This window comes from Diadema antillarum, unplaced genomic scaffold (genome assembly GCF_040938485.1).
Source record: "Diadema antillarum isolate AM-2024a unplaced genomic scaffold, OU_Dant_1.0 seq00000702_RagTag, whole genome shotgun sequence".
NCBI classification, from domain to species: domain Eukaryota; kingdom Metazoa; phylum Echinodermata; class Echinoidea; order Diadematoida; family Diadematidae; genus Diadema; species Diadema antillarum.
Window position 1 is genome coordinate 575,831 of NW_027271607.1, and position 72,089 is coordinate 647,919.

A 72,089-nucleotide genomic window follows, 5' to 3' on the forward strand; every position below is an offset into this window, starting at 1 on the left:
TTATGATTAAAAGAAGCAAATATTTTCGTATTATTCTCTTTATTTTTCTTGACCCTTAACCCGAATCAACCTCCCTCGACATTTTTCGCGACTACTCCGCCGCGCGAAATTTTTTGACCGCGCCGTTTGCTGACTTTTTACTTTCAAGTCTCGCGCATCTTTTGACACCATTTTCGTGAAAATCGTGCATACCGTTACGACGCTGCATAACGTTTTATACAAGCCTGTCAGACCGAAAATGGCTCGAAAACGTGATTTTGTGTATAAAGTCTATGCAAATGGAGTTTTCTCTTCTTATTCATAAAGATATGATTATTTTCACTTTTATAAGCTGAAACTAATTTATTTTAGCATAACTATGCTTGAAATAGGTTCTGTCATAAATTTTACAGAAAAAAATGATAAAACAAAAGGTCGAAAAAATAACGAAATACATAAGAAATTCATAAAACAATAAAATACATAAGAAATTGATTTTGATACTTTTTTTTCAAGTACATTGTTAGGAATGCTACAAAGAATGTTTTCACCAAAAATTAGGATTCTAGGAGCTTTAATTTCTGATTTAGAGCAAAATGTATGATTTTATGCATATATTAGCATAATTAATCATTATGACGAAAATTTCCATTTCTTTTTGTATAGCTTGGTAGATTACGCCACAGGTAATGCACGTGTCAAATTTCATGGCGATTGCGCGATCGACGGCCGAGATCTCGGGGGGGGGGGGGTTTGAATCAACCCCTCCCCGGCCACAGAACACCCAAAAAAAGCCCGGCCTGGTTAGGGTTAATCGCAAATATCTCCATTCGGCAAATATGGACTTATCGGTTTTTGCGAACAAACTCGTCAAATCTTATTTTTTTCATGTCGTATATGACCCTAGTGATCTTTGACCTTTGCCCTCATAACACGATACACACCCTGCAAGTTTTGTGAAAATCCGACTAATACATCCTTGCGTTTAGGGGAAATCAAGTTTATTTCATTTGTCCTTGATGACCTCTGTGACCTTTGACCTCATGACCACTTAACGTCCTCTTGTCTTTCTTATGAACAAACCCTACATTTTCTTTAATTCGTTCAATCGTTCTCGAGTTATCTTGTTCAGAAACAGACAGACAGACAGGCTGACCTACAAACAAACAAACAGACAAACAGATAAACAGACAGTCGACCATACGGAACCGAAAACGTAACCTTCGTCGGCCGTATATTTTACGTATCGGCGGAGGTAATGGTAATTAAGTTTTAGATATCGCGGATTTTCCCGGGCCCAATACCTGACCCAAGTTGCAAGTTATGAAGACTATTTTCTTTGCTGTGTATGATTTTATACTTCCGTACAATTCATCGTGCCTGCTTTTAGCACAATAACCAAATGTGTGTAGAGTGCACAGCAAAGTGGACAATTTGAAAAAGGCTGCCACACTATTAAAGTCAGTGATGACATTATGCAAGGGAAGAAGTGCGTGTAGATGCCGAGATTAATGTAGCGAACATTCGTCAGTCGGCGCCTCGCGGGAAAAGACGAGAAATATACCAACGCCTGCCCCCGGGCGCCACGTACACTACGCCATAGACACGCCCTCGGGAGCAGCGGGGTAGATGAGGTGTATGTGCATGTGTGTATTATGATATCTGTGTGTGTATGTGTCTAAGTGTAAGTCTTTCAAGCGAGTGGCCACGTGACAGAGGTTAGTGACTGGAGGGCGTAAGGGGCGAAAGGGTCTGGTAGGCAGCACAGTTTAACTCTATAGTACAGCTTTCTCCACTGACTGGACAGTAATGTCATTAACATGACACAGCACATGGACACCACACATATCACAATATGGACAGCTCACAGGATATACAAATATAAACACACACACGAATACACACACGCCCACTCACACGCAAACACACACCGTAATAAACACAACATAACATACATACCACACCATCAAACAAACGTGCGTACACACAGGGGGTCATACTTCTCCCGATAACAGAGTACATTATTATGAAGGAAAAAAGCGGACTCAATATATCAACGCATCATGCACGCACACTACTAACATACTGAGGCTTGAAAAGGAAGGAAAATATGGACACCTAGGCAAAGTACTTTCAATAATCAAACTAAGTGATTATTGTGTGGGTGTTTGGGTGTGTGCATACATATCTTGTGTAGACCTGATAATAAACGCGGCTTTCAACGGAATGACTAATGGGTGCAAGGGCGCGGGGGTGGGTAAGTTAGTTACCAGTACAGTGTACCAGTCATACCCTTTCGCACCCTGTGACAAAAAATGTGATCTGCATTCTATACACCGGATCACGTCATGAAGAGTTTGTTCGCAAAAACTGATAAGTCCATTTTGGAAGATTTTGAAGTACGGTCTCTGTCATAAAGTACAAAATAATTGGTCACTACATATAAAGGTACATTTTTGAATTTATGGTCAAAAGAAGCCAAAATGTTCCTATTATTATCTTTATTTTTCTAGACCTTTAATCGCAAATATCTCCATTTGGCAAATATGGGCTTATCGGTTTTTGCAAACAAACTCTTCACATACACAGAGAGACATCCAGGCACACAGGCTAACATCCTAAGACACAAGTCTGAGTGAAATCATAATCTACACAGATAGGCCTTAATGTATTTATTAAAAAAAAAAAAAAATCGGTTAAAACCGAGCTAATACTTTTGCGCTCCACTTCGCCTTTGGGCCTTCCTGTATTATGAGTTTTCCTGGTCAACTTCGTAAAAACGTTATTTATTTCTATTTTCTGTGCATTCAAATTCGTATGTTTGAAGCAGTACAATGACTTTGGTCAAACGATTTCACGTCTATGCCTTCAAATTCATCTTTAGGCACCTAAATTAGTGGTAACAAGTTCAAAGTCGGATGTGAATATTCGATTTCGTGTCTGGGCATGGAATTCGGTAAGTTTGTCCATTCAAATTCGTGCGATGGGCTCAATAAGCACTTTCAATTTCGTATTTAAAGCAAGCGATTTTCACAATTGAGCAATCAATTTCGTAATCACGTAAACTTATAGAAAGGCAAGAGTGATTTTGTCTAGCTTGTCACTAAATGTGATTTCTGCTTTTTATCTTACATGTCATCATCATGATCAGCATTTGTTTATTTGGACATCGAGATTGTTTTCTTTTACTTAACATGTTAAGTAAATTTCAAAATAAAATCTAATTTCGTCATCTCATCTCATGGCTGTCTTTATCTCTAATTTACACCTTTATTTTCACTGATATCATCAAAATGTGTTTACAGTCGTCATTTGACATCGGTATCTTAATCATAATCATCACACATCTTTCTGATCTTCATCCTATATTCGCGTACTTATTTGCATCGTTATGTGTGATCCATGCACGTAGACATTTCTAACATTCAATTCAAAACGCAGTGCAAGTAATGTATTTTTGTAATGGACATTGTGCAGGTTGAATCTGAATGCTTCTTTTATGAACTTGTTTGCCCATACCCGAACTTGAATACTCGGGAAGAGCGACAGAGACGAAGTTGAATAACCATTACCGAAAATGTATGCGCATTCAATGAATTAGAATACGCAATTATATTGCGACTCGGTTGTCAAATCAGTCGATTTGAATGAAGAAAAATAATTTTGAATGACCGTATTTTGATGTCTGAGAAAAATTGACGAAATTGAATGATTCCAGTATGAAATTGAATGACAAAACAATGAAACTGGCCGGGAAAACCTAATACCTTATATGCGTATGTTGTGTCTGCGTGTGTGATAGAATGGTGGTATGTATACTGATTCTGTGCGTGACTGTGGTGTATGTTCGACGTACATACACGTACAATCTTGTTAACAAAGTAACAAGGTAGCAGGTGTCTTCACTAAAGTGAAGGAGGTAGGGGAGGGCAATAGTCATACACCATCATAACTTCTTCTGCTTGTTTTTTTTTTTCGACCCATGCCCAATAAAATAATTTAAACATGAATTCACCGTAAGACTCTCGTGTGCAAAACGACATACGACAGACTGAAACATACACAAAGCGCGCACGCACACACACACACACACACACACAGGTGAGCAAAAACTAAACAGTCGAGCAAATACTAAAAAAACACACAAAAAAAAAACCCCTAGCAATGTCACTATGGCGACTAGTATGCCTCCGCAATAATGCATGGTTCTCCTAATAGGTCATTGTACAACATCTTGACGATGTGTGATGACGGTTTCACATAATTGGCAACATATCAGAATGACAGGTTTGTCACAAATGTGTTGAATGTTCCCTTTCCTTGAACTAGGTTTAATTGGATGGATGGCTATACTGCCTAAGAGCGCAGGTATTTGTGGATTTGAGGATCTTTACTTGACGTTTGACCCTTTATAAGTCTATGCATTGAGTAGCTTTCAAGGTATGGAGAAGTATGAAGTGTAATTTCGGTATCAAATAGTAAAATTTTGGCATTTTAACTTGGCCTTTGACCCTGAACCTTTGACCATTACATTATGACCCTAAAATTCCAGAGAGAATCACTGTCAGGTAGAACATGCATAAATATGTACTAAGTTTCATGATGATACCTTGAGTCATTTTCGAGATATGGAAAAAAAGACGTGAAATGTAGCACTTTTACTTGACCTTTGACCTTTGGGCAATAAACTTCCCAGAGAATCTCTATTAGGTAATACATGTAAATATCAAGTTAAAAAAAAAAATCTGGCAAGTATTGCGTGAATATGAGGGAAAAAGCAAAATGTTGAGGAGTTGACCTTTGACCTTTGACCCATGACCCCTACGTTCTTAGATAATCACTGCTAGTCAGTACATGCATATGTACAAAGTTCCATGAAGATACCTTGAACCATTTTCAAGATATGGAGAAGAAAAGTGAAATTTTAACATTTTACTTTGACCTCTGGGGATATGGGGAAAATGGTGACATCCTAAGCATTTAACCTTGATCTTTTGACCATTGACCTTGAATCTGAGCACCCAAAAGTTAATAGGCATAACTTGGTCCATTCCTGTCAATACATACCATAGTCTCATTAGGATACCTCAAAAGATTTTAGTTACGCTGTCCACAAAATGCATTACGGACGGACAGACGGAAGGACGGACAACCCGAAAACATAATGCCTCCGGCAACACTTCGTGGTGGAGGCATAAAAAAAAAAGATTATTGTTAATTGACATTGGCGGAACACAATTTCTATTCCTGTACGACACCAAGCGAAACACGTTCATAGTCCGTGATAATGTGAGCACACTTTAATTTGTGTAATCATTTAATGAAGACGCGGCATACCGTGTACATAGTATTGATACATACCTTAAGAGAATAATTTGAGATGACCAAGACAGATGCTAACAATATAACATGGCAGCAAAAACACATATACATGTAATTATTTGTTTTCCTTTGTCAGAGAACACAGCGCAAAAAAAATATCAAGGCCCTTTTCAATATCAGCGTGCAATCACATGGATAAGAAATTTTGGATAACGGCTTCCGTTTATTATCATAACAACAAAAGCTTGCCAAATGGTGAATAGAAATTACACATCGCACTTGCAAACGCAGTATAATACAAAATGCAGAGAATAATATGATGACAGATATGATATTCTTATTTGAAGTTATGATGTTCATGCTCATGATACAAACTACTACAGTTGGCAAAACACAATAAGCGCTGGAATTATCATCATGATGATTTTAACGTTTTTTGCTTTTTGTTTTTGTTTTTTGTTTTGTTTTGTTTTGTTTTGTTTTTCCAATCGCAACATAGGAGCATGGCTACAATACAGGCTGCAGCATTGTAATCCTGATTCCTACAGGATTCTTGGATCCTCGTAGACTTCTGTACATAACAGGATCAAGCAAGTTCCCGCGCGCAATGAGTAAATTTGGCTCCATTTAAAAAACACACAAACAAAAAAAAAACAAAACAAAACAAAACAGCGATTTCGGTAGGAGCAGACGATACAACAATACACGCGTACACTTTGCCGGCTTAACACTTTTGTGCATCTACCCGCCGGCACTGCGGCAAATTCCTATTTGGCAGCGGATAAAGCTAGTTGTATGCACACGGCTGGAGAAAATGAAGGGGGAGGGGGCTAAAAGTGTGTTGCGGATAGGTCGTCGTACGAAATGGACATTGATAAAGAGTGTCATCGTTACAACGCAGAAAATGGAAGCCGAAAGAATTACTCTTACTTATGAATTACGAAACAGGTGGCTCATAACATTTGATCACGAAACATATCATCTGTACTCTTGATAACAAGATGGAGGTGTACTTTTAGCTTCACGCGTTTCCTATAGTAGAGTTAATGGCAGGCTGCATTAGTCAGTATCATCGGCTGAGCGTTGTGAATAAGGGACGAAATAGAATCATAATGATTACAGTGAAAACTATTCGTATACAGATGCGTCTCACAATAATATCTATAAGTATGGTACTGATCCATCGTGTGTGAATGATTTTGTGCGTTAGACAGATTTCGTGCGTTTGACGTCATAAAGGGTATTGGAGGCGTTTCACACAAAATGGGTACAGGTTTACGCTTTAGTTGCTGCGTTTGTTTATTTTGTTTTACTTTTTAAAGAAATTCAAACTATCCTATATGCTTAATCGTAAGATATGATCGTTGAGAACACATGCATTGATATTTCTTCGCAATGGTGGTACCTTTTGGCGCGCAAATTTTCTTTTCTTCTCTTGCTAATATCCAATTTAAATGTGAAAAATGAGCAACTAAAACGATTACTTTTCTATGCGATCTCAGCTGTTATAGTATATACAAGCAACTGGTAATTTCCCTACATATTTACCTATTTCTATTTTTTTTTTTATGTCGCGCATGCTCGTTTAAAAGAGAATTACGGGTCACCCTACAGAAAGATATAAACAACGAATTTGTCATAGGTGCACAAAAACAAATGCCCCAATATTCTTAAGGTCCACTGACTAGGTTAATTATCATCAAGAGCCCCATCGGCAGTAGCCGATTGTGACGTGATAGGCCTACTTTGCGTCATTGACTACTTAGTTAGTATACTATTCTGGTCTAATTTCTCCAGGGTGCAGGTATTCCAGTGTTGCTATAAAATTAATCATCTTTCAGAGGGCCCTGTTACTTATATTACCCCAGCATTGCCATGTCTATTCATCTATACACTTGCACGTTGTGTCAAGAGGGACACTGTGGGGGCAAACGTGCTGCCAAAAGATGAATGCATCGGATAGGTCTCCGAACCCATGACCTTCCGCAAACTCTAAGAGTCTTATCCACATTACCACGGAATCACGCAGTATAGACTGATCCCTCGACATGCGAATTCGATACATACTTCTACACCCAAGGCTGGTCGCTACAACCATGAATAATGATGGACGTAGCAACACCGTGTGCAAACTGAGTTCTAGGTGTTTGAAAATATTTTTAAATAGGAACAGGCGACATGACTTTATATCTTTATTACCAGGTCCTTTGAGGGAGAACTATGATAAATTTGCATACATCCGTAAGCCGATCTACAGTATTATCCTCAGCCGGAACTTTCTCGTTACAGTATAATAGGATGCGCAAGGTATTTCTTTATTTCTTTTTAAATTGATTTTATGTATTTTGCTCTTTGAAGTCTGTTTAGTTTAATCTTGCCTACAGAGGGCGTTTTATGTAGGTGTGGGGAACGCGGAATAGTGATTAATCAACAACGATCTTCAGAGACTCCAACCCCAAGCACCTTTTGATCTGGAGATTCTCCCGCCCGAAACCCCTAACAAACGGGAGACTCCAAGTTGATGTGTGCGAAGCGCGAAGTTCTTAGGATTCTAGATGTTCTCTGGTGCTATCTAAGGCTTATTTTTTGAAATTACGACAGAAATAAATAAGAAATCCTTTCCACCGGGAGACACAGAGCCAGGGCGGGAGAAATCAAATCTCAAACGGGAGAACGGGAGATTGTGCAAAAATGGGCTTTCGGCGGGAGATCTACCATCGAAAACGGGAGAGTTGGAGTCTCTGGATCTTTAAAGCATTTTTTTTTTTTTTTTAATCTTGCGCGACTGGATAGGTCCAACTAGCAAGTTTGCGATTAAGTTTGCGCACTACTGAGTATGCTATAGTAAGCAAACTAGATACATAGTAGTTCACAATAAGAGAAAACATGCTGCGTCGAAGAAAGTGCTTGGATTGATAATGAACGCATAAACATTGCTAACACAATGGAAAAAATACATCACTGTTTTTTTTTTTTTTTCAACAATACATACTGGTGCTGTTTAACTGAATAAAGTGATGATGCAGAGATTACTGCCATTCAGCGAACTGAGGTTTTGCACACGTTTCCCCGAAATTTGAATACGTCTTTACCGTACACCAGCCGTTTTTTGATTGCACGCTAGAATCAGGAAAAGCCAATATTACAGTGTACATGTAATCCATAAGGTGTGACAACGTGACACCACTAGTCAGGGTTTTGGTATCCAATTGATTACAACACCAGAGTTTAATACGCTGGTTGCTTCCAACACCCGAGTTTAATACGCCATAAAGAAAACGTTTTGGATACACACAAAGGAGTGGGTGGACTGCGAATGTGCAGTTGTGCATTGTTACGTGCGGACATGATTAATTTGCACCGACAACAAATTTTGTTCTTAGAACACAGGAAGCAGAGTTGATGACTTCATACATGATTATCATTTGCAATGAATATTTACAATGCAGTTATTTTTAAACCGCATGCATTATATTGGTTATTTAAACATAATCATATTGACGATAATCTACTGACACTTTCTGCCACTACAATACTCCTGGGCTTCGGACGGTACAAAATCAAAGCAAAACAAAACAAAACAAAAACAAACAAGACAAGACAAAGGGGAGGAGGGAACAGATGAGGCGGTGGTGGTGGAACAACAGAATAAAAAAACAAAATGGAAAAAGAAAAGAAGAATGAGAAGGGGAAACAGTAAAAATTAGGAAAAGACACCTTCTACCTCCTGTTGTGACGCCTACTTCCGCATACCGGAACCCTACGATGCTACAACTCAAATTGCATCTTATACACCAAGTAAAATAAATTTTAGACATTTCTCCCGTGAATCTACTCGCATATATGTTTTTATTTCAGATTTTGTCAATGTTATCGGCAGTATAACTATTCCCCACTATTTCCACCATCTCTCTCTTCCTCCTATCGGGAGATGGAGAGCCAAATCTTCGCTTGACATAGAGGGACTGAGAGCCGGAAGTTTCGGTCCTAACATCGCTATTATACTGCCCCCAGCGGCTACAACCGTACAGCTATTAAAATTGCGATACCGCGAACTTTCTATCGATTCAGCGTTCCTCCTTGAAGTTGTACACATGATCAGCATATTGAGACTCCAATTTAATGATGTCATTTTAATCAGTTTCAACTGAATTACCGACATTGGTACCGACATAGCCTCGAGTAACACTCGATTTCACACAAACAGCACTTTCATCTGGTGTCATGCATTACATTTTGATTTGATTTTTTTTTCCCCCTCAAATTTCACCTTTGGTTTTAAGCAAAGTAGGAAGACATACAACATACTCATGAGGCACCTCGTACAACATGAATGGTGAGTCAAAAGTATCCAAGCTTGCTAGGCAATATACAATAAGAAATATACATCTTTACTCACTCACTATAATAAAAAGAAACAATAAAATCCATTTACTGATGGAATCCTTTCACTGATGGAAATATACAAAACAAGATTTTGGCGCTTAGCATTTGGCATTCATTGTATTGTAAGAATACATTTTAGAAAATTGAGTTGAGTCACAGGCTTTCCTAACATAATGTGATATTCACCATTATTGGCACATATTTGTAATTCTCTTGATTACAGATTATAAACATGCATAATTCACTCGCATCCTTACCATACTTTTTTTTTCTTTCTCCAAATGATCTATTAACTTTTTTAACAGAGGCATGGGGAAAATCAAATGCCTCAAAGAATAAAAAATATAACATAATTATATTTGAGTAGTCAAGGACACACACATCTGCATATTCGCAGTAACACTAACTTCTTTCACATTAAGAGTCAAAAACAAAAGTGTGAAAAGTCTTCTAGATGTGACATCTGACCAAGTGTATCCCTAGGTAGATTCAAGAGATACCAAAATAAAAACTCATAATAATAATAATGATGATAGTAATAATGATAGTAATAATAATAATAATGATGATAATAATAATAATAATAATAATAATAATAATAATAATAATAATAATTATGATAATAATACTAATACTAATAAAATAATAAATAATAATAATAACAATAATTATGATAATAATAATAATAAATATAATGATAATAATGATGATAACAATAATAATGCTAATAATAACAACAAAATGAAAATTAAAGCAATAATAATACTAATAACAATGTTAACATTTGATATTTATAGAATTAATGATAATACTGGTTAGACAATTACACACAAATTAGACTTTAGCTTTCCCTTCACACCTTAAAGGATTGCAAAACATACTGTACACTGCTAGACATTGACATTTATCATTCGATAGTGCTCTCTACCACTGGTAATTGAAACAGGGAAGGGTAGAATGTCTATGTACAACTCAATTTCTTTGCAGTACACTCTAAAGAACAGGGAGTTATAACAGAAAGGTGGAAGTAAGGGAAAACCATCTGCAACCCAATGTTGCAGCTGTAACACATATGAATATAATTTTTTTTTTTTTTACTCGGATCTGTACTTACAAGTTAATGTGCAGAAGCCTGGAGTAAACATCCTCTTAATGTACATTATGTATGGACCTACAGAATTCTCCTTTGCAGGATTCATGTTCGCAGGTTTTTCATCTCTTCTCCCACCCTCAGCCCACCCCCCCCCCTCCCCCATTTGATCTTGGAATGACATACCATAATTCCCATCAATCAACGGGTGTGTGTGAGGTATACGTTGAATCTAATATGGCATTTCTGCGACTCTGCAGCAGTTCAATCTGCTAGGAAGATCACACAATTCATTTCAAAGGCACACTGTTTCTGTTTCATGCCTGAAGGTACACGCAAATCGTTTCATTAAAATCAAGTTCCATTAAATCCATTCCTTGCGGAAAGGAGTCACATGAATATTTACTGTGATTCCTTCTTTTTTTTGAAACCACTGAGAAATCATTCCCCTGCTTTGCACACATCGATTCTATCACGCATTTGTACGAGCTCAGACATCCCACATTTGTGCGCACAATATTTAGAGAATACGAGTACTTGAATCTCTAAACAACTACCACTCTCACAAGACACAGCCGAAATAATGATTCATTTCAAAAGTGACAACAACATCCACTCACATTTCATCAAAAAAATCTAGCCTACTATCACTTTTCATGCTCTTTTTTTGGGGGGTAATCTTCAGCAAATTTGAAGAGCCTCACTCACATGTAATTAGAACACAGTTTCATAGCAGGAATGGCTTGCCAGGAAAGTTTCAAAACATATTTTTGTTCTCTAAAAAACATGTTCAACCAAACTCACCATCTAGCCCGTGGCTGAAAGTTTTCTCTATTAAAAAGTAAAGTACAAGTTTATCGCCCACTGGAAGCCACCTTAACCTTCACAAGTCTTTGCAAAAACTGTACTTTGTGCAGCATTTTCAGTTTAATATTTCCGACTAATATATACTCTTTATATATGTACCTCTGCACAAGTAGAATATTATTCTTTGCAGGAGGCATGATCAAGTATTTGTATAACAATCAAAATATCATAGATTACTCTTTCAAAGAAAAAAAAAATAACTATCAAATTTTGGCGATGGGCAGATGATTAAAAAAAGGCATAAAACCTAAAAAAAAAAAAAATTATGATAAGCTTTTGTGATGAAAGACAACGCAGACCTCAGTCCCACATATAGACTATTCAGCTGTTTCCTTCATGAGTCCAGCCTTCACTAGAGCAAAACGCACATCGTCGTAGGCTGTTGGGTCTTCCACGGTAGGAGGAATCTGTGAGACGGGAAGGCAGCAGTAGAAAGAAATGGTAGCTTGGAACTTACCTAGTAACTTAACCCTAATCCCATCAATTTTTTTGAGGGACTTGAAACCACCAAAGGGGGGGGGGGGGGGTGGGCGGGTGCCTTTTTGGCCTCCCCCCTTTAGATCTCGGTCCTCGCGATCCTCGCGAAAATTTGCACAAAGGTAGAGGCCAATGTAATCTTCAAAACTGTATAGTTAGCTTTTTCAAATTTTAATTTACGTATTTTATATCAGTTAATTTATGCTAATTTATGCAAAAATATTTTTTTTTTGCCTATAGATAAAAAAAAATAAAGCTCCAAGACTTCTAATTTTTGGTGAACATATTCTTTTCAATATCCTCAACAATAATATTGAAGCAAAAATTCAGCTTCATAATTATTTCTTATGTATTTCATTGTTTATTGAATTTCTTATGTATTTCTGTTTTTTACTTTGTTTTTGTTGTATTTTTTCGTTAGAATTTGTCGCAGAAACCGTTTTAAAGCATAATCAGGTTAAAATAAATAATTACTAGCCATTGAAAGTAAAAACATTTATTTTTATATGAATTAATTGCAAAAGCACAATTTACATTGGATTGTTTTTAAGCAATTTTTGGGTCGACAAATTTTTTTCAAAGGGGCATGGCTTCAAAACGGTATGCCCAGGAGCAACAAATTTGGTCTCAAAAGTTGCGCGATACTTGAAAGAAAAAAGTCATAAAGTGTTGCGGCAAGAGCATCACGCGTTGCGGAGTAATCACGCGAAAGGTCGGGGGGGGGGGTGGGGGGCCAAAATGCCCCCCGGGTGAATAGGGTTAAGACAAAAAGATCCAACCCTGTAACACCACAGAAATGTTGCTCATAATAATACTAAAAAGAAAATGATACTTGAAGATACCAAATACCTATGTACGTAAGTCATCTTATTTCACATTTCCTGTAGATTGACAGTCTACAGATCTAGCATAGTACATAGGTAACAAATTGAAACTGAGGACCTTTAATTCTTTATGTGCCATGGTGGAAACCCCCTGTGTGCCACGTTATTTTGAGACAAGAAGGTAGTCATGCTTTGAGAAAGAATCCTGTTTTTTCCAATCTGTGTATAAACTTCTACAAATTTCTGTTAAGCTGGACATAATAGTGAGCAAAGTTAAAGAGGAATGCCAAACTTTGCTTCCATATACAATGTATAACAATTCTATTTTCAATTTTTCTTTTGAATTACCAGTTGGTACATTACTGTAAAGGCATGACTTTTGCACATAAAATAGTGACAGAAACTTAGAATGTACACGCAAATCTAGTTGGGAACACCGCTTGATAGTCAATCACCACATAGAATGCAAGCCGTAAGTGAGAGGAACAAAAGCCCAAGAAACGCTTTGATTGTACCGCGGGATTAGCGATTTATCAATCGGTTTTGGCGGCTTTGTTTGTTGAGCAGAATATGCGAAGTTGGCACACCATCAACTGAGTCGGACGTGCGAATGTGGCACATAAAGAGTTAACAACAACCACAAAAAATATATATCATAATGAACAGCAATCATTAGCATAAGTCATCCCATACCAATTTTAATTCTCATACTCCTTCTTTTTAAGGCACTCCATAAAATCTCCCAAGATTCCTTCGATAAAGTAAAACGTGCCGTAACAATGCGAATGTGAAGAGTAACGGCACATAGAATAATACCACAGTAGGCACGATGAAATGTTGATCAAAGAAAGTTCAGCATTCCTACCTTGAATGTTCCATTGTTCACCATCTTGCTGAGCACGCCTCGCGTGATCTTTCCCGACCGCGTCCGCGGCAGCTTGTTGACGATGACGGCTTTCTTGAAAAACGCCACGGGGCCGACGTTGTTGCGGACGATGGCAATCACCTCCTTAATGATCTCCTCCTCAGACTTAGTGACGTCTGTAATGATAGGATGCAGATATAAGTAAAAATTAAATCTTTGCCAGTACAGTGTATGAATGTACAGTCATACACTGTATGTGTGTGTATACATGTATCTACATGTATAAAGGTATGCGTGATTCTAATGATATTCATGTATTCTTTAAACATACCTACATAGTTTAACAAATACAAAAAGAAAATACAATTATGCTACTACAGGTACTGTAAAACAAGAAATTGCGCGAATTTTGCAACAGCCAAGATTCGCGAAATCAAAATACACGTAAAATTTCTCGTCTACACTATTGCATTGAACGTCAATGGCGATTCACGAAAATGTCATGCTGCAAAAAAAAAAAAAAACAGTCAGCTCCAGATCATGAGACTTTTTATGATGCAAATATTTCTGGTTTTACAGTGTTACGATTGTGTGTAGGTAACCACCTGGTATGTGTGATTGAATGCGTATGTACATGTGTGTATGTATGTCTGCTTTAGTCTTCTATGTATGCACATATTTGAATGATGAGGGATATACAATTGTACAATGTATGGATGTATGCATGAACGTACTACTTGTGTGTACTGTCGAAATGTATAAAGTAATGTGCAAACATTGTATGTGTAGACATGTACATAGTGTATGTACAATAATTATGCAATTACATTATGTTTCTGCTTGTTTGATTGGTTGATCGGTTTAAAGCATTCAGCAGAGTGTATACTGAAAGGCAGGTTCCATCCAATTCACATCAGCCATACACAAATTTTTCATGATGTGATAATGATGATGATACAGGTCAATGAGAGAACAGATAATAGACTATTTCAGGATGAGAAATCCACTTTTAATTGCACATGAGGTGAAAAGTCAAATTCCGGACGTAACTTACTCTTCTTGAGGACACAGAGGCCGACCGGAATTTGACCCTTGAGGGTGTCATTGAGGGAATCGTTGCACACTCCACCACGTCACCCTGTTCAACGATGGCCTAAAATATATGAACACACACGGGGAAAAGATTGGTCACAGTAAAAAAATGATGCAGATACAGTGGACTCCCATTATAACAAAGTCCTTGGGACTGGCCGCTTCCTTTTGTTACATCAAAGTTTCATTATAACCGAACGAATAAACAATGAAGGGCACAGATCGGATAATGTTGCAGCCTAAATTTTTACTTCGTTGTAACCGCAATTTCGTTACAACCATATTCGTTATAACGGGGGAGCACCGTTTATCATACGCATACACTAGACTCTCAACAAACTTCTTCGGATCAGGGAAATCATTTTGTTTTATCAAAACTTTTCTTATGTAAGGATTGGGGGAGTGGAGGAAGTGAAAAAACCAAATACACTGTACACCATATGTGACCCTGCACCTCAAAACAAACAAAAAGTCGTCAGACATGAATTTTTAGTTAAGACCATATTCTGAAAGAGCAGACTTTAAGCTTTAAAATGATGTATAACTCAAATCAAATGGACTCTCCTAACCTATTTAAATATTGGAAAGAAAGCACAAACTCAGGAAAAGTGTGAACTGAGAAAAGAGGCTCTGAAGTACAGTGTCTATTCAAGCGCTTAATCTTTACCAAACCGTGCTGGCTGTGAGATGAATGGGACAAAAAACAGGAAGTAAACCACCAGAGTAACAACAATGAAGAGATTATCAGATTAAACTGAAATTAAGCATGCCTCATTAACACATTCTGTCCATAATCAATGCCAACTTTCAAAGCAGTAGCACTATCCTTTCAAAATTTATTAGAGTTGAAAGTGAAGAGTGTGGACAAGGTTTTTCAGAAATGAAAAGGAGATTCTAAAGACACACCTAATCACACTATTCTACCAAAAAATGTCAAAACTGCTAAAAAAACACACTTTCCTGCCCGTTTTATGATACCAAATTTTAGCACAATGTAAAAGAAGACCCGCTCTTTCAGAAACTATGAAAAAGTCAAGTTCGGCTAGGTTGACCCATTTCACTTATTTTCAGTCCTCACGCAAAATCAGTGGGTGCGACTCTATGTTCGTTTTTGAGGTGCATGGTCACATATGTTTCGAGTGTAGAATGTTTTGTGAATTCAGACCTTTAGGACAATTCTGTCTGTGGTTGAACTGATAACCGAGAACCGCAATGACGTAACGAGAAAAATAAAAGTATAATCCGTAGTTGCAAGGAGGAAAGTTTCTGGTTTCTCAAGTTTGAGAGGTTATATGTTTACACAGCACACTTGTAAAATGAATGCAATATTTCAGCAAGTTGTTCGTCTTCTGAAAATACATGACTCATGAAATCAGTGAAAATAAGAACACCTCAAACTGGGACAAGATGGGTACAGAAGTAGAAAACTTTTAAATCTGGCCCAAAATCAGGAGAAAAAAAAAATACATGTACATTGTCATACTATCATGTGAATGGGATATTTCAAATGTGCATCATTTGCAATAATTCTTGGTGGTAACTCCAAGTTAAGTTTGGTATTAAACATAATGACAATTCAAAGTACATCAGTGACCAAGTACAAGATTGTTTGTAAAGGGTAAAGGATTAAATGCAAAGACCTATTACACTGTATAAAAGACCAGTCCCGCATATACGCGAGCAGGTGTCTATTGGAAATGCGTGCTACAGCAAAAATCAGCTTGTCCTCAACAGGCTTCAAATCAAGATTATGAAAAACTTTCACCTCTTCGATAGCACTGGCCGCAATACGATGTCCAGCAACACTGATGACGTCGTCCACCCTCGCCTGGATGCAGATGTTAGCCATCCTCCGTCTGAATGCCCTGCATCCATGGTGTCGTAGTAACCCTGGCAAGAGAATTGGGCGGAGCTCATGTAGATTATTCTCTGACATTTTTGTTTGTTTTCTTGTCCTGTATTCTGCATGCATACACTTTCTAAACTTAAGTTTTGTTTAATGGGTACGCTAAAACTGTGATTAAATGTTTCCAACAGCATGAAAATCATAAAATTCATGTGGAAATATGGGTAATATATATTTTACCCCATTGTCTCCTGTTATGTAGTTCAAAATGCTGGGCATGAACTTTGCCCTTTTACCCACAGACACACAGACACACAAAACACACAAGGGTGACAATGTTATCTTTACTAGCCCACTTCTTATCAATAACTGAAAACCTTTCGGCAAAAAGAGGCCCTGCAATGCGGGGAAGAGTAATATCGAATCGTTAAAAAAGAATTATTGTTGAGACAGAAAACATTATCAATACTGTTAACAATCTATGAAATTCAGAAACAGTGCTAAATATTTCCATTTATTCTATTATCTTTCACAGCAAAGGAAATTGCATTTTCCTTCCTAAAACAGAGACAGGAACTTAATTTTCAGTCAAATGTAGGTTGTTCTTTTTAAGCCACATCAGACAAACATTTGCCGCACACACTCAACTATTACAAGCGTGCTATTAAACAAGTGAGTACTTTTGTCACTCATTTTTGTAAACAATTTTGTTTCGCGTACATACATACATAGTGACTGCGACTGTGCGGCTACTCATTCGTCTTTCACAGAAAATGGTTGCCATTTCTGTGCTAAATTCAAGAATCTGTGAGGACTAAATCTGTTGACGTTCGAGGTGTTTTATAAAACAAATAGTGTATGGTCTTTACTCATGCAATAGAACGAGATTTCGCACTCGGTGAAAGATGAGGTGCACTATTCAACTCGGCTTTGCCTCGTTGAATAGAGCGCCTCTATCTTTTACCCCGTGCAAAATCTTGAACCATATTGCACTCGTGACCATTCACTATTTGTATATTATTATCATCAGTATCATTACGATCAACAGCCATACAGACAAACACATAAACATAAAGATGCAGAAAACCCAAATTCAAAGCAAACCCTGCTCCTCTGTTGACTTACAGGAAACTTCTTGAAGTAGGTGTCCACAAATCTCTCATGACTACCCCACAGGGTGTTGAAAGAGGCGGGTGGAAGGGGAAGCCTACCAGGAAAGAGACATCGCCATGGTTACCAAAGCTCATCTCAATCCAGGTCATTGACCTTCACTGCATGCGCTGTGCACAAATTGGCACATCCAATGATGTGCTTTCTTCATCAACTATTGCATATGTTTGGAAACAAACTGTGGGTGATTAATCATTACATAATCCCTGACCCCCTTTTGTTTCATCATAAGTTTCCTTTTGGACTGATGCATCACTTTGACTATCAAATAAAATGGTGTGGGTTAGCTACAATTAGGTCAAGCTCTCTTTTTGTATGGTTTTCGTTCCTTCTGTTTACTGGTATAGGTATGGATAACCAAATGCAAAAAAAAAAAGCTTGGGAAAGTTATGGCTAAATGCTACATGTACATGTGGAAGGTACATACGGGGTTAGAGAAATGCTGGAAAGCAAATGTACAAAAATTGAATTCTTTCACCAAAGTGAATTTCATCCCACATTCAAGTTGACTACAACATACAAACTACAGTTAAAAAAAAATACAGAAGTGTACAAAGAGAGAAAAAGGAATAAGTGAAATACACATACAGTAGAAAGAATTTATAGTAGAAATGTCATTAAATCCATGTACATTGTACATTAGAAAATAGGAAAACTTGCGTTCACAACCCATTGATATTATTCAATAGAGGATTACCTTCATATCCATAAAAACAAATACTGTACTGCAAAATTTAACAAACATCAGACACGAAATTTATGTCTGGTATGATGTACAATTTATTATTCAACTACATTTTGAGATTTGATTATTGGAAACCATGATTCACCTACAAGACTTCCGTCTGCTTTTGCAGACAGTGATACTATGATACTGGAACTATTTCAAGGTCACAAAAAGAACACTAAGCAAAGTTAAAATAGCTATGAAACAGTAGACTAAACATAAACATCTTTATTATCTTTACTGATAATTGCAAGCTTTAGATCTGCAAGCGAACGTTGTGAGACGACGCAGCCTCCAGGTTGGAGAATGGAAACGCGCATGTGCAGAAGACCATTGTTTGCCTACCTTAATAGTGTCGTCTGTAGCATTTGCCTCTCAGATCTAAAGCTCGCTCATACTACACAGAGGGTATGATGTGTCTGTATTCTCGTTATTACAGGACAAGTCCACCTTCATATACATGTGGATTGAGTGAAGGCAACAATATTAGTAGAACACATCAATGAAAGTTTGGGGAAAATCCGACAATCCGTTCAAAAGTTATGATTTTTTAAAGTTTCTGTACAATCACTGCTGGAGGAGAAGACTACTACAGTGTATGATGTCACATGCGTACAACGATATAAGAAAATTACAAGAGAATTTCACAAAACCTGACTTTTTAAATAATTTAAAGTGCACATTTCTTCAACTTGTTACTGACTTATGCTAGGGGTAATATTATTCCCCCTCACTTCTGAAAGAGAGAAGTCGAGCGTTCTTTCATTATGTGAGAAAAGTGAGAATATCTTAATATACATGTTGTAGTTGTACTCATACAGTATGACATCACAAGCTATAGTAGTCTTCTCATCCAGCCATAACTGAGGAGCAGAAACTTCAAAAATTCATAACTTCTGACGGGATTGTCTGATTTTCCTCAAAATCTCATTGATGTGTTCTACTAGTTAATATTGCTGCATTCACTCAACCCACATGTCTATAAAGGTGAACTTGTCCTTTAACCTGTTGAAGTATACTTGGGCAGGCGTCTATACTGGGAAATTTATAGCAAAATAGGTCAAAAATGTCCTAAAACATGAAACCAAATACAAGATGTGTTTTAATGAGAACTTACTTGACACAGATGTTCCCAAGTTCTCCAGGGGGCAAAACTTCTCCATCGTCGCTAAGGATTTTGACTGAAAGAAAACAAGGCGGAGGCTAATGAAATTTGGAGAAAGATGCACAATTTGTTACAATACTATGGGGCCTTACAGTGTTCATTTTCAACTGATAGTGCTAACAATTTGTTTCACACACACCTATCTTTTTTTTTTCATTCATTCATATCATTTAATTACTAAAAAGTAATGTTCATTTTCCCCATTTAGCAAAAGTTAAAATGCAACTGCAAGAATTCCCCTACTTGTTCTAGCTCTCTCTCCCATTCTCTTTTACTGTTTTTTCCCCCTTCCATCTCCCTTTTATTTTCTCTCCCACTCCCTCTCTCTCCCTTTCCTTTTTCTTTTTTTATCTCTCTCTTCCCACCTCCCCCCCCCCCCCCCAACCCGTCCCCCCTCCCCCAATCTCTCTTTTCACTCGTTTTCTCATTCTTTCTCAGCACTGGTCAACATAAAAAGCTTCAATCACTTTCTTTCATACAAATGTTGTTGATATTTACAAGCTTCAAATTCATGAAATTCTTCCATCGAGATGTTTTCATTGAACCTGATTGACAAATTGCCCTACATCGGCGTAAATAAGCACTGAAGTGATTAGTGTTTTAGTAGTACTTAGCCATGATAAAAAATCATGGGCGTACATACTCGAGCAGGAATCAAACATATGTGCCTGTCAGGTGATCAGGAGGTCGTAGGTTCGAATCCTGCTTGAGTATGTACGCCTATGATTTTTATCATGGCTACTACTAAAACACTGATCACTTCATGTCGATTTACAAGCTTTCTCTGGGTGCAGGCCAAAGACCAAGAGTACAATATTTCCAACACAATTTTCCAGCCTAAGACAAAACATCTTTGATACCAAAGTGAGAATTGAGAAGCCAGGTTCAGACATTTTTAATGTTTGTAACATTTTGTATTGTGTGTGTTTTGCTTTTGCCTAAATATTATACATTTCTATCTGAGTAGGTTCCTATTGCAGTAGGAAGAATTATAACTGAAGAAGACTAATTCAACCCAAAAAGCTGAATTCATCACTGCCTGAGTACTGGCCTCAGAGTACACTGCACTTGATAAATATTAGGACTCCAGATTCAGACAGTTTACCAGGAAATGCAAATTTGGTAAATTTTCAAATCAATTTCATCTCTAATTCTTTGCATTTCTTGCAATCCCCCCTCTCCCTTGCTTATCTCTCTTTTACAAAGTAAGAACAGCCTGATATTCAGACTTCTAACAAATCTAGACATCTTATTGGAAATTTCTCTTACTTTTTTTTCTCCTGTAATTCTCTTCTCCATTTTTTCTCCCTTTTCATTCCTGTAAAAAGATGCGTGTCACAGCCCATTCAGACAAACAGGCTAACATCATACATCAAATTGCTTCATAAACTTTCCTGCTTTTGCTATTATTATCCCTCCTCATCTCAAAACCCCTTCTACCTCCACCTCCCCCAGCCAAACACCCCCTCCCCCCACACACACACATGCGTGTACAAAGGAAAAAGGGCATCCATAAATCAATACATGTGTTACAGTACAAGTGTAAATCATTGTCTAGGCAGCACACAGATTCCGTGTTTATTATAGGATGGAACACGCCCACTATGCCTGTCACTATTGATATACGAGTCAGCCATTTCTCGCCAAACTCATTGACTGGCTGTACAAGGCTGTGGAATTTGGACTGAAATATTATAGAGTGTACACTGCAGTCAGCAAAGAGACAGACAAGTGTATATCTGAAAACACACTTTTAATACAACATACACCCACACACATAAACGTACACACACATTATGTAAACTGATAGCAAAGTTTACACACCTGGCACAGAAAGTCATCCACAAAGCAACGAGTTAATATAGCACACAAATGCTAGGATTGTGGGGATGTACAATATGAACACAAGAAGTTGGGCATAAAAATATTTTACTAGTCATACACTATGAAAGCTGGTCAAGGGAGGACATCAATTTGGAATCCTTTTCAAAGTGCCATAAACCTAATAATATGCCCACTTGGGGCAATGTAAAAACAAGGTCAGGCATTCAAGTACATTTTGCAACTTACCTATACACAAAAGATATCTCTTTCATCCCAAACCACCTCCAACATTAGACCAGTGAACAACTATTTTATACATAATTGATGCACCTGTCACCTCCTTGTAGTTACCTCCCCCCCCCCCCCCCCCCCCCACCCCACTCATTCCCATCATCTATGTATAAACAGTTTCACTTACCATCCCATCCTGGTACTGGCTTGCCTGTGAGCCCGTGTCTCGGGTACAAGTCCTCCCCAAGACCAACGGCAGTATGGGTCATTGGCCATCCAGTCTCTGTTTAAAATGAAGGACAGAAACAAGGATGAAAGGGGGGGGGGGGGTCTACTCAAAGAAGAAAAAAACAAATCTACATGCTATAATCTACAAGGCTATAATGAGCAACCAATCCATGAAGGGGCATTGTTGTGCTAAAAAGAAAAAAAAAAGAAAAGAAAAACAGTCCTCATACAAAGATGAATTGTGACTATTCAAGCTCCCCCCCCCCTCCCACGTAAATTACAATAAAATGTAACACCATAAATATTACTGCTCAATGCAACTTAAACTGATCCAATCTTTGCACAATACTCGCAATCAAAACCTTCAATAGACACTAAACTGATTGCAGGTATAAGGAAGATGTCGAAGAAAAAAAAATGATTTATACTGAAGAGGAAAAGTAGACAAATTGGGTGGAAAAAAAAAGAGGAGAAGTATTAAAATGAGGAAGGAAAAGGAGTTAAAAACAAACCCAAAAGAACATTACAAGTTGTATCATCTCTTTTGCAACAAACATACAACATAGCACAAGACCCGTGTACAGAATAGATATACATGTAGAATTAGTTGGGGGGGGGGGGGAAGAAATACAATGTATTTAGTTTGCAGTCCCATACTGAATACAAAGCTGTTGCCTGGAGCATAGGATCTTCTTTAGTTGAGATAATTATGGAAATGATTGATAACCAAGGCATTCAACCTGAGCAAGCACAATCAGTGAACCTTTAGTCCTGCATGCAACAACAACAAAAAAAGTTCAAGGTAAAATAAAAAAAGTAATATCGGCTGTCTCCACAAGTTGGTACATTTTCTTCCTGGAGGAAAAGGCAGAGGATTATAAAGACATTAAAGCAGCCGTAATCTTAGGTGCACTTTGACTTTTGGAAAAGCTTGAATCATATCAAACAAAACCATGACAATGTATACTGGAACAGTGCATACCACTAGGGGTGCTGGAAATGCCTTTTATTTTATATCAAAGAAGATGTGCCATTTTAAATTGACACACAGATGACACATTGTACTCGATTCCATGTACGGTTTAATAGGGTCCACAGAGCCTTCATAATGCTTTGTGTGCCAGAGAGTAAACCCCCTGTGTGCTAAATTATTCTGAAATCACAAAGCATTTGCTTGTTTGAAATATACTCTTTTTCTCAAAGTCATGTATGAACTTTAATATTATTGATGTGTGTATGCTAGAAATGCAGTACAGCAAAATTGTATATAAAATTGTAAGCTTTCCTGTGATGTAAATTTTTGACTGAACTATTGCTACAATGCTTCAGTTGTATAATGTATAGTGGCACGTGTGTGGTTGTGTATTTGAGCAAAATACACAATTTTTAGCAGTTTGAGTTGGGTGTGCAAACATGGCCCACAAGATTAAATGTGCTACTGTATAGGACCGGCTCATTATTATCTTTTCCTAACAACACAACAATGTTTTGTATCCTTTAATGCTACTGCAGGAATTATTGTCTCCACCAGTGGGATACTGCTAAATTTGCTTCTTGAAAAGGATAACTCTTTTTTGTCATCCAATCAAGAAAGATGGGGATAATGAACACCCCATATCGAAATTATCTTCAAAGTCGTGATTGGCAAAATATTATACCGATGAAATATTTGACAAAATAGAGCACAGACAAGTTTGACTTCTTGCCATTTCTTTGTATCCTGCTACTTTTGGAAGCACATTGTGTCATACAGTAAAACTCAAGGCAACAGATAGTAGGGAAGCATTTTAAATGGCATTCACTCTCTTTGTCATTTAGTACGGGGGGGGGGGGGGGGGGGGACAAACAAAATACACAACTCAGATGCAAGCCCTGGGGTTTCTTCGAATACCTTTTGTCTAGAAGTATGCAAGAAACTTGCACAAGTATTATGTTGGGTTCACTGTAAAGTGAGAAATGCAAGATTATCTCTTTTCTTCTGCCAACAAGGAGATGCCTCAAGAAAATTTCATGCACGCTAAGCACAATCCTGTGGACTTATCTCTATCCTGCACTGTTTCCTTTGTAAAGAGGAAGAAACACACACAAAAAAGACCCCATCCCTCTCCCCCCCCCCCCCCCCAAAAAAAAAAAGAACAGAAAAAGAACTTGAAGCAGTTGCCACTGTCTAGAAGGGGTGATTCTTTACAGTAGATACAATGGAATGCCCAATGCAGGTAAAGAGGTATTCTTTTGTATCTTTTGTCATGTCTGACTGCTCGACTTCCCTCCACACATACTGTATGTCTGCTGCTCCCCCCTTTACAATCGGGTAAATGTGATGAACCGACACAGCGGTACAGCCAAAGGTTACAGTACCTAGGGCACACCGTACATGTACAGTGCCTATTCCATTGACACTCATCCAAGAACATTTTCTTTTGTGTTTTGACTCGTCTGTATTTTACAATTAGGCTCGGGATGTAAAATTGCTTATTACGTGTAAGCCTTGGAATGGCATTACGTAAAGATTGCACTCTGGTACTGAAATCTAAATTTTGCATTAATTGTCTGTAAAGGCTACGTCTATTTGTACTATTAGGATGCCACAGTGTAAATCACCCTTCTTTGTGATAATGTCATGTATGTAAACTTCTTTAAAGTAGCATTATTTCATGTGTCATTTTGCCTCTGATGAAGATTCTGCGAGTATCGAAAGCTCAAGCCCCTTTTGACTCTGCATTATTATATGTTAGAAATGCAGTGTTGCAATGCATTTTGTTGCAAAATGGACATTCACCTGGCATAGTCAAACTTGATACATGTCCCAAACAAAGAGAATGAACTGTATGCATTATGATGCATGTGCATTCTTCAAGTGCAAACTTTTGGTACACTTTTGGTACCTTTTTGGAGCATATTAGGAAGTGGTCCATTTTTGGCTCGGTTCAGTTCAGTATGGTACGGTACACTAGGTGTGTCAAGCGCTTGTTTGGTGCGGATTCAGTATGGTGTGGTTTGCTTGAAAAGAGAGCGCTTGAATGCACCATATGTTTAAACTTTAAGTCTCTGTTGAAAGTACAGGGTGAAGAGGCATGCCATCATTGGAATCACTGGTAGTGTTGCAAAATGAAAGAAGCATTCACCCTAATCAGGTTTTTTTTTTCTTTTTTTTAAAGCTTAACCTTTATCCACATTAAAACTTGATACAAGCATGATCAAAAGAAAGAAGCTGTAGTATTTGATGTCACGTTTATTGCTTAATACTATCACATAAAAGACTCAAATAAAGATCAAAGATACATTAATGAGAAACTGGGAGCACTGTGTGCACGATAAAAAAATCTCCCACATTTATGACCTCCTTGACCCCAAGTGATAAGGACTGAAAAGGCAGGAAGATTACATGAAATATTTACGAGGTTCAAGGGTAGGTACATAGATCTTGAGTCAACAGGTACCACTGGGCTGCTGTGCCTCTTTGGCAGTAAAGGTGTATGTCAGCACATGGTGACACAAGTTTCCCATACAGCTCAAAAGTGAATTACATTTTATCGAACACGCACACACACACACACACAAAACAACTCCCAGGTAGATGGAAAATGTGATACAATATAAGCCAAGTTGACATTACACAAAACTACACATAGTTTTGTTCGAAGAGAGAAACTTCACAAACACATGCAGGATGTTTTGCAGGAAATTTTGCTGGTAACCTCTTGAGAAGTTTGTGGTCAGAGTGCCCAAACTACTTTGATACACAAAGCAAAATACCAGTCAGTGAAACTAGGCAAAGATTTGCATAGTTTAAATGTGGTCACAAGCTCACGCGGAAAAAACAAACAAATAACATTCTGCAAATTGTATTATATCCCTCACAAATGACTTCTTGTCCTCTTATTGGTCAAGAGCACTGAAAATGACAAAACATACTTCTATCACGCAAATCTTTGTCCTGTTTGCTTCTTACTGTTCTCCCTAGGGAAATAGTACAAAAACTATAAAACCACGCTGCCATGGAGATATACTTGCAAAGCTCACGCGCACCACCTTGTCACAAGCGCTTTAACCTGCATGAGATGTCACATCACAGTACAGTTTTCCACCTCTATAGGCCAAAATTTTTCAAGTTATGAAGGTTTGAAATACTGATATTACTATCTTGTCAAGACATAAACGGGTAGTTTATTTTGCAGGGCACCCTCTACGGAATTAGGACAACATGGCCATTCAGCCTTGCAAGCCAATGATTTTTAATCTGTAATCGCTATTAGCTGAGGTCATCAAAAAGTATCAGGTCGAAAAGTACATGTATCTGGTCATCACGTCACCCAATACAAATTAATCCAGGGGCAGATATAGTGAATAATGATTTCCGCAAAGCAAAAATGTTTTCATTTGGGAGGTAATCGCAGACAGCAGACATAACACTGAAATCATACAAAGTTCTGAAAGGTATCAAGCGGTAGAGGTGTTGGGATAGGACATAGCAGACATAACAGTGAAATCATGCACAGTTTTGGAAGGTACCAAGCGGTCGAAGTGTGGGGATAGCAGACAGCAGACACAACACTAAAATCATGCCATGTTTTGGCAGGTACCGAGCGGTAGAGGTGTTGGGATAGGAGATAGCAGACGTAACAGTGAAATTATGCAAAGTTTTGGAAGGTACTGATGGCTAGAGATGTTGGGATAGGAGATGCTTGCAGCAGACATAACAGTGAAATCATCCCAAGACTTGGAAGGTACATGTACACATACATGTACAGGGAGAAGTGTTGGCATATCGCCATATTACCATGATGGCACAGCGGTTCTCACAGCGGTTTACTGGCATGGTGCCATCTATTTGTTTTGATGCACACGTGTGTATGACTCTATAGTGATAGATAAGTGTATGGAGTCAAATCCCATTAAAACCCTGACACTCCTCACTTCCCAACTTTATAAACATTGCTGGTCTCTGCCTGCATTAAAGTTATGGGATGTAGAAGGGTGCTGGTGACTGTTGGTTTCGTAAGAACTACAGAGGAAACTGCTACTACAAAACCAAAAATATTTGCGTGTATTTTTTAATTTTGTAAATTTTGCGAGACGAGAATCACGAAATTAATATGCATGCAAAAGCTTTTGTCTTCACTTTTATGTATTGAATGCCAGTGGCCATTTGGGAAAATTTCATGCTGCACAAATATCTTGCATTTTTTAATACAGTATGTTTTTGGAGACAACTTCTGTTCTTCTCGTTTTTTTTTTCTGAATTTCCATTGAACTGTGACTCCACTGACAACAATATGGATAACTACACATGTAGGTTGATCTATACCTTACGCCTTTGAATTACTGAACCGTACAACCAGCATTTGGGAGACAACATCACTACCAATTTTCAGAGCTTTGCTTGTTGTAGCTCATGCATGATACAAACTCTAACCAATGGACGATGGGAAAATCTGAAATTTCACTGGTTGAAGAGATGGAATGAATTATTCAGTCCTTAATCTATTCTGTAGAAGCAATACCTGGGGGGCATTTCAAAGAAATATTTTGTCAGATATATATATTTTTTTTTTTCTGACAAATTTGCTCTCAGCCAATAAGATGCAAGGATTTCAGTAGCATATAGCAGCGTATCAGAAAAAGTATCTGGCAGAATGCTTCACGAAATGCCTTCTCTGGATGACGCTTTCTCCTGGTCATGAATACTAATCAAAGTGTCAGGTGTCTACAAAGCCCCATTGTCAACCAGCTATGTTTCAGCTCTCTTCACTTTAATATGCCATATCATTTGTAGCCAAAGTCCACTTGGGACTTAACTGGGGGGGGGGGGGGGGGGGGGGGGGGGGGGGGGGGGGGGAGGCAAATTGATCCCCCTGAACATTTGTGACCCGCTACAACAAAATGATCCTAAAGTCGGGCGAGGTCGATTATTTGAAAATTGCATGATATAATCCCCTAATCTTTCTGCTTTAAGTTGATATATAACACATTTTATAAAAATAATCGGCTGCGGAGATATCGATGTTTAAAAGAGAGCATGTCGAGACGTCTGGAAAATCACTGTTTCGAGAAAAGCGCCCTAAAAGTCTTCCTTTCGACGCAATCGCGATCAAGGGACATGCAAGTCAGTTTTCACCTCTGGCGATAGAAGGTAAGCCCTAGCAACCCCCGAAAAGTTCATTCAAGCACATCAGCGTCGGCGGTCTCCTCACCAACCAATCAGTGACCAGGATGTGAGAAGTGGCTGAGCATAGTGCACCCCGCCCGCACGCACCAGTTGACTGGGCAGTGTGCGAGCTTCACGCTTCGGTTAGCAGCAAGCAGCAAACTGACCAATGAGATCACTCTGGTCATTGTTGGGGCGGAACCTATCTGTGGTGCTCAATCCAAATTTTCGAACCAGTTTCTGCTTCGTTGAAACGCCAAAAAACATGGCTCAGAAAAACGCTATTTTTTAGTCTTTCCTTTGATCATTTTGCTTCAAAATTTCGACAGATGATAGAAGACATGTTAGACTCCAATAATATATCAAAATCAGAAAATTGTAAGTTTTGATCAATTTTAATGCTCTGACTTCAAACTTTATTTTCACGGCTTCGACCGTGCGCGACTTTAAGACCTTTTTGTTGTAGCGGGTCACATTTCGCGCGATGATTCCACAACTCGCACAAATTTTGCAGTGCCATTTCATGACTTTTTTTCTTTGAAGTCTCCCACATATTGCAAGATCAAATTTGCAATGACCCAGTACACCGTTCTGAAGTTACATAATGTTTTGCATATGCGTGTCAGCCTGAAAACACTTACAATGTAGAAAGAGCAGTAGGAATTATTTGTTTTATAAACCTACATAATATGTAACTATTACCTGTCTGCCACCAGTGGTCTAGGATGGGCACGTTGAAAACATCACGACACCACAGAAGGGTTTCTCGATCAAAGATCTCACCAGCCACAAACAGGTATTTCAATCTACACAACATAAATAGACAGACACAAAGAAAAACAAGCACAGAGGGGAGATCAAAATAAAGACGAATATCAGAATACAAACATAACAATAACATCACTTTTTTTTTACAAGACAGGCCAGGCTTTTTTTTTTTTTTTTGGGACAAAGGACTGGCAACATTACCACAAAGGACTGGCAACATTGCCACAACACTTGACAATGTATACACATTTTTGACACATTCTTGATGTCTCCATTGTTTTTAAACTCACCCTCTGTACAATTTGCTCATATTCACATGCATTTTTTATATCTACAAATTGAATCGGAAATAAAGATTGAATTGAATTGAATTGAATTTTGCATAAAAGGATACTACAAGGCAAGGACTCTGTTTATGCTATGTGACAGATGCACTACTCAGAAACTTGTACCATTTTATTTTCAGTGGAGCAATCTTGTCGACTCCACAAGAGGATCACATTTCTGCACTCTCTTGCCTGGTTGACATTCTATAAACGATATATCACTCCATGTAATTGATACATATAAATGTAGAGTGATATTCAAGCCACTGAAAGGGACCATCTGCAGCCATGGCATATGAATGCCAAATGATAGCTATTCTATGCCTAATGTATGTATACGCATGTAATATAGAAGCAATAATCATTATGAAAAGGAAAAATAAAAACAAATGGAAGTAGCAGAAGTAGTTTATTATACACTAAACAAATGTTATAATTGCAATTATTTCTTTTGGGGGGTTTTCTTTTCACAAAAATGATAGTCATGCTTTTAAATATTTCCTCAGCCTGTGCTTATAAAGCAAACACAGAAAAACACAGATCTTCCTTAGCCTGCCAGTCCCCTTTTAACCCGTTCCTTCCTCAATTCCCCGAGTGTCTTAAATGCCCCCAAACAAGATTCTTTTTGCCCAACAACAAAGAACGGACAGGTTGGTAATCCACCTGAGCGAAAGCAGTTTAATAAGCGGTACATGTATCCCATTTCCACGGTCAACTACATGTGCCATCAAACAATGAAATATCGATCGAGCGCAAGGTATGAATAGAGCGTGGGCTGATGGGCTCACATACTCCTTTGTTCTACACAAAACCGAAAAAAAAAAATGGGATGACTGGGGTCAGCGAACACAGATATCTACTCGAGCTCAGCTTCGATTGCATATGTACATGTTCATACGAGTTTTATAGCAAAGCAGGCGGAAACTACATCAGAAAAACAGTAATAATGCTGTAATATACACATTTTTCCAATAGAAAGAGAACATGTGGTGATAGAGAGAATTCTTATCTTTTCATCAAACCCATATTTCTGGGCATTACAACACAAATATACTTGAATTTAGGCCAAGAAATTAGGCACTCTTATCTTCATCTTGGGAACCTGGTATACCAGGTTCCCGTATATCAGTTGCTCCCATGGGAACCTGGTATACACTGTACCAGGTTCCCTTAAAGAAATGGGTTAATAATATACTTGATATACCAGTACCTGTTTCAATATGAATGTGAATGTATGCAGACAGGAAAGTTGATCTCCAAAAGAAAGAAACTAGAAATGTCGCTACAGCGACTGGTTATACCCCCACCAAACAACATTTCATAAGCTTTGGTCAAAACAACATTTCATAAGCTTTGGTCAAAAAACTGAGGAAGTAGTTAAATCCGCAAGATCTTTCCTTGATCTTCTGCCATTAATATGCCGTTACCATGGCAACGTACTTTCGGGTACTGTCGAAAAATGCGTCTTGCACATCCACAACCAAAGGTACACATCTGTACCAAGTTTCATGGAAATTGGGCAAAAACTGAGGAAGTAGTTTGCAACACAAAATGTTCCATCATTTTGGCTCATAATATGTGAGCTGTTACCATGGCAACATACTTTTTGTCACTGTCAAGAAATGTGTCATGCTGACCTATATCCTAAGACAAACATTCAATATGAATTCCATGAGAATTGGAAGAACACTGATGAAGCAGTTTTGCCATGAAGCATTTTGCCCTATATTTTACCAATAACATGCCGTTACCATGGCAATGCACTTTTTGCCACTGCGGAAATATGTGTCTTGCACATTAACATATTCAGATGAACATCTGTACCTAATTTCATAAAAATTGATCAAAAACTGTGGGAGGAGTTCGCGACGCAAGATTTGTACCCATTTTTGCCCATAATATGCCGTTACCATGGCAACGTACTTTTGGGTACTGTCAAAAAATATGTCTTGCACATCTACAACCCAAGGCACACATCTGTGCTAAGTTTTATGGGAATCGGTTGAAAACTGAGGAAGTAGTTCGCGACGCAAGATTTGTACCCATTTTTGCCCATAATATGCCGTTACCATGGCAACATACTTTTGGGTACTGTCAAAAAATACGTCTTGCACATCTACAACCCAAGGCACACATCTATGCCAAGTTTTATGGGAATCGGTTGAAAACTGAAGAAGTAGTTCGCGACGCAAGATTTGCAACGGACCGACCGCCCGACCGACCGCCCGACCGACCGCCCGTCCGCTGATTCCTATATACCCCCTTCAAACTTCCGTTTGGCGGGGGTATAAAAAAAAAAATGATAAAGCATGCCGGGTTACTCTGTGTCTATGCAGAGACTCCAACTCTCCCGTTTTCGACGGGAGATCTCCCGCCGAAAGCCCATTTTTGCACAATCTCCCGTTCTCCCGTTTGAGATTTGATTTCTCCCGCCCTGACTGTGTGTCTCCCGGTGGAAAGGATTTCTTACTTATTTCTATCGTATGTTGAAAAAATAAGCCTTAGACAGCACCAGAGAACACCTAGAATCCTAGGAACTTCGCGCTTCGCACACATCAACTTGGAGTCTCCCGTTTGCTAGGGGTTTCGGGCGGGAGAATCTCCAGATCAGAAGGTGCTTGGGGTTGGAGTCTCTGTCTATGTCAACACAATTCCTTATCAAAACACTGGCACATAGCACGCTCTGCCACTCAGTTTAATGCAGGGTCACGGAAAAGCAGGGTCATAAACATTAAATACTTTTGTCTCTTTTGTAGTAACATAATCTTCACGTAGGCAAACATTACTTGCTATCACTGAAGCTCAGAACCCAAACATGGCTTCAAGGGACAATCAAGCAAAATCAATTAGAAAAAAAAAACAAACAAACTGCTTTGCTGGTATGGAAGAGGAGATCATAAGCAATGTGACAGACTATGCACAGACAATCTCAACACTCACAATTATTCTATTTTCCTTTCTCTCAAAAGTGAGTTGATAAAAAAATTGGACAACACTTTAGGTGATACACCTGTAAACCTGTAGCTGCTTATGCAGCTGCAGTACCCAGTATCTCACTCTACCTTTTATTGTTTTTTTTTCTAAATCAATTATCATTTGCTTCAATTTGACATGTTCTGTCATATTGCTGCATGAAGAAGTATGCTAGGTGCACTTTGTCAATTTCTGCTTTTAAAATATCTTACAGATTGTATATTCAATCATTTAAAACAGTGGAGCTTTAAAGGCTCTATCTCAATCAAACAAAATTATCCTCTTCACTCTACTCCTGCTTTATATACACAGCAATAAAATGAAGGATGCAATAATTCATGCACATACATGTATGGTCACACTTTGAACATCTAAATCACAACTAACATGAAGACATCATATTTACACACACTTATCAATGTTTATATTATATGCACTAATAAATGCAACAATCTTGGCAAGCTTTTATCAGTGAAACACCTTTCTGACCTTTAATTGTAAAATTGCCACTTCACATACATCTTGTACTATCACAAAAGTTCGGCAGTAATATCTAGAAATGCTCATTTCACCCTACTGGTAGCAAAACATTGTGAGTGTGTGTGCAGCTGTCTGTATTTGTAGTGTATACAGGTAGGAGGGGTATTTTTATGGATGTAGCTTTACAGCCAGATGCTACAATCAGGAAATTATAATATCAATTCTACCGGTAGTAATGGTACAATTGAATATTCTTGGCATAGGTATTACACCAGACTTTTGTTGCTGAAGGTGATTTGGAGAAGCCATATATATTGAAATTTTGAAATTGATGGACCATTCAATAGATATATTATTGTGAAACGTCTCATTTGTTCCCAGCAAGTTTTCTATAACAAGTATTAGGCTTTAAGATATTCTTTTGTCTACTGTGAAATTCTATTATTGCTTGTGATTTACATTGTACATTGTAAGTTAAACTATTAAACTTCAAAGGTCATTGCCATGTTAACCTGTTCCTTCTGGGAGCCTTGCATATCATGTTCCTAACATGTGGAAAAGGGTGTCTGCATTCGGGGTCTAAATTCACATTTATTTCTGTTATGTTGACCAGAAAAATGACTTTGATTGAAAGATTCAAGTTTCTTCTATCAATATTTGTTCTTTTCCTCTGTGAAATCGACAAGTATTTTTTGTCAAATTTACCTTCTTCTTTTTTCAGCACAGTAGTGTGCCTGTTTTGTTGAAAAAAGAAAAGAAAAACTGCATGAAAACGTACACGGTAAATCAAGGGTGAGCTCACTAGATTTTGACTTTCACTGGCCCAATTTCGGTGTCATAATAGAGTATGATAAATTAGTTTGTGAGCCAATTAGTGCATGCTCTATTCATATCTCACGTCCGACTGATATTTCTGCATTGTTTGGTAGCACAAGCAGATGGCCGCGAAAAAGGGAAACATGTTCTGCTTTGACTGTCTTCAGACAAGCGAATCACTAACTTATCCGTCCTTTGTCGACGGGAGGGAATCTTGTTTGGGGCCTTGAAAGTTCTCGGAGTAGCGCGGAAGGAACAAGAAAGGTCATCACCATATTAAAGCTTGTATAGTGGCTGATATTATTTGATCCATGACAGCAACATATATTTTGCTCTTCAACAAAGCTGCCAGAAGAAGCAAAAGCATCACTCCAACAAAACTCCTGGAACACGAAGAGCTAACAGGAAACAGACGGTGTTGGACTACAAGCAGGACAAATGTGCACCAAATACATGCCTGGGATATGCTGGGCTCACCTGTCCAGGGAATATTTCTTGGCCATCTCACCGCTGGGGTCGTCCTTGATGATGGCTCGCAGGGCGGTGGGGGAAGTGAACATGGCGGAGACACCGTGCTGGTTGACGACTCGGAAGAATGAACCCGCGTCTGGAGTTCCCACTGGTTTGCCCTGTAGCATTCAGAGTCATCGGGAGCAAACAAAATATTACACCGACCACAGTATTATCATAGAATATTTAGAACGACAGAGAGGATGTTAAATAAACAACACCAACTGAACTAAACTAAACTATAAAAAAGCACAACAAAACAGACACACAAACAGATAACAACATGGACAAAAGTTTTTTTTGCACCAAATTTTATCAAGTCCACTCTATTCATCACACACATTTAGTATTCCTGGATACATATTTTTTTACATCAAATGCACACTTTTTTACAAGCCTTTCACTCTTTGATCCCAGCTTATAAACTGTGTTACAAATTCATAACTCCTATCCTTAGGTAATATGACGTCAAAGAAAGTCCAACGATGTGCTTCAAAAGTTTGAAAGTAGAATGAAACAAACAAAGGTGGACATTTCTATACAATTATGTCCACCTTGGCCAGAATTCACGAAGGTGGTATAAATGAAACCATGGTTTAAACCATGGACAAAAACCATGGAGCGCCAAGTGTCGCATGGAATATTTCGTGACGAAATCAATCTTTTCGTCGATGAAATTATTATTTTGTAACGAAATGACAACATTTTGTAACTAAATGAACATTTCATCCACGAAATGATAATTTCGTTAACGAAACGGTCATTTTGTCGACGAAATGACCAACTTCGTAACGAAATATTCTGTGCGACACTTGGCGCTCCATGGTTTTTGTCCATGGTTTAAACCATGGTTTCATTCGTACCATCTTCGTGAATTCGGGCCCTTGTGTTTATAAAAGGATGCCCAATGACAGAAGTTTTATTAAAGCAAGGATACTACTACTACCACTACTACTACGAATAATAATAATAATAATAATAATAATAATGATAATAATAATAATAATAATAATAATAATAATAATAATAATAATAATAATAATAATAATAATAATAATGATAATAGTAACAATGATAATGATAATAATATTACTACTACTACTAATAATAATAATAACAATAACAATGATGCTAATTTGCACTTACATAGCTGACAATAATATCAAATATTATCTCTGATCATAGCAATCTCTAGCATACGTACAAGTCACAAATTCCTTAGGCCTGTAGGTCCACAAGACTGGAATAATTACACCAGTGTCCTCATAGTCGATGGTGTATTAACACCAAGTTCATTTTTTTTTTTCAATGTATAATAAACATTTTCAATTTTTCTGTGTTTGGTACCATCGTGTCATGCATCATCAGGACCCTGTTGCATAAAACCCTTACCGCTGGACTTACCGCTCCTTTCGAGCGGTAAGTCTTCAAATTAGCGGTAAAGCTTATAATCCTTGATGCTGATTGGCTGTGACGCCTAATTTTGATGGTAGTTACCATTGAAATTCAATGGTAAGTTTTATGCAACGGGCCACTGGTTCTAAACCAGACGGGAGTACAATCCTACCTCATAGATGATGGTAGGGTTTCTATGGAGGAGAGGGGCATAGCAGATATAGGAGTGGCCCACGATCCAGCCCAGATCGGAGGCAGTCCACCAGACCTCGCCTGGTTCCAAGCCATACAGGTGCTTCATGGTCCAGTAGAGGGCCACTATGTAACCCCCGGTGGGTCGCACCGGTCCCTGGAGGTCAATTGGAAGAATATTATTAGCCCTTTTCCTGCTAGAGGCGAAACTAGCATGAGTAATAGCAATGGAAGCAAGACGGAGCAATTCTTAAGCCCTGTTTTAATAACAGACCTTACTGCGGCAATTTCGCTTCAACATCCGCCGAACAGAATTCCTCACCTCTGTCAATTAAAACAGCAGGAGAATACAAAAGCAAAAGTTACCATTTTGAAAGGCTCTGTTAGAATGGGGCTTCACAGGGTTATATCGGGGGGGGGGGGGGGGGGGGGGGGGTGTGACTGTTTGTTTTGTTTTTCTTGTTTGTTTGTTTTACGAAGTCTGTTCTCATTTCATTCATACTCACAATTCCAAACCTTTATCCACGGCTTGTATTACCACAGACAGTAGGAACTGTTTCTGCCATCAGATTATTCAATATTTACCCCAATTTCATGCTTTCTACATTAATCTCAATTGACAATTAAAAGTTGAATGTATTTTTGTTGTTTATCCTTTGACATATATACAAAGTGTGGGCAGTATGTGTGTAAGAAATTATCAATCACTTTGTAGGTTTTTATTTTTTTGTTGTTGTTGCTTTGTGTGTCATCTATGCAGTCCCTTTCAAATGTGCACATTCAAAATAATTTTACACAGCAAGATTTAGATTTATTAGTAGGGATTATCTGCATGTAAAACAAACAAAACACTTATCTTATAATATTCTCCAAACGGTGAGTTTTGAATGTGAAATTACAGGAGTTAAAATCAAAATGGTAAACAAAGTCTGGAAGCATTTTTTTAACCCGTTGAGGATTGGGCTGATTTGGCTACAACAAGCCTTTCCCATAAACATTAACCGAGTACACTCAGGTCTCATCCTCAGTTGGTTAAAGGAACTCCAAATGTACACAATCGTATACCAGAGAAGACAACAAATTCAAAGTTATTCAATAAATCTGCTTGTAAAAGTAACTTTGATAGAAGGGCATGTAGAGTACAAAAGTGTCAAAACCATTCATTAATTGCCAGGGACAATGGTTTCAAGCAAGCTCACCTGGCCCAAGTCTTTATGCAGGCACCTGATTCCAACCCAATTAACCAACAGACAAAAGACTCTGACATCATCTCTTGGGTACATTATTACCTCCGCCAAAGGAGGAGGTTATGTTTTCATTACCATCTGTTTGTTTGTCCATGTGCAAAATAACTCAAAAAGTAGTAAACAGATTTGGATGAAATTTGCAGGAAAGGTTGAGAACGACACAAGGAACAGATGATTAAGTTTTGGTAGTGATTCGGGAATTTTTTGTGGATTTTATGAAGGATTTTCGATATTGTGGCAGGTAGGGTCAATGAACTTGGGAGTTCAAGGGTCAAGCTGCACATTTTTGAGGTTTTTATATGCGCACTACAGTGCATGCTCCAATTTCTTCTAGGGCGAGGCACGCCGCACAGCTGGAAGTTGATGACGTAACAAAAGGCTGCTATATCGGGAAATCAGGCAATTTTCAGCATGCATACATATAGGAATGTGGAAATCACTGATCTCTATGGAAGAAAAATATCATTGGTGGAAACAGCTGTTTGGCGGAGGTCTGCGATCTCAGAGTGCTTCTCTAGCAATGAGAACGACTGGATACCTTTGGCAGCCCTGTAGTTCCTGATGTGTGGAGAATGTACGTCGGATCCATGGCATTGACTGGAACGCAGTCGTGACCTTTGGCACTTGACATCAAGTCCATCCAACAATGGTCTCGGCCGGCAGTGAAGTTTTGCGTTTCAAACTAGATGTTCAGTGATACAAACAGCATCAAAGGTGATGTGAACGTCTTATTGTTTTGTCTACTGTCGTGTTGTCCTGTACGAGTTGGTCTGTTTACACATTTTGCACTGTCTTTCCCACAACATTTGGTAGCTAGTAGTGTTGTTCATGACATAAAATATTTTTCCAGTTTAATGAAATCAAATCCTAAAGTGTCAAAACTCCACTCTCTGGAAAATGCATGTAAGAACTCAAGACCACTATCTGGAGCCAACATTGTGCTCCCACTATCAACACAAAACATTTATTTTTCAACACCTTGTGTGCCCCAGTACTTTCAACACTTTTATTAGGACCATTTTGTTTTGGTTTGTTTTGGGATATCCCAGCCATTTAAAAAGCCAATTTTCATTAAATAATCTTTTAATTCCTCTTACAGTTGTATGCTCTTTAATGGTTCATACAAGTGGTTTCTAATTATCTCCCAAAGAGTTAAAATCTGAATCCTCATATCTTGACCAAAACTACACCATCTCTTTAAACATAAAAAAGTCCTGGCACTAGAATGCTTATTAAAAGGTAAGTTTTGTTAAATGTAATGACAGTCAAATGACACACAATTTTTACAAAACTAATTAGATGCTGTACAAAAAGGCAAAACAAAACAAAACAAAACAAATTATGACTTTCAGATGGGCTTGAATCTTGACCTTCACATTGCACTGTCTGAATATTTGCTGATTACATGGCTTAGTTTCTCACAGCAACTACAGCTTTGTCTTAATAGAACTTATTCTGTCTGGTCACATTTGAGTAAGCAGTTGTCACTCAGTATCAATAATTCTAGGTGTATGCCCACACTACTGTTTCCTCTGGTAGCTAAGGGATATTGCAGGTCTGTCAACATTCTCACATCCCAATCGCGGAGATTCACACAGCAATCAGGGAGATATCTGTGTGTTACAGGCATTTCAATGGGCAAAAATTATTCCAAAATCAGGAAGTCCTTAATATTCTCTTATTCAGACATGAATAGATTTTGACATTTTTAAGGAGACTCTTGCAGAATCAGGGAGACTTGGCATCTGTGGATATTGAACTTGATAAAGCCGAGTGTGAGGTCTGATTTGTGGCCAGACTACTCACGCCTGGCCTGTTGTAAATGATGCAGGACGCTGGCTTGTTCTTGCTCATGCTGACCGCCTCATCCAACAGACCCTTGTAGTCCACTGTCCGGCCAGGCTCGATGCCCACTGATGCTGAGACGATTACTTTCGGCTGAGGAAACACACAAACATATTAAAACAAAGAGGAAAAATACACGCAGTTGACAAGTGAGAATATAATTACATTTTGCATTTTGTTACGGAGTGATCTTATTGGTCAGTGCGTTGCATCCTGATTGGTCATGCCTAGACTGCTGGCGCTAAGCTTGAATGCACATCGCAGAAATGGCTAGGGGCATGCCTTCTATTGTCAAGCGGTGAAAACTGTCTCGCCTCCCCTTGATCATGATAGCTTCGGAAGGAAACTTTGAAGGCGTTTTTCTCGAAACTCTGATTTCCTCAAAAACTTGACATGCCCTAATAAAATCATCAATATCTCCATAAACAAGAGCTTTTATGAGTTGTGCTACATATGAAATTAAAGAAGAGTAAGGGAATAATGTAACGCCATTTTCACAAAATTGTTCTTCCCTGACATTCGGATCCTTTTGTTGTAGCGGGTCAAAATTGTACTATAGTACAAGGAAACTCCAATTATAACAAAGTGCTTTGCCCAGGCAGTTTCTTTCTTTATATCAAAATTATGTGATAGCTGAACAGTACAGGAGGCAAAAAGATTTTAATAGATAATAATTTTAGAAACTGAATTTTTACTTTGTTATAAACAAGAATTTAGTTTAATATAACCCTGATCAATATAATAGGAGTGCACTGTATCTTGGCATCGTATGATAATGGTAGACAATATCAAACTCTACATCAGTACTTGAAACTGGTCCATCTTTTCGTCATCTATAACAGCAAAATATCCACTAATGCAAGGTTTCTATTTTACTGTTTGAGAAAACTGTCAGCATAGTCTGATAAAGTATTATTGAACATCAACCTTATAAGGTAAATACTACATTCTCCAGACTCATTGCTTTCAATGATTGTGTAGTCTTTACCTCACAATAAGATACTGAAACCCATCCCAAATCGTCATTGCCCAGCAGAACGACGCGAGGCATGTGGGGCGTCCATTATACTTTTATTAGGACATACATGCATCTCACATGTTATACTTTACTCCCGCTGCATGCGTTCCTGTCGTTCTGCTAGGCACACTTTCCTTCCATTGCATGTTTCCTTGTCATTCTGCCGAGCACATGACAAAATATAGCAGCAAAACATGCCTCCAGATAAAGGCAGTTCAAAGAAAAGATTGACCTTGACGAAAAATAAGCAATTAAATCCGTTCCTGAACAGACCTGTGTGTGATCAATCCTTATGGACAGCTCCTTGGAGGCGAACCCACCGAAGACCAAAACGTGGACGGCACCGATGCGGGCGCAGGCCAGCATAGCGATAACGGCCTGTGGAATCATGGGCATGTAGATGAGGACTCGGTCACCGTACTGCACCCCTTGCTCCACCAGGCAGGACGCAAACTTGGAGACCTGGACAAAGTTGACCGTAATACCGTGATTATGATAACAATAATGATGGTCTGACTATGATGGTGATGATGATGATAAGGAGGACGATAAGGTAATTAATGGTGATGTTGATACAACTACTACTACCACTACTACTGCTACTACTACTACTTCTACTACTATACTACTACCTACTTCTACTGCTGCTGCTAACAATAACAATCAAAATGAAGTAAATTAAGAAAACAATGAAACAACAACTACAAAAGTAACAGAAGGTAAAATCACAGACCTCCATACTCGGGGCAAGACAAACAGTAGCCAATCTTCAAGATTTGTACTGGACAAGACACAAACTGTACACAGATATGAGGTGCAATGTTATACAAATAGTGAATGGTCAAGAGTGCCATTGTACAAGATTTTGCACCAGGTGAAAGATAGAGGCGCTCTATTCAACGAGGCAAAGTCGAGTTGAATAGCACACCCCATCTTTCACTGAGTGTGAAATCTTCTTCCACTGCACGAGTAAAGACCATACACTATTTGTTTCATACAAAACCTCGAATGTCAACAGATGTGGTCCATACAGATTTTTGTAGTTAGCACAGAAATGTCAACCATTTTCTGTGAAAGACAAATGAGTAGCTGCAACAGTCACAGTCACCGTGTATGTACCTACACGAAACAAAGTTGTTTACAAAAATGAGTGCCAAAAGTACGCACTTGTATAAAGCGCTCTTGTAATTGTTGAGTGCGCGTCAAATGTTTGTTTATTGTCACATCAAAGCCGTGCGATGGAACAAAAACTTGGGGGTCAATTGTGAGTTTGACACAGGAGTCATTGGAAATGGGTGTCAGCCATGCGCTATCCATTTTTGCTCAAACAAAATTGCACGGCTGGACAGCCAGAGCGTGCGATGAAACTTTTAACTTTTAAAATGTCATGTGATGGGCAGTCGACCAATCATAGCTACATTCTAATTACCAGTAGGTGTGCTTGTGTTACACTACTAAGAATTAGAAGCAATATACACTTCAGCCTGAAAATCACAGACTTCCTACATAAGTAATTTTAAGTGTGTAATTGTATTCTTGTTTTCAGCTTGTACATCTTTACATTGAATGTCTTATCAGCATTCCATTATTATATATTTATTTTAAAATGGTTCATTAGTATACAGCAAAGTCCTTGTAATTTTTTTTTTTGATGTTGGTTTTTATTTTATAGAAAGAGTCATAACTGTACTGATATACACTTCAACTGGTGTTAGTTATCACACCCTTGGATAAATTCCTCTTTCTACAGCACTTTGGAAAAATTGCTACCAGGGAGAAAAGTTCTGAACATCACACGATATTTGCCAAAAAGCATGCAAAAGCTGCATAGCAATTTCTGCTCAGAGCGCAAAATGATGTCATCAACTGTGTACCCTTCTCCCATAGGCTCTTCATCACATTTGCACATTCCCACTCACATTGCCCTTTAGGAGAGAAAGATAATGGTATTAATAATTGTTGTGGTTGTAGGCATTGTCTGGGACCACCAACGTGCGCTGTTAAATGTTGGAGTTGCTGTATATATCCATAAAACAAATAGTGAATGGTTTTTGTTTGTTTGTTTTGTTTATAATCTATTCATTTTAGGAAATCAAACAGGATCTGACATTTGTTGCATAGGATGTAACTTTCTACTCAATGAGACAAAGCAGAGTTGAATGCTGCATCTATTCTTAACCCCCTTGTGTAAAATTTTGTACCATCGCACTTCTGACCACCAGAACATCAACTGAAAATCAGTCACCTCCTGTTGAAGCTCTCTGTACGTCAGATGAGTGATGGATCCTGTCACTGGACTGTCATGAATAACTGCATTCTGGTCGCCATGGCCACTGTCGACATGACGATCTACTGCATTGTAGCACATATTGATTTCTCCTCCAATGAACCTGTTAAGCAGAGGTCAAGGGTCATGTATCAGTTCAATCAAAGAAACCATTAGCAGTCTTTAATACCACTACTAAGTTTACTACAGTTGTACCTGTATGTGTGCATCATGATGCACTGCAGTGTACTCAGCTACCTTGGTATTACATTATCATTATTACCATTAATAATTATTATAATTATTATTACTATTATTATTATTACTATTATTACTATCATCATCATTTATTTGTTCGATGTGATAGCTCTGTAAATAGCTGATTTGAATTTACAGAATACATTGCACTTTCTATACCGCTACTATAGACAATGTGCTTTACTTTTTCCCTGTAATTGTGTAAGTTCTTATAACATTGACATCAGTCTGATCATGGTTGATGTACCAAGTCAAAAACAAGCAGACAAGCTGTAACTGTTCAAATATGATGGTTGTGCTCATTATCAAAAATTGATCAATGAACAAGTTTCTATCAATACAGCAATAGCTAGGCCTACCATGGTACTATATCTCACAACAAAACTCATTTGATATTCCCCAACGTTAATTTTTTTTTTTTTCATTTCACCATCAGGTCGTTAGACCTGAATATAAAATTTTAACGTTAGGAGATTTGAACAATTTAGTATTTACCACTGAAATAATTTTTTGACACAGGATTTGTATATATTTTGATGGCGGTCAAATTCTGAAATCTGAACCTCTTGTAAATTTACAACGGATTTCAATTTTCTTTTTCACACTGGGAATGCAATAAATTCTTGAAATTTGTCCAGTGGTTCCAGGGTTAGGAATCCATTCTCTCCCTACCATCCCCTATCAAGAAAAAAAAATAATAATAATAATAATGATAATAATAATAAATACATAAACTAAAAATATATAAAGAAATAAATAGATACTTAGATAAATGGTTTTAAAAAAGTGTTGAAACTAGGCGGTCTACATTCACATTTTGGCACACAACGATTTGCTAGTGACCTGCGCCTTTATCAGCACTGCCAGCTGGTAAAACTTCGAGGTTCTTTTATCTAACGTTACTTTATCATTCTTGTTACCTGGGCCCCGTCTTATAAAGCTTTCAAATCAATCACAAGTCCCCAAATCAATCGCAACTTGCATTGCAGCTCACAAGAAACTTGTGATTGATTTCTATCACCACGATCACAAGTCTTTATAAGACAGGCCCAAGGTAGTGGTACGACAGTGCAATAAATATCAAAAATTACGATAAGGCTGATATATAATTCTACAATCATCAAATATTTTGTTCTTAGTGAAAGTTATTTAACTATCAAAACCTTCGACTAATTTTACCATTGCGAGGCTGGGGGGTTGCTGAAATCTAGAACACTGTCCCACTTCTTGAACCATACGACTTGCTCGGCCTGCTCCGCCCAGAACTCTTCGGGACGTGATATGCTCTCTTCGAATACCTGTGGATATCGGGAGTTGCTGCTCGGCTGCGGCCGCTCGGGAATAGACGAAAAATTCAGCCTCAACGACAGAGCTGGAGCTAGTTTGACAGGGTTCCACAAACTGGTGATTTTTTCGTGGAGTAACGGGCCTCGGAGAGCAGCAAAGCGCCGTAGTTTAGACGATAATCGTATGACAGACATTATTATTTGCAGGTAAGTTCAGGAGCAAATTCTCATACTTCGGTATCACCAGGTACGGTGTGTGATACGAAGACCTCTTATGAGCCGTATACGCGTACCTCGCCTTCACTTTGCAACTCGTGTACAATATGTTATGTACGGAAAGAGCTTAGCTGGCTTATAGCGCGGTGTGACGTATGGTTGGTAATGACTTGTACTCGTACCCCGCGCAGTGTTCCGTACCTCACTCCTACAGAAAGCATGCAGCACATTCGTGATTCAGTTTCCTGCGCTATGTCTTCCCAGGGTACCGCTGCGTGAATGTGCTAGGATGATGCTCGTCCCATGTCTTGTGTTATTGTTGTTGTGTTTTTTTCCCTGTGAAATCTGCCAATAACTACCGCGGGCGCAGACATGCTGCAGCAGCTACAGACCGGATTATGCGTTGACTTTGGAGGGGGAATTTGATGCTCAGTGGAAAGAAAGAAAGAAATGGTGAGTGAAGGGGAAATAAAGTGTCAAGTCGCCTCACAAGTAGGGGGCGGGTACCATAACAGAGGGAGAGGGAGAGGGAGGAAGAGAGGGAGAGAGCAAAAGTAAACAACAAGACGCAATGAGCTAGCATACGTAGTCAAAGGCAGGGCGCTAATTATTACTAGTACTGACCTTGAGGTGATCCGAATGATGGGACTTTGTGATATTATACAAACGTCAAAAGGTTTTTCAGCAGGTCCTTAAAAAGTTTGAAAGGTTTTTAATTGTTTTTTAACATTTTTTAACGGAAAAAATGAAGGTCAATTTGAAAAATTTTAACTACGTCGAAAACCTTCCGTAAAAGACCCTCTGAAAACATTTTAACATGACTTTCAAATGACGAACTTGGAATGCTCCAAGAACGTTCAGAAAACCCTTACGAAAAAGTCCTGTGGTACTCCTGTGGTAATTACCACAGGACGGTACCACAGGACAGTACCACAGGTACCACAGGACAGTACCACAGGACAGTACCACAGGAATTGTCCTGTGGTATTTTGGGACATACCACAGGACAGTACCACAGGAATTCCTGTGGTATTTTGGGATGTACCACAGGGCAGTACCACAGGAAAGTACCACAGGACCGGTACCACAGAACAGTACCACAGGAATTCCTGTGGTATTTTGGGACGTACCACAGGGCAGTACCACAGGAATTCCTGTGGTATTTTGGGACGTACCACAGGGCAGTACCACAGGACTAGTACCACAGAACAGTACCACAGGAACTGTCCTGTGGTATTTTGGGACAGTACCACAGGACAGTACCACAGGTCGATCATTACCACACAGCATTTCCATGGTACCACAGGAGAGTACCACACAGGACAGATCGAAAAAAAAAAATCTGGGAGACTTTTAGCCACATTTCACGGAATATTCCTGATAGGTGAGTGATGGATTTCAGGACAAACATGGCCCTACTTAATAACCTGTCCTACTCCTAACATATAACCTCAAACGAGAGTCTAATGGCCAAGTGCCAATCTAGTCCTATAATAGATCTATATAGTCATATTCTATTCCTAGGTAGCCATCGACCCTATCAGTACATATATATATGGCCGTCTATCCGTAAAGCATTAAGGCATGGTTACTAACTCGATTATACTTTATCATCAAGATATGAAATTACACTTTCATAACAATATCTATGATATTGGGAATAACATAACATAATTAGACAATCTTTCATAAAGTTCAAAGTAAGTTCCATCATTAATACTTTGATTTTTTAAGACATATATGTATTTTCTAAAATCTAGAGTGCTTTTTATGAATATTCATGAGCTATGTAAAAAATTGTACCACAGGAGTACCACAGGAGTACCACAGGAGTACCACAGAAGTCCTTATGAAATTTCTCATGCTTTACATCAGCACTTTCACTAAATAGGTAATACTGTAGGAGTATAGGACAGGATAAGTAATGGCAAATCAATTGTTATAATTCACAGCATAACTCATCTATCAATTAATTGAGGAATATTAATATGTGCTTTTTTGTTTGTATTTTTGTTATAAATTTCAGTTGATTCCGCCTTACAATTTTCCTGTGTGGTACTCCTGTGTGGTACTGCTGTTTGATATTCTCCTGATGTGATAGTCCTCTGGTATAAAATGTTAAGAAAAAAAAAAGAATATCCTGTAGCATTTTTCTGTGGTACTTACGAATTTAATTTGCTGTGTGGTACTTCTGTGTGGAATAGCACCATATTATGATTTTCCTGTGGGATTTTGGACAGTTCCTGTGGTACTCTCCTGTGGTATACATCGAAAATTACCACAGGAATTCCTGTCGTACTGTCCTGTGGTACGTTCCAAGATACCACAGGACAAGTCATGTGGTACTGTCCTGTGGTACTATCCTGTGGTATTGTCCTGTGGTACTGCCCTGTGGCACTGCCCTGTGGTACTGTCCTGTGGTATGTCCCAAAATACCACAGGACAAGTCGTGTGGTACTGTCCTGTGGTACTATCCTGTGGTACTGTCCTGTGGTACGTCCCAAAATACCACAGGACAAGTCGTGTGGTACTGTCCTGTGGTACTGTCCTGTGGTACTGCCCTGTGGTACGTCCCAAAATACCACAGGACAAGTCGTGTGGTACTGTCCTGTGGTACTATCCTGTGGTACTTTCCTGTGGTACTGTCCTGTGGTACTGCCCTGTGGTATTGTCCTGTGGTACTGCCCTGTGGTACTGTCCTGTGGTACGTCCCAAAATACCACAGGACAAGTCGTGAGGTACTGTCCTGTGGTAATATCCTGTGGTACTGTCCTGTGGTACGTCCCAAAATACCACAGGACAATTCCTGTGGTACTGTCCTGTGGTACTGTCCTGTGGAACTGCCCTGTGGTACTGTCCTGTGGTACGTCCTAAAATACCACAAAATAAGTCGTGTGGTACTGTCCTGTGGTACTATCCTGTGGAATTCCTGTTGTACTCTCCTGTGGTACTTCCCAAATGACAATTCATGTGGTACTGTCCTGTGATACTGTTGTGCGGTATTCATCCCAAAATACCACAGGACAATTTGTGTGTATACTGTCTTGTGGTACTGTCCTGTGGAACTCTCCTGTGGTAATGTCCTGTGGTACTGCCCTGTGGTACATCCCAGAGTACCACACGAGCCTGTGACACAGTACCACACAGTTCCTGTGTTAACATATATTTGTGTGGTACATTGTGTGGTACCAACCAGTACCACAGGGAGTACCACATGAGCCTGTAAAACAGTACCACACAGTTCCTGTGGTAACATTTATTTATGTGGTACATTGTGTGGTACTGACAAGTACTACAGGGAGTACCCTACAAGCCTGTGGTACAGTACCACACAATTCCTGTGGTAACATTACAAGTGTGTGGTACATTGTGTGGTACCGACAAGTACCACAGGGAGTACCACAGGACTTTTTTGTTAGGGAACGTCCAAATTGTTAATAGCTAATCTATACTGTAACTGATGGGCACGGCGTCTATAGCTTCGACCATCATTTATGTACAAAGAATGTATAAATAAATGCCCGACATATTTTCTTTAGATTAATCGAAATATGAGTCTGTCCTCGATAAGAAAAAAACAAAAACAACTTTCAAATTAGTTCAGATGCTGTCACGATGACATTATCTGCCATTGATCGTATACTTTTGGTTGAGACCTATAAATTCCAGGTTTCTAACATTCTTTTTTATTTTTTTTTTTTGGGGGGGGGGGATAATGAGAAACCAGCTCTTATGAAATACTGATGAAAGAGCATGTAATTCTATGAGGAATTCATGTTTATTTGATGAAAATGGTATTGAAATGGCTGAGATATCCAAAAAAAGAGCAATTCTAATAAAGTGTGGGACCCACACATTATTACGATCGCTTTGTTTTTCTTTGTTTTTTGGATGTTTCAGCCATTTCTAGCACAATTTTCATCAATTAATAAACTTTGAATTCCTCTTAAAATGGTATGCTCTGTACTATATCATAAGTGTTTTCTTGGTATCTTCCATACAAAAGTTAAAAGCCCAATTATCATCTCCACCAATAGGCCTACTGAACCATCCCTTAACATTACCTTGACTGACAATTAAAGGGACTGGAAGTAATGCACTTTCCCCTTGAACTGAGCATAAATAGCTGAAAATAAATCAACAAAACAAGAAAAAAACATTGATGATTACGATTATTGATTAGGCCTACCAATAGTTGAAAGTTGGTAATAGCGGTTGTATAGCACTTGGTGAAAGGTATAAATTGAATGCACATTCACAGTGGAATAGGGCCTACACATCATTTGATTTTTTTTCTTTAACACGTGATTTCAGGATGGCATGCTGATATTTTGAAAGATGGGGTGACATAAAGATGCTTTGGAAAAGAGTTGCCGCACTCCCAGTGTCGAGCGATTAAATGTAATCCAGCCTTTTTGATAATGAAAAAAAAAACCAAACACCTGATTTGAATTTTTAGTTATTCATTTTTTGGCTTGTACCTTGATTACTTTTGTGTTTTTACTTTCTTTACTTTTTTCTCCCGTTTTTCCCTCTTTTCTGTGGTGGTTCTGTTTTCTAAATATAACGGAAGGTTTTATTATAGCTTGTTCACTCTAGGATCGATATTTACTAGTATACTATTTGTGACCCGCTACAACAAAAAGGTCCTAAAGTCGCGCACGGTTGAAGCCGTGAAAATCGAGTTTGAAGTCAGAGCATTAAAATTGTTCAAAACTTACGATTTTCTGATTTTGATATATTATTGGAGTCTAACATGTCTTCTATCATCTGTCGAAATTTTGAAGCAAAATGATCAAAGGAAAGACAAAAAATAGCGTTTTTCTGAGCCATGTTTTTGGGCGTTTCAACGAAGCAGAAACTGGTTTGAAAATTTGGATTGAGCGCCACAGATAGGTTCCGCCCCTAACAACGACCAGAGTGATCTAATTGGTCAGTTTGCTGCTTGCTGCTAACCGAAGCGTGAAGCTCGCACACTGCCCAGTCGACTGGTGCGTGCGGCCGGGGTGCTCAGGCGCTTCTGACATCCTGGTCACTGATTGGTTGGTGAGGAGACCGCCGACGCTGATGTGCTTGAATAAACTCTTCGGGGGTTGCTATGGCTTACCTTCTATTGTCCAGAGGTGCAAAGTGACTTGCGTGTCCCTTGATCGCGATTGCGTCGAAAGGAAGAGTTTTAGGGCGCTTTTCTCGAAACAGTGATTTTCCAGACGTCTCGACATGCTCTCTTTTAAACATCGATATCTCCGCAGCCGATTATTTTTCTAAAATGTGTTACATATCAATTTAAAACAGAAAGATTAGGGGATTATATCATGCAATTTTCAAATAATCGACCTCCCCCGACTTTAGGATCATTTTGTTGTAGCGGGTCACATTTATACTTATTTTTTATAATTTGTCGTACTTGACTCAGTGTATCGTATACAGGACCGATACGTTGACCACGCTTGAATCACACACCGCAGGGAACAGTCAGTATAGGCCTACTAAACACGGCCGGCGCCATGTTTTTGTAAAGTGGGGCTCCAGTTTATCCTTCTGATGCCACTTCTGGGTTCCATCAGCTGACAGCCAACAAAGAATGGTCGTCAGCGCAACTTTCTGATTCCATTTCGGTTTTTTTTTTTTTTTTTCAACTGACAATATTAAGCAAGACCCACTTCAAGGTTTCATCGTCGACTCGCATTTTGGGTTTTTCTGATGCCACTCCGGGGTTTAAAAAAGTGTGTGTGTGTGTGTGTGTGTGTGTGTGTGTGTTTGGGGGGGGGGTATACCAAATGTAGTCGATAGTGTGCACAAAAAAGTGGGGCCGAGCCACTCCTCACCCCCCCCCCCCCCCCGGTTCCGCTGGTCCTGCAACTTGTCAACAATCGAGTTTGATCGCAAAATGTCATAGGCCCATCTCATCAGATAGAGGCAAACAAGCTTTCAATCTCTGCTGTGAATTTCAACAAGGAATATTCCTGAAGTTAGTATTAAAGTGATCCCACATTTTCCAATTAGTTTCTTCTTCGTTTTTAAAAGGCTTTAAAGGGATAATACCGTTTCGGTTGAAGTGGAGCTTTCCAAACTTTTTTTGATGATGATTTCGTAAGATAATGATAACTTTCTTATGAAATAATGAAAGCCCATACTAGTATTCTAAGAGGAATTCGAAGTATGTTTGATGAAACTTGGTTTTGAAATGGCTAGGATATCCAAAAGAAATCCTAATAAAAGATGAAATGGGACCGCTGATTATCATGCACGCACTTTGTTTTACTTTTTTTTGATAATCTCAGCCACTTCGAAACCGATTTTCATTAAAATAATGATTTTGAATTCCTCTTTTATAGAATCAATGCTCTATAACATTTATTTTCATACAGTGTTTTCGAAGTATATCTCGCAAAAAGTTAAAAGCTGAATCCTCACACCGCAAGCAATAGGCCATGCAGTACCATATCTCAGAATGCGCAAATATTTCAACTTAACAAAAATGGAGCTGACTCGTTTTGCAATCGACCTGTTTCTATCATGTTCGGTATCTTAAGTCCGCGGTTGCGTCGCAAATTGGTCGCAGTGCCCTCAATCTCTGCGCGCTTGTAGCGCCATCTAACGTCAAAGTTCTCGGTATCACTTTAACAGGCTTATATTTTGTGATGAGCGTTTCACTTCAGCATTTGTACAGATTATCCACTTTTTTTTCTAGTTGGTTCAGAAAGATTACATAGATACAAATAAAGTAAACTTTTGCATTTATTTTTCTTTTCTGTTCCATAACATAGACTTTTTTATTTTTTTTTATTTTTTTTTATAGGGGCCTCTTATTCGTGTAGACATTAAGGTGACCATGGTTCGCCAATATTATACCCGCAAATTAACACTTGGGGAAGCGTCCGTTTCATCGTTTTGAAGGCGCGAATGTATTTACAAACATTTTACAGTAATATTGCCAAATTCTGGGCTTTAGCAAACACTTTGTTGCTGTCAAGGATATGAATTAATTTACGTGCAGCCTGCATGGCAAACGCCGTTTTTGTTTGGTTTGTTTGGTAGATACTTTATTTTCTGCAAATCAGTATATACATAGATTGAATAATCGTGAACATGGGAAACATACAAAGTATATTTGAAACAGAGTCGTTTGACTTCCATAAACAACGATATGAAAGGAAATTAATGATATTACAGTATGCATGTCTATGCAGCTGGGATTACAATAACAATATTATACTTAAGAAGTGATAATGCAGAGGGCCGCCATTGTAAGCATTGCTTGAAAAGATGGCCGGCCCGAGGAAAAGGTAGGTAGGTAAGTAAATTGTGACCGTGCACCTCAAATGAACATAAAGTCGCACACACAGATTTTGCGTGAGGACTGAAAATAAGTGAAATGGGTCAACCTAGCCGAACGTGACTTTTTCATATTTTCTGAAAGAGCGGGTCTTCTTTTACATTATGCTAAAAATTGGTATCATGAAACGGGCAGGAAAGTGTGTTTTTTAGCAGTTTATCTCGAACATTTTTGGTAGAATGATTAGGTGTGTCTTTAGAATCCCTTTTTCATTTCTGAAAAACCTTGTCCACACTCTTCACTTTCAACTCTAATAACTTTTGAAAAAATAGCGCTAATGCTTTGAAAGTTGGCATGAATTATGGACAAAATGTGTTAATGAGGCATGCTTAATTTCAGTTTAATCTGATAATCCCTTCATTGTTGTTACTCCGGTGGTTTACTTCCTGTTTTTTGTCCCATTCATCGCACAGCCAGCACGGTTTGGTAAAGATTAAGTGCTTGAATAGACACTGTACTTCAGAGCCTCTTTTCTCAGTTCACACTTTTCCTGAGTTTGTGCTTTCTTTCCAATATTTAGATAGGTTAGGAGAGTCCATTTGATTTGAGTTATACATCATTTTAAAGCTTAAAGTCTGCTCTTTCAGAACGTGGTCTTAACTAAAAATTCATGTCTGGCGACTTTTTGTTTGTTTTGAGGTGCAGGGTCACAATATTGGTAAACAATACAAATTCTGCTACGAAGATAGCAGGGGAAGATGATAAACGCTGATGTGTGATGGTGATGAATGTGCGTGCGAGTGCTTGAGAGTGCACAGGGGCAGATAGGCTGGGCTTTGGAATGATAACATTGGTTTGCTGGAAGAGGGAATGACTTACGATGTTGCTACTATCGGGAGACCAACATAAGTCATTATTATAAATTATTCGTGCTTAATTCGTATTTAAAGTATACTGTGATAAAATATGCTTCTTTAAGTTTGCTTTGAATGAAAACAAGGAGGCACACTGTTTCAACTCCTCAGGAAGAGTGTTCCATGTATCCGGACCGTGATGTCAAATCGACTTTTGAGCAAGTAAAAGCTTTGGATTACTTAAATGAAAATCATGGGAACGACGGTTAGGGTATGAGTGAATGTGATCATTAGTTATACTAGGGCATTATGGAAAAATGGTAATAAGTTTCGAATGTGTTTATACATAAATATAGCAGTTAGGTATGAATGTATATCATGGGCCTTTAGAGTTTTTTAGGCGATAAAATATGGGATCAGTGTGAGCCAAAAAATTTGAATGTGTGAACATACGAAGAGCCTTTTTCTGAAGAAGAAAATTGTGTTCAATTTGGTTTTGCTACAGTTGCTACAGTTGCTACAGTTGCTACAGTTGCTACAGTATATGCATTCATTCCGTGACGTTCCAAATTCATAATAGTCAGAACATCACAAATGGATGCTCATGAGTCTGGGATTTCCCATATCGAATCCCATTGTGAAAAGTCCATTGTTTATACGATACATACCAGTAGTGTTCCAGCTACACCTTCTACGAGTCCAACATTTTATTCGTGTCTGATTTGAAACGGGCATCCTCAAGATGTAAGTATACTTTCGCATCTGCTGTTTCTTTGTTTCAAGTTACAATGCCGATCGTTTGCACTTTACCAACTTGGCAGAGAAGTGTATGTTTGTACTAGCTTTATTAACGTCGGGCGGGTCTTGAACTGCCGTGTAGCGCTCTGAACAACTTACAATCAGCGGTAAAGCCTGCTAACTTGCCACTTCGCGGTTTTCCTCGTTGGCTACTCGTACTCGATGATATCAGTATGTCAGCAATGTCAGACCAGTCGGATTTAGCCCCCCTTCTTCTTTCACATAAATCAATTTCTTTGTTTTTTCTGACTTATGACAATTTTTCCACGTTTATTATTTTCCCGCGTGTGGTGATTGCAATGGTTTTGACTTCGAACCGCAAACAAAAATTACAAAAGAGTAATAGATATTATGAAAAGGCTGTTACTTTCATCGTAGGGGGTAATGAGAAATGTGTATCTCGCATGAAATATCAACAACCTGTTGTACTACAAAGATGATTTAAACGGAAAAATAAAATCTGCCTCCGAATACACTTCTTTACGTTTTATACGTTGTATTATATAATCAAATCATATTTTTTGTGGATAATTTGTGCTGTTAAAAATGATATAAAGAAACAAATATCATAAATAGGAAGGTAAGGGACAGGTCTCCCCTGCTGTAAATGAATGCAGTAGTATAGTCACCTGTTTGTTACGGTAGTCTGTATTGTAACAAGGCTGTAAGATGTTCGATATAATGTATTTTTATCGAAACTATTTGAATATGATATATTATATTATATTCAATATACTTTTTTGTCTATACGTTCTATTTTGTTTTTCAATTAGAGACATAAGATACATAGATTGACCTTTACTCAATGAGAATCCTATTTAACTGCCAGATGCTATGCCAGTGACGGATCCAGAGGGGGGGGGGGGGGGGGGGCGCAACCGGCGCACGCCCCCCCCCCCTTTATTTTTCGTTCAAAACAAAAGAAGGAAAAAGAACAAAATGAAATGAAACCCGGAAGTGGCACCAGAAATATTAGTCACGCCCCCCCCCCCCCCCCCCCCTTTACAGAATTCCTGGATCCGCCCCTGTATGCTAGTATAAAAGTCTTTCACTATTCAGTAAAGGAGAGTTTTGTGAAATAAGTGTACAACTTCCTTCGGGAATTCGTAGATAACTCTCCTTTTTCCAGGGCCTGCACCGATTGGATATGGACTAGAAGGTCACTTACACTATCAAGTCCCAAAATTGCATTCGTTTACGGCTGTATCTTTGTATATACAGTCCAGCTACCAGTATCTATAAAGTTTCATGAAGTAGTGCACAAATTTTCTTTTAGTGTGCCCTTGATACGTATTATTTGTAGACTATTCAAAGAATATAGTTAACATAATTATCATGATTCTTTAATTGGTAACATAATATTATTTTAGATGAATGTGCTGGTTCCTATCTCATTTTGCTTTTTTTATGTTTGTTTTGGTTATTTCATATTCATCTTTGATAGACAGATTTATTGAATTTGATTAGTTCCTTGTAATTTCTTTTTCTTCTTTTTTTTTCTACAGTGAAGTGCATTGCACATTCATAGGTACCGATGAATTGATATGCAGCACATTTCCCCTAAACCTTGATGTGTTATCTTGCCTTAGCAGCAGTATTTCATTGAAGGGTTGAATAAATCAATAGGCCTAGATGATGAAAGTTGTAATGACAAATCCTTACTTCTTTATTATTCGTCTACAAGGTCTAATGGATTTCCCTTTGCCAATTTGTTTGGAGCAAAGATGGATACAAAGTACAAGCAGTTACCCCAGCGGGACAGCGATCTGGAGGAAGGTGCCGTGCTAGCAAGTGGGCTTTTGGCACAAAAGGTAATTAGTGATGACCGGATGGACTATTCTTGTGAGCACTAAAAGCATTAAAGGTTTCATGGTTGCAATTGAAGACCTGAATATATTAAAGAACGACCCAAGTCCATTTTTTGGCCAAATTCACTTTGGCATGGAAAATTGTAATTTATGCATGGACTCATCTTGTGTATAAATGATAAATCCTAATTACCCCCGGAAGTGCCTGAAATGAATGACTGAAATCTTATATGTATGTAAGAATGAAGGACTTGGGTCATTCTTACATTCATATTATAGCGCCCTCTCTCATTCTTCTCTCATCTCTATAGCAGAATACCATGTATATGAATCAAAGAACGACCCAAGTCCATATGTGACCGTGCATCTCAAAACGAACATAAAGTCGCACACACTGATTTTGCGTGAGGACTGCAAATAAGTGAAATGGGTCAACCTAGCCGAACTTGACTTTTTCATATTTTCTGAAAGAGCGGGTCTTCTTTTACATCATGCTAAAATTTGGTATCATAAAACGGGCAAGAAAGTGTGTTTTTTTAGCAGTTTATCTCGAACATTTTTGGTAGAACATGGGATTTGGTGTGTCTTTAGAATCCCTTTTTCATTTCTGAAAAACCTTGTCCACAATCTTGTCCACAATCTTGTCCACAATCTTCACTTTCAACTCTAATACTTAGGTATTAGGAATTCTCAATCAATATTTTTTGAACCTATTGCTGAAGAAGAAATTATAGATATTATTAAGAATTTGAACGATAAAAAAGTTCAGGTTATGATGGAATTACAAATTTTCTTTTAAAAAATGTTTTAAACGAAATCATTTCTCCTCTTACATACATTTTCAATCAATCCTTATTTAATGGCAAAGTCCCCAATAAGATGAAGGTCGCAAAAGTTGTCCCTATCTTTAAGAAGGGACAGAAAGATTTGGTGAATAATTACCGACCAATTTCTAAGTTGACTTCAATCTCTAAAATTCTCGAAAGGGTGGTTCACACACGATTATTAAAATTTCTCACAAATCATAACATTCTGTCGGATTCTCAGTTTGGTTTTAGAAAACATTACAACACAACCCATGCTTTACTTACTTTTATAGACAAGGTAGCTCATGCTATAGATAGTTTTGAACATACAATTGGAGTTTTTCTTGATTTTTCTAAAGCTTTCGACACGATAGATCATGAAATCTTGTTTTATAAATTGTGTCATTATGGAATCCGCGGTACCCCCTTAGAATGGTTTAAGAGTTATTTAACAGAAAGAAAGCAATTTGTTAATATCAATAGCCATGATTCGCAATTAAAGCCTATTTCATGTGGAGTCCCGCAGGGCTCCCTCTTGGGCCCACTTTTATTTATAGTATACATAAACGATCTTCCAAAATCATCGCAAATTTTGTCATTCATTTGTTTCGCCGATGACACAAGCTTGTTTTTTTCACATCGAGACCCTAATGCATTAATAAATATGATGAATACTGAGCTCAGGTCCGTGCAATCCTGGATTTATGCGAACAAATTGTCCTTGAACATAGAAAAAACTCATTATATGGTATTTAGTAATTCTTTGAATGTTGTTCCATATGATATCAAAATAAATGATTTATGTTTGAAGCAGGTTAATAACACAAAGTTTTTAGGGCTTTGGATTGACCAAGAATTATCCTGGAAAACTCATATTAATTTTGTAAGTAAAATTTTGTCTAGAAATATTGGGATTTTGAATAAGCTAAAACATTTTTTTCCTGTTCATATTTTGCAGAGTATATATTCTTGTTTAATATCTCCACACTTCAATTATGGAATTTTGGCGCGGGGAAATGCAATTCACTCATTACTAGATTCCCTTCTCCGTATTCAAAAGCGTGCAATAAGAATCATAAACCACGCCGGATATTTTGCCCATACCAATTGTTTTTTCCATCAAAACAGAATTCTGAAAATTTCAGACTTATTTTATTATAATCTCGGAATTTTCATGTATAAACTAACAACTAATGAATTACCATCTGTTTTTTTTTTTCACATGTTCAAAAGGAATCGTTCTATCCACTGTTATCCCACTCGCCAGAGTGACGCCTATCACCTTCCCCGTACTCGCACTATTTTTGCAAAGAAGACAATTATATTTGCTGGACCCAGATATTGGATTGATCTCCCTCTAGATATCACTTCTTCCTTATCTTTATTCACCTTCAAACGCAAATTAAAACAGTTATTACTTAGTGGATACACACTACCAAGCCTTTAGCAACCTTTTTATGCTCCCAGTCTTTTGTCCTTGTCCGCAGCACCAAGTTACTTAAGTTATTTCATGGTACCGATACATCTTTTAATAATACAGCATTTTTGTTATTCAAACACTGCGAGATTTGTATGCAGTCTGGTTTGTGCGATATCTATGTGGTTCATTAGTTTATTACTCATCTATTTTTTTGTACTGGTGTAATTTTTGTTGGTCAAGACAAACATATCCGTTCTCCGTGTAAAATTATATGCCTATGAACTCGGGAACCTACAGTTTTACAAGCTTTAAAGCTTTTATGTAGGCCCCATCATATTTCTTATACTTACTAGTGACATTTTCACACGATGTGACCATGTACATTTGTGTCAAGTATATTTTCTTTTTCTTTTTCTTCTACAATCAAAAGACATGATTGTATATATTTTGTACTCTTGTTTTGTTGTCAATAATTTTGTAATGTCATCATTGAGAAAATGGAAATATGAAATGAATTTGAACTGAACTTGAACTGAACTAATAACTTTTGAAAGGATAGTGCTACTGCTTTGAAAGTTGGCATTAATTATGGACAAAATGTGTTAATGAGGCATGATTAATTTCAGTTTAATTTGATAATCCCTTCATTGTTGTTACTCTGGTGGTTTACTTCCGGTTTTTTTTTTTTTGTCCCGTTCATTGCACAGCCAGCACGGTTTGGTAAAGATTAAGCGCTTGAATAGACACTGTACTTCAGAGCCTCTTTTCTCAGTTCACACTTTTCCTGAGTTTGTGCTTTCTTTCCAATATTTAGATAGGTTAGGAGAGTCCATTTGATTTGAGTTATACATCATTTTAAAGCTTAAAGTCTGCTCTTTCAAAATATGGTCTTAACTAAAAATTCATGTCTGGCGACTTTTTGTTTGTTTTGAGGTGCAGGGTCACATATGATTCAAAGAACGACCCAAGGCCATCACACAAAATGGCCTCTCCTCAATTAATGTAAATGATAATTGTCATAATAATAAATGTTCTAATTTGAATATACAATGTTGCCTTCCCATCACATGTTAAATAGAATATTATTGGACAAATAAAAAAGATACAAAGTTTTTTTAAGTTTACTCGAAATGGTCTTCCATGGACTTGGGTCGGTCTTATATTCAGATACTCAATTGCTTCTTGAAACTAAGATCTGCCTCGGTCTAATGCTGGAAAAGCCATGCTTGCCCCTAACTGTGACATTGTACATTGTATTTCTAAAGACAATGATTAAAAAAAAAAGAACAGGAGCAACAAAATCCTGTTTGTTTGTTTGTTTGTTAGATTTGTTTTGCATGTTGTCGTGGTTATGGCATTTTTACCATTTTTACTGTTAGAAATTTCAGTGGGGATTAAATGGGGAATCCCCCAACAGATGTAAAATTAACCGGGTATACAACTCTCGTATACTTGAATGTGCCTAAATGGGAAGAGTCACATGCATGACCAAAAACTGGTGAAAACTAACGGAGCGTTTACAGTGGGGTTTGAGCTTTGAGTTTTCACAGGTTTTCGGGAAGCTGCCTGTAGAAAAAGTACCAACAGAAAAATGTAGATAATTCTTTGTTAGTAAGTTTGTTTGTTTGTTTGTTTGGGGGGTTTTACATGCTGTCATTGTAAATTTCCCTATTGTCCCATCCTCTTGAATGTGTGTCTCAAATCTAGAGCCCCTGCAACACAACTGTGACGTAGTCTTCACATATCACCGATCTCATATTCTGTGATGATACAGTATAGAAATCAAGTTATTACGGTTTTAAAGCAACTCCTAAATAGGTTTCACTCACTGTGTCAATCTGAGGGGTCATTTTGCTCTGTCGGTTTCATAAACATATTTGATTTCAAAGATGTTTATAGTAAAACCCAAATGTTATTTGAGAGACATTTCAGATTCCTTGCATTTTGTTAACTATCAATTAAAATATGCAATAGTCATTGTTAACTGACGATTCTAATAAATTCTTAGCAGTTATATACCTTGTCTTGAAACTGGAATATGTTATTTAAAGGAAATTGATGGAGAAAGAGATTCAACAGAATTCAAATTTGTTTCCATCACCTTTTGTCATTATTGTCTTTGAGCAACTGACTCTCACTGAATATTGCATGAAGAGATAATTGACATAATAAACCAAAGTATGAAAGAGCTACGTAATTGTTTTGAGAACATCCCGATATTGTGTTCGCAACCAGTAAATTCTAAAGCACATGCCGGTTTGTCTTTATCGCCTAAACAAATTCAATTTGAGAAAACAGTCTAGCCTCTGTTGTGAGTGAGTAAATTCTAAAATAGAATTTATTAATACCCATATACATTATTATGACACAATGCACTTAATTTTTTTCACTTTTTTTTCTGCAAAGAAATTAAAATATGTTGTTAATATTTTTCCCCTAAGCTTGTGTTTTATACAGTTATCTGACACTTTAATAGTGAAACTTTTATTCTTGAATGACTCTAAGCTTTTAGTTAGGGGAATATTTTGTAAACTTGCAGTCGGTGTCATGTATCTTGTCTATTTTTTTAGTATGACACGCACAGCAAAGTTCAGTCTGTGTGTGTTCACTCTCACTCGATAACTCTTGCTGTGCTTTAATGCTGATGACAATATGGTTCTTCTGTTCATGATGTATAACAGAATTCGGATCGCTCTCCTGTGGACATTTCAGAGTCTGAGGCCAGACAGAAACAAGGTCCCCAAGGAGGTCAAGGTGCCCATTGCTGATACTATCAGTGTCCAGTTTCAAAAGGGAGCCAAGCCAACGCCGACCACGCCTCAGTCTGCCGAAGGGAGCATTTCCTAGAACCCCCGTTTCTAATATACCCTACCCGTAAAACGGCTTTGAATTTCGCCAAACATAAGTGAATGGAAATGAGCCAAGAAAATGAGATTCCACAGGAATTTCAACCCGAGACCTCCGGATAGCTAGACTGATGCTCTGATTGTCTGAGCTAAATGGAAAACCTCAGTACATGTACAACGCATAGAAAATGAACGTGCGCCTGTGTCGTGCGATCGCGAACTGTAACAACCGTATAAACTATATTATGATATTAAGCATACTTTACTTTCTGAAAAAAAATTCGGCTCGATGACATTGACAATATATTGCTAAAATATAATATTCCATAATAAATGTTAGTTGAACCCTGACTTCATATTTTCAACCTGTCAATGACACAAGGGCATAGCATACCTGGTACTATGAAAATTGAAAAATACATTTTTTTTTTCTTTAGTTAAAAAAAGGCAATAACGAAGAGTGGAACAGCTATAGACCCATTTCCCTCTTTCCAGTTATATCTATGATATTTGAATACATACATATATATATATATATATATATATATATATATTATAAGCTACCTAGTTAAAGATTTTTGAATACTAATGTTTTGTCAGATAATCAATTTGAATCTTTAAAAAAATAGTACATATACAAGCAATACATCTTTTACTAAAAGCTATTATTCTTAAGTATCTTGGCTCATCGATAATTTTCAGCAAACACTACTGCAGTCGTCTTCCTGACCTTGCCATGATATTCTTCTTTATAAACTCCACCACTAGGTATTAAGTTGGAAAGCCTTTGAGTGCTTCAGAAGGTATATCATAATGACAGAAAACAATCAAGTATACTTGCGCTTTTACTGTTTGCTATTATCAATAATTATTGTGTAAATACCTCGAACTCTTCTCCCCTTTTTGTTATTCGCTCATGATTCTTAGCCCCTTTTCTTTCATTTACATCCCATGAAATGAATTACTATACATACCATGAATGTAGAACTGTATGAATAAAGTAATACAATGGTTAAGAGCAAATTATTATAGAATATCGCTTAATTCACTCGTTATGAATACTCTTGCTGAATGGCCGGATAATCTTGAACATGAATTACAGGTTGGGTTTAACAGATAGTGAGTTTACTTGGAAACAATTCTGTATATGCCTTATAATTTCTAGAAGTATACCTTTAAATCAACAAAGTAAGTATACGTTTAATCAACAAAGTAAAGCTTTCTCCCCTTGTGTAAACGTTATTAATGTTACATTCATAACTTTAATTTTGCCTTATTTAGCTAAGTGAGTTATAGTATGGGGTAATAGACATTGATTTTAACTTACTTTGCTAAAATATCTTCTCCCCCCCAAAAAAAAAAGTCGTACGATAATGTAATGCTTCTATTGATATTCTCATACTGATGAGTTATTTTTAGAGAATATTTTGAAAGTCATGGATTTGTCGTACATGTGTTGCACCGATGTGAGTATGTGTGTTTCTTTGTGTGTGTGCGTGTGTGTCTGTGTGTGTCTGTGTGTATGCATGTGTGTCTGTGTGTGTGTCTGTGTGTCATGTTGCCAGTGATATAATTGCAAGTGTATTTCTGGACTTGTCATAAAATGTGCTTCATGTTCGCTTATTTTGTTGTTTTAATGTAAGTGCGTTGTAGTAATGTACCATAAGTATAGGCCCATTAGGGGACTGTGTTATCCAGTTCGGGTTAAAATTGTACTGGATTCGAAGGTCAAAAGATTTATCTACTACAGGATTGTGAATGACGTGACCGCAGAATAATTTAAAGATATTTGTAGTGTAAAACATCGCCATAAGCTTTGCTTGGTAAGCCTTTACCAAATTATACTGCAAGAGATCATTCACATAAAGAGCTCCATCAGCATAATGTTATATAGATATCTGACGATTTATGTCAATTTTTCTCTTTCGTCGCCTTAATGACATTATTTACCGTTTGCAGATAAAACAAAAAACCCAGCTTTAGTATTTTAAAATAGTTCTAAAATGTGAGTCAGGGACGGAAACAACTAATGTTAAAATGTTCATCATTATAATCAACAGTAAGTGTTTTTAGGTATACAAAATGTGAACAATAATAAAATAGTTTTCTAGACTAAACCGTCTACAGTTTTGCTTTATTGAGAAAAATTGTAATACATTGTATCTCCTTCTATTTTAGCATTTATTGCGAAACCTTTCTGTGCTAGGACGTTTTTTGATGCGACTGACCTACACACATGCATCAAGTGCGATTACTCGAACATTTTAAATCACTGCTGACTGACTCATGGTAAATGAGTCTTCTATTAGGCTTTTTAACATGAGGACCATCTGATTTATTGTTGAAATACGGTTTACCGATATAAGTATGTAGTTTGATTCCTTTCTTAAGCAGTGTTTTCACGCTACGTCACAAATATAATTATGCTTTGTGTTCAAAACCGGGCCCCATGTAGCCAAAAGCAACAAACAGTAATTGTCGCTTCTGATGATACACAAGCTACCTTATTTTGTTGATGCGCACATTATATTCTACTATTATATTCTCCTCTTACATACATTTTCAATCAATCCTTATTTAATGGCAAAGTCCCCAATAAGATGAAGGTCGCAAAAGTTGTCCCTATCTTTAAGAAGGGACAGAAAGATTTGGTGAATAATTACCGACCAATTTCTAAGTTGACTTCAATCTCTAAAATTCTCGAAAGGGTGGTTCACACACGATTATTAAAATTTCTCACAAATCATAACATTCTGTCGGATTCTCAGTTTGGTTTTAGAAAACATTACAACACAACCCATGCTTTACTTACTTTTATAGACAAGGTAGCTCATGCTATAGATAGTTTTGAACATACAATTGGAGTTTTTCTTGATTTTTCTAAAGCTTTCGACACGATAGATCATGAAATCTTGTTTTATAAATTGTGTCATTATGGAATCCGCGGTACCCCCTTAGAATGGTTTAAGAGTTATTTAACAGAAAGAAAGCAATTTGTTAATATCAATAGCCATGATTCGCAATTAAAGCCTATTTCATGTGGAGTCCCGCAGGGCTCCCTCTTGGGCCCACTTTTATTTATAGTATACATAAACGATCTTCCAAAATCATCGCAAATTTTGTCATTCATTTGTTTCGCCGATGACACAAGCTTGTTTTTTTCACATCGAGACCCTAATGCATTAATAAATATGATGAATACTGAGCTCAGGTCCGTGCAATCCTGGATTTATGCGAACAAATTGTCCTTGAACATAGAAAAAACTCATTATATGGTATTTAGTAATTCTTTGAATGTTGTTCCATATGATATCAAAATAAATGATTTATGTTTGAAGCAGGTTAATAACACAAAGTTTTTAGGGCTTTGGATTGACCAAGAATTATCCTGGAAAACTCATATTAATTTTGTAAGTAAAATTTTGTCTAGAAATATTGGGATTTTGAATAAGCTAAAACATTTTTTTCCTGTTCATATTTTGCAGAGTATATATTCTTGTTTAATATCTCCACACTTCAATTATGGAATTTTGGCGCGGGGAAATGCAATTCACTCATTACTAGATTCCCTTCTCCGTATTCAAAAGCGTGCAATAAGAATCATAAACCACGCCGGATATTTTGCCCATACCAATTGTTTTTTCCATCAAAACAGAATTCTGAAAATTTCAGACTTATTTTATTATAATCTCGGAATTTTCATGTATAAACTAACAACTAATGAATTACCATCTGTTTTTATTCACATGTTCAAAAGGAATCGTTCTATCCACTGTTATCCCACTCGCCAGAGTGACGCCTATCACCTTCCCCGTACTCGCACTATTTTTGCAAAGAAGACAATTATATTTACTGGACCCAGATATTGGATTGATCTCCCTCTAGATATCACTTCTTCCTTATCTTTATTCACCTTCAAACGCAAATTAAAACAGTTATTACTTAGTGGATACACACTACCAAGCCTTTAGCAACCTTTTTATGCTCCCAGTCTTTTGTCCTTGTCCGCAGCACCAAGTTACTTAAGTTATTTCATGGTACCGATACATCTTTTAATAATACAGCATTTTTGTTATTCAAACACTGCGAGATTTGTATGCAGTCTGGTTTGTGCGATATCTATGTGGTTCATTAGTTTATTACTCATCTATTTTTTTGTACTGGTGTAATTTTTGTTGGTCAAGACAAACATATCCGTTCTCCGTGTAAAATTATATGCCTATGAACTCGGGAACCTACAGTTTTACAAGCTTTAAAGCTTTTATGTAGGCCCCATCATATTTCTTATACTTACTAGTGACATTTTCACACGATGTGACCATGTACATTTGTGTCAAGTATATTTTCTTTTTCTTTTTCTTCTACAATCAAAAGACATGATTGTATATATTTTGTACTCTTGTTTTGTTGTCAATAATTTTGTAATGTCATCATTGAGAAAATGGAAATATGAAATGAATTTGAACTGAACTTGAACTGAACTAATAACTTTTGAAAGGATAGTGCTACTGCTTTGAAAGTTGGCATTAATTATGGACAAAATGTGTTAATGAGGCATGATTAATTTCAGTTTAATTTGATAATCCCTTCATTGTTGTTACTCTGGTGGTTTACTTCCGGTTTTTTTTTTTGTCCCGTTCATTGCACAGCCAGCACGGTTTGGTAAAGATTAAGCGCTTGAATAGACACTGTACTTCAGAGCCTCTTTTCTCAGTTCACACTTTTCCTGAGTTTGTGCTTTCTTTCCAATATTTAGATAGGTTAGGAGAGTCCATTTGATTTGAGTTATACATCATTTTAAAGCTTAAAGTCTGTTCTTTCAAAATAATTATGGTCTTAACTAAAAATTCATGTCTGGCGACTTTTTGTTTGTTTTGAGGTGCAGGGTCACATATGATTCAAAGAACGACCCAAGGCCATCACACAAAATGGCCTCTCCTCAATTAATGTAAATGATAATTGTCATAATAATAAATGTTCTAATTTGAATATACAATGTTGCCTTCCCATCACATGTTAAATAGAATATTATTGGACAAATAAAAAAGATACAAAGTTTTTTTAAGTTTACTCGAAATGGTCTTCCATGGACTTGGGTCGGTCTTATATTCAGATACTCAATTGCTTCTTGAAACTAAGATCTGCCTCGGTCTAATGCTGGAAAAGCCATGCTTGCCCCTAACTGTGACATTGTACATTGTATTTCTAAAGACAATGATTAAAAAAAAAAGAACAGGAGCAACAAAATCCTGTTTGTTTGTTTGTTTGTTAGATTTGTTTTGCATGTTGTCGTGGTTATGGCATTTTTACCATTTTTACTGTTAGAAATTTCAGTGGGGATTAAATGGGGAATCCCCCAACAGATGTAAAATTAACCGGGTATACAACTCTCGTATACTTGAATGTGCCTAAATGGGAAGAGTCACATGCATGACCAAAAACTGGTGAAAACTAACGGAGCGTTTACAGTGGGGTTTGAGCTTTGAGTTTTCACAGGTTTTCGGGAAGCTGCCTGTAGAAAAAGTACCAACAGAAAAATGTAGATAATTCTTTGTTAGTAAGTTTGTTTGTTTGTTTGTTTGGGGGGTTTTACATGCTGTCATTGTAAATTTCCCTATTGTCCCATCCTCTTGAATGTGTGTCTCAAATCTAGAGCCCCTGCAACACAACTGTGACGTAGTCTTCACATATCACCGATCTCATATTCTGTGATGATACAGTATAGAAATCAAGTTATTACGGTTTTAAAGCAACTCCTAAATAGGTTTCACTCACTGTGTCAATCTGAGGGGTCATTTTGCTCTGTCGGTTTCATAAACATATTTGATTTCAAAGATGTTTATAGTAAAACCCAAATGTTATTTGAGAGACATTTCAGATTCCTTGCATTTTGTTAACTATCAATTAAAATATGCAATAGTCATTGTTAACTGACGATTCTAATAAATTCTTAGCAGTTATATACCTTGTCTTGAAACTGGAATATGTTATTTAAAGGAAATTGATGGAGAAAGAGATTCAACAGAATTCAAATTTGTTTCCATCACCTTTTGTCATTATTGTCTTTGAGCAACTGACTCTCACTGAATATTGCATGAAGAGATAATTGACATAATAAACCAAAGTATGAAAGAGCTACGTAATTGTTTTGAGAACATCCCGATATTGTGTTCGCAACCAGTAAATTCTAAAGCACATGCCGGTTTGTCTTTATCGCCTAAACAAATTCAATTTGAGAAAACAGTCTAGCCTCTGTTGTGAGTGAGTAAATTCTAAAATAGAATTTATTAATACCCATATACATTATTATGACACAATGCACTTAATTTTTTTCACTTTTTTTTCTGCAAAGAAATTAAAATATGTTGTTAATATTTTTCCCCTAAGCTTGTGTTTTATACAGTTATCTGACACTTTAATAGTGAAACTTTTATTCTTGAATGACTCTAAGCTTTTAGTTAGGGGAATATTTTGTAAACTTGCAGTCGGTGTCATGTATCTTGTCTATTTTTTTAGTATGACACGCACAGCAAAGTTCAGTCTGTGTGTGTTCACTCTCACTCGATAACTCTTGCTGTGCTTTAATGCTGATGACAATATGGTTCTTCTGTTCATGATGTATAACAGAATTCGGATCGCTCTCCTGTGGACATTTCAGAGTCTGAGGCCAGACAGAAACAAGGTCCCCAAGGAGGTCAAGGTGCCCATTGCTGATACTATCAGTGTCCAGTTTCAAAAGGGAGCCAAGCCAACGCCGACCACGCCTCAGTCTGCCGAAGGGAGCATTTCCTAGAACCCCCGTTTCTAATATACCCTACCCGTAAAACGGCTTTGAATTTCGCCAAACATAAGTGAATGGAAATGAGCCAAGAAAATGAGATTCCACAGGAATTTCAACCCGAGACCTCCGGATAGCTAGACTGATGCTCTGATTGTCTGAGCTAAATGGAAAACCTCAGTACATGTACAACGCATAGAAAATGAACGTGCGCCTGTGTCGTGCGATCGCGAACTGTAACAACCGTATAAACTATATTATGATATTAAGCATACTTTACCTTCTGAAAAAAAATTCGGCTCGATGACATTGACAATATATTGCTAAAATATAATATTCCATAATAAATGTTAGTTGAACCCTGACTTCATATTTTCAACCTGTCAATGACACAAGGGCATAGCATACCTGGTACTATGAAAATTGAAAAATACATTTTTTTTTTCTTTAGTTAAAAAAAGGCAATAACGAAGAGTGGAACAGCTATAGACCCATTTCCCTCTTTCCAGTTATATCTATGATATTTGAATACATACATATATATATATATATATATATATATATATATATATATTATAAGCTACCTAGTTAAAGATTTTTGAATACTAATGTTTTGTCAGATAATCAATTTGAATCTTTAAAAAAATAGTACATATACAAGCAATACATCTTTTACTAAAAGCTATTATTCTTAAGTATCTTGGCTCATCGATAATTTTCAGCAAACACTACTGCAGTCGTCTTCCTGACCTTGCCATGATATTCTTCTTTATAAACTCCACCACTAGGTATTAAGTTGGAAAGCCTTTGAGTGCTTCAGAAGGTATATCATAATGACAGAAAACAATCAAGTATACTTGCGCTTTTACTGTTTGCTATTATCAATAATTATTGTGTAAATACCTCGAACTCTTCTCCCCTTTTTGTTATTCGCTCATGATTCTTAGCCCCTTTTCTTTCATTTACATCCCATGAAATGAATTACTATACATACCATGAATGTAGAACTGTATGAATAAAGTAATACAATGGTTAAGAGCAAATTATTATAGAATATCGCTTAATTCACTCGTTATGAATACTCTTGCTGAATGGCCGGATAATCTTGAACATGAATTACAGGTTGGGTTTAACAGATAGTGAGTTTACTTGGAAACAATTCTGTATATGCCTTATAATTTCTAGAAGTATACCTTTAAATCAACAAAGTAAGTATACGTTTAATCAACAAAGTAAAGCTTTCTCCCCTTGTGTAAACGTTATTAATGTTACATTCATAACTTTAATTTTGCCTTATTTAGCTAAGTGAGTTATAGTATGGGGTAATAGACATTGATTTTAACTTACTTTGCTAAAATATCTTCTCCCCCCCCCCCCCAAAAAAAAAAGTCGTACGATAATGTAATGCTTCTATTGATATTCTCATACTGATGAGTTATTTTTAGAGAATATTTTGAAAGTCATGGATTTGTCGTACATGTGTTGCACCGATGTGAGTATGTGTGTTTCTTTGTGTGTGTGCGTGTGTGTCTGTGTGTGTCTGTGTGTATGCATGTGTGTCTGTGTGTGTGTCTGTGTGTCATGTTGCCAGTGATATAATTGCAAGTGTATTTCTGGACTTGTCATAAAATGTGCTTCATGTTCGCTTATTTTGTTGTTTTAATGTAAGTGCGTTGTAGTAATGTACCATAAGTATAGGCCCATTAGGGGACTGTGTTATCCAGTTCGGGTTAAAATTGTACTGGATTCGAAGGTCAAAAGATTTATCTACTACAGGATTGTGAATGACGTGACCGCAGAATAATTTAAAGATATTTGTAGTGTAAAACATCGCCATAAGCTTTGCTTGGTAAGCCTTTACCAAATTATACTGCAAGAGATCATTCACATAAAGAGCTCCATCAGCATAATGTTATATAGATATCTGACGATTTATGTCAATTTTTCTCTTTCGTCGCCTTAATGACATTATTTACCGTTTGCAGATAAAACAAAAAACCCAGCTTTAGTATTTTAAAATAGTTCTAAAATGTGAGTCAGGGACGGAAACAACTAATGTTAAAATGTTCATCATTATAATCAACAGTAAGTGTTTTTAGGTATACAAAATGTGAACAATAATAAAATAGTTTTCTAGACTAAACCGTCTACAGTTTTGCTTTATTGAGAAAAATTGTAATACATTGTATCTCCTTCTATTTTAGCATTTATTGCGAAACCTTTCTGTGCTAGGACGTTTTTTGACGCGACTGACCTACACACATGCATCAAGTGCGATTACTCGAACATTTTAAATCACTGCTGACTGACTCATGGTAAATGAGTCTTCTATTAGGCTTTTTAACATGAGGACCATCTGATTTATTGTTGAAATACGGTTTACCGATATAAGTATGTAGTTTGATTCCTTTCTTAAGCAGTGTTTTCACGCTACGTCACAAATATAATTATGTTTTGTGTTCAAAACCGGGCCCCATGTAGCCAAAAGCAACAAACAGTAATTGTCGCTTCTGATGATACACAAGCTACCTTATTTTGTTGATGCGCACATTATATTCTACATTCGTATGTCTGCTTTTCTTTCGAGAATACGGAAATAAAAACTAGCAATGAGAAGAGCCATCTAATCTCAATGTGTCAACGTCTTAATGTGCGATTTATAAAATGGATGGTGTGTAATGTGTGCATAAAGAAACGGAATGAATGACAATGGGTGTAACAGAATTTGCTGGCGTTTATTGAATAGATATTGAATAAATGTTGAATAAGCGAACAAGTGCGTAGACAAATAGCTGCTGAATGACGTTCATTACGAAAAGGAAATCTGGAATCAACTAGTCATTGCGTAGGTAGGTAGAAAGCTGTTTGAAAGGGTTTGTTTTTATCATGATAAAAGTATGTATTTAGCCACCATCATTGCAATAAAGATCATTAAGATCCATCAATTTTTAAGAAACATGTCAACAGGCTCATGACATGGTTTGGTGCTATCATTCCTTAATTGATGCATAACAGCGTTCATTTTAACAAGGACAAAATTATCATTTTTCTTTTGTAGCACCGGTTGATAAATTGAACATTGTTATAAGCGTTTCTCCTTTAATCCCCAAAGATTACCTTCAAAGATAGACTGGAAATGTCGGTATAAGTGGCGACTGGGATGCCTCCGCTATAAGACCAGATTCAAATCAACACGTCCTTATTCAGGATAAAAAATAGCATGTGCTTTATGGGGCAAATCATGCTATACTGCTTGAGTCGTGTAAGCTGTGTTTAAACGATAAAAACTGTTTTGAACGAAAACTGCTCAATTAGTATGTGGAAAACTCTGCCGAGTGAGATATACATATGACCCAAATGGTTTCTGTTAAACATTGTGTGGAAATATGGTTTGTAATTCATTCGCATGCAAAGGATGCATATAAACATTTCAATGTTAAAAACATGGTGACGAAAAATATAAACAGTATGCTCGAATGCTCCAGTGTTCACTGCTAAACTTGTTCATTTCCAGTGGGGAAGAAAAGAGAATTCCGCTTAAATGGGAAACGTTAAGGGTGACAATAGGAAGGGGAAATCTAGCTGAGTCACTACGGATGTCTGAGGTGGAGGTGGGTGGGGGATCCAAGGAGCAGACAAACACAATTCTATTCTCTTCTTCATGCCATCGAGATATCTGAAAAGCAATTTTAATTGGTTTTCATCAGTCGACCGTGCATTCGGTACCATGGCAGTCTGGTACCCTGTACCTTGTTCAACCGACATTGTCACTCCCACACATTCGCAATATGGATATCATATGACATGCAAAGGAGTAGGAAGTATACTCGACCACCATCACGATCCATAATATCACACCATTCCTTGGTACTATGTTGGCTTTGCTCAGTGCAAGGAGATAGCAGAGGTCATTTTACGAAATTCTGAGGAAGTCGCACTTCATTTTGTCCTGTTTTATATACATGAGTCTTGCTCGAGAAAAGGGCCCTTAGGTCATAAAATACCAAAATTGCGTTTTCACCGCCACCTTGTAGAATGAATTCGGACGTATTCAGATATGCAAGCCGTTTTCGGAAATTCCATTATTAGGGAGTTTTAGATCTTAGACGCGCGGACGTTCAAAGGGGAAAAAAAAAAATGTTCTGAGCGTGCGCAGAAGCGCGGGCCAAGTTAACGCACGCTTCTGGGCACGTTCAGAACATGTTTTTTTTTTCCCCTCTGAACGTCCGCGCGTCTAAGATCTAGATCTCCCTACTAAGTGCCCCAAATGTGAAATTTATAAAAGCATGGTTTGCCCTAATCTTGTCTTTTTTAGACGTGTTTATGCATGCGCACGTAGACGGGGAACACTGTGCCCCATTAACAGCTCATCGTCCCAAAGTTTTGGTCTGTTCATCACCAAGGTTGATGTCTTTCCCTTTCTAAGTCTGTTTACGGAGGATATGATATAATAATTAAGCAAGATAATAAACGGAAAGATGTTAACTCCGCAAATGCCATGGGTCGTCAGCAGCACACCAGGGATCATCAGTGTTTCGGCCATTTAAGTGCTGTACACCTCCTCCTGGCTGGCCGGTGATGCGCTGGGATCCCCTTGACAGCGCCCCCATGGCATTTCAAGGACAAAACAAAACAAAACAAAGCAAAACAACACAAAACAAGACACACACACACACAAAAAGGAAAACGCTTGGCCTCAATCACCTCTCCTCACTCCAGAAACACTCTCTCTATACCCCCCCCCCTATTCCCAACAGCCCCAAGCCTTCCCACCTATCCATGCAGATCCTGTCTCTGCTGCCCCACAAATTCTCCTGGTCCACCTTTCCCCGTCCCTACCACCTATTCCCATCCCTCTGACCCACCTCCTTACCGACCGTCCAGCAAATCCCCTGCACCCCACCTCCACAGTATGCACCTCTGCTCTCCACCCCTTTTCTCACACTTCTCTCTCAACTCAGCATACCTATCCAATTTTCTTTCCCTTGCCTCATGCATCCTTGTCTCCCATGGCACAGTTAGCTCCACCATTGCTAACCTGTGCACAGACCTAGCCACCAGCACCTTGTCCGGTCGAAGGGCAGTTACTACCACCTCCTCTGGCACTGTACGATTCCCCTCATCCACCCGCACCGTCCAATCGTCTCCCGCTGCTAAGATCCCCCACCATCATCCCTCTGACCCTTCCTTCTCACACTGCATCTCACCCCCTCCTTCACAAACCGGATTCCCCTCACCCTTGGAGGCCCACTCTTCTTCCTTGCCTCCACTGCCACCCTCGCCACCTCCGCCATCTCCTTCAACACCTGGTTGTGCCTCCATGTATAGGCCTGTAATAGACCTCCACATGCTGACAAAATGTGCTCTAGTGAGCCCTTCGCCTTGTTGCAAACCATGCATCCACCATCCTCCGCAATGCCCCATCTCTGAAGATTTACTAGTGACGGCAAAACATCAAAGGTGGAACTGATCATGAAGCGCACAGCTCCAGAGGACATTGACCAAAGGTCATTCCATGAAACCTTCCTCTGCTCCACCCCTTCCCATCGAGTCCATGCTCCCTGCCCTCCCTGCTGTACAGCCGTGGCAAAGCGATATTCCTCCTCCTTAACCGCCTCCATCACCAACTCCCTCCTTCCCTTCCTGCCTTGCTTGCTGTACCA

The 72,089-nt window shown here is 37.9% G+C and overlaps 1 protein-coding gene across 1 annotated transcript; it reads right to left on the reverse strand.

Annotated features, from left to right (window-relative positions):
• Nucleotides 1-11,216: 11,216 nt before the first annotated feature.
• On the reverse strand, nucleotides 11,217-43,834 carry LOC139737751 (acyl-CoA synthetase short-chain family member 3, mitochondrial-like). The gene is given in 17 exon segments (XM_071648427.1): nucleotides 11,217-12,051; nucleotides 13,811-13,986; nucleotides 14,865-14,918; nucleotides 14,921-14,963; nucleotides 16,668-16,742; nucleotides 16,745-16,792; nucleotides 17,874-17,955; nucleotides 19,763-19,826; nucleotides 22,053-22,148; nucleotides 28,944-29,047; nucleotides 34,082-34,233; nucleotides 35,682-35,858; nucleotides 37,487-37,630; nucleotides 38,755-38,886; nucleotides 40,085-40,273; nucleotides 42,057-42,201; nucleotides 43,515-43,834. Coding segments are annotated over 17 exon segments (2,073 nt in total). The 5' UTR covers nucleotides 43,817-43,834; the 3' UTR covers nucleotides 11,217-11,961.
• Between the last annotated feature and the right edge of the window lie 28,255 nt (nucleotides 43,835-72,089).